The following is a 67576-nucleotide window of genomic DNA, read 5'->3' as shown; positions in this document are numbered from 1 at the left end:
CAGAGCTGGGCCCTGCAGCCTGGCTGGGTGTGCAGGGGAGCAGCCTGCAGCCACAGGAACCCCACAGCCACAGGAACCCCACACTGGGCACAGAGACCCTGCCAGGGCAGAGGGTGATCCACCAGCCACACCTCGTGTGGAGCTGCACGCTGCCATCTGCCCCAGAGGCTGGGCTGTAATTACAGTGTGGAACTAGGTGGAAGTGTCTAGCCTTAATTAAAATGAGATCTGGGTTCCAGAGCAGTACACAGTGACCTGTGAGTTATCTCTGCTGGAAGGCAGCAGCCCGGGCTGGAGCTGGGGCTGGTGACTCACAGCTCACTCTGAGGAAATGCGAGCGGCTGCAGGCGCTCTGTCAGGAGATGACGAGGCCCGATGTTCTGCTCTCTGAAAGTGAAATAATGTGGGTTTGGGGTGCTTTACATAGCCACTTTTATCTCTGCCTGGCCCATGCAGCTGCGAGGAGCAGAGAAGGAGGGCTCTGAGCTCGGTGCAGAGGTGGTGTCCCGGTGGCAGCAGTGTGCTGGTGCTGCTGAGGGCAGCACAGAGCTGGGCTGGCAGTGACCTTGCTGATTGCAGGATTGTGGGGGATGAAACTTGTTCTCTGTGCAAACAATGTATTTAGTATGGAATCAGCTTACTTGTCGCTGGTGCTCTCCTTCAAAACAGTTTTCTTCAAGTCCCTCCAAAGGCTCTGGAGCAGTAACTGCAATATTGATGGGAAAGAGTCTCTGATGTTGTAGGAACCTGTGAAATATTCACTCACAAGAGAGGCTTTACTGCTTGTTTGGTTTGTGGCATGTCTGGGCTCCTTGGTGTTCTGCTGGTTCAGTCTGAGTGTGCTGTGAGCTCCCTTAGCAGTGCCTTAACTTCCTCCTAAGCACATTTCCAGTGATTAGGCTCGCGTGGTATTTGAGACTCAGCGACACTGCCAGTCATGGGGTGACCTCAGTTGTTCTTGCCTGGGTAGAAAAATCATAACTGTGGCACTTCCCTCCTGGGGGCACATGGGCAAGGGTGTGTTAGAGATGTGGAGGTGCTTGGACTTGCTTGGAATCAGATGCACCAGCATTGTAGAATAATTTTGAAATTGGACTTCTTGCATGTAAATAAATAGTGGACTAGAACTTAAATAACAAAGTTGAAAAATTCTCAAACTTATGAAAAGGATTCATATTTCATACATTTGTGAGACTACAATGTAACTTGTTCAGTCTTAAGGCTCATGCTTCTACTAAAGTGTTTAATTGGTTTGTAAGTGTAACTCAGTAAAGCAAACAATCAGCTTTGTGGGAGATTTCTGGCTTTTCCAGAAATTGTTTTTCTCCTGTCACTAGGCTGACTAATTCATACAGTTTTATGTCCTTGGAAGATCTACCTTGACATAATGTTTAAATTATTTGGTCAGCCCAGAAAAGAGAAAATACACTTGCTGTATGTGACATTGGTGAAGGGCTACTTGTCTTTTTGGGAGCTGGCAAGATAGGATGATCAGTCATCAGCTTGAGATTCATCCTACTGCTGGGACAGATCTTAGACCCTTTTTCTTCAAATTAATAATGATTTTGTAATCTCTAACAGCCTGGCTTCTGTGGGAAAACAAGAAGAATTTAACTGAATTTTCAGAAAGCTGATCTATGTTGGAAAAGAGAGAAAGCTGCTCACAGAGCATACCTAAGTTGCAGCTCTGTGGGGTGGTGAGGGATTTTCTAAGATGATATTGGAATATATATCCTCACTGCTGGAGGAAGGAGTGTGTGAGGTGAGTGCAGCTCCTGCCTCTGTGTGCTGGGCTCTCATGTGGGGTCCCTGAAGTCCCTTGCAGGGACCACAGTCACATTACTGATCTTGTCATTATTTTCCATTTGTTGTTCCAGGAATTAGCACAGCCTTGCCAAATGCTCTGGGTCTAATCTCAGTAATGCAGATGTTTTAATAGGTTAGAAGAAAGATTTTAGCTGCAGGGCCTGCACATTATCAGGCTGTGGTTAGAAGTGCTTGGGTGTCCACCTGCATTCCTTTCCTTTCGGCTGTCTCTGAAGTAGTTGTCAGCACAGGATCATCCAAATGGCTCCCTCCTGGGGCCCACTTTAATAATCTGGAAAGGTTTTGTGAATGTACCCCCGAGACCCTGAGACAGTCACAATGTAGGAATGTTTCCTGGTTTTGGAAATATGTCTGTCTTGTAGCTGCCACCACCTGCCAGAAGGCCCTGGCAGAGAAGCCATGAAGTGGGGATCACTTTTGATCACTACAAAAGTACCAAGCTCCCAGATTCAGGTGGATACTGCTCTGTTCTCCTCCTCTGCCTGCTGTGAAGAGTGGCTTTGACACACCTTTCCCTCTGCTGTGAGCTGTATTCCTGGAACCTGGTGTGCCCTGGTAGGACTGGAGTGTGATAAGGGTCTTTTGGGAAAGAATAGAAGGAAAAAAAGGAGTGGGGTAGAGGGGCTACCTGGGAGAGAGGTGTTAATAAAACTCAAGATGAAGATCCACATGGTGGAATGGATCTGATCCATTGGCCAGGAGGTACCTGGAGAACATGTGCTTTCTTTGTCCAGGTGTAATCAAGGCTTACTCAACCAGAGCCATTTGTCTTGAGCCAAGAAGGAAACCACATCTGCCATGAAATTAGGCAGCACAGTTCCTTAGAACTCTACCCTTCCCACTAGGATTCACCTGGCACTGCAGACTCCACTTGGCAGCTTCCTCACATGAAGCCATTGGCTGTAGGATCCTTCCTGATGCTCAGCAAGTGGCCCAGCAATGTGTAAAAAAATAAAGGACAGCAAAAAATAAAGGTACCAGCCCAGTGCTGTGCACTGCTCACAGCTGTGGTGAGGTGCCCCTCCCCAGGTGGAAATCACTGAATGCTGTGCAATGCCCAAGTCCTTGGAGGCATCAGTGCCCCTTTGATTCAATACATTTAAGAGGCTTTCTCTTGCTGCATAAATTGCTTTCTCATGTCTTTGAAGTGACCTGTTTGAATTAAACATCACAGAGTGCTTTTTATATAGCTGTGCCAACAACACAGTGCAACTGGCATATCAGAAATGAGATGAAGTGCTCTGGATATCACCAGAGTCAGGGCAGTATTTAGTTTCTTGCACAGCTTGTGCTGTCATTTGTATTTGCTTACAGCAAGCTGCCTTCTGCACTCCTGGTGATAGTTTTTCCATAACATGTGAAATCTGGAAAAGGAGGAAAGGTCAGCAGCGCCCATGGGTGCCCGCTGGAAGGTGTCATTGCAGGATGACCTGCTCCTCCCTGCGCACCAAGCGCTCTCTGTGTGTTGTGGGGCGCACCACGAGAGGGAGCGTGGAGGCAGCGAGTGGCTCCTCCCGGATGGTCCGGCTCGGAGCAGGGCGGTGCTCCGGCCCTGGCGGCCAAAACCAGGCTGAAAACAGAACAGAAATGGAAATAAAGTCAGGTTTCAGGGCTTCGGGACTCCAAAGAACGTTTTGCACCTAGGGTTAATTTGTCTCAGGTGTCTGGAATGGCAGTTGTGCTTAGAGTTTTTATTGCGTAATTTGGGATTTCCTACTCTGTTATTGCAGGTAGGTAAAAAGAGCCACTCACCTTAGCTGCTGAAGCTGAAATAAAAATATAATCACAAGAATAAGATTTGCTTTAATTCTATGATTCCATGAGCATGAGAATAGGCACTAATTTTGCCTTGGGTGGGACTGGGTGAAATGCTGCTGCATAATGTCACCTTCTGATATCAAAATGCTGCTCAGAGAAGTCTTATCCTGCAGTTGGGAGGTTATGGGTGAACCCCACCTAAACACAAAATAAAAAATGCAATTATTTCCATTTTCCCAGCGATTACTCATGAGTAATGAGTTTCAGCACACCGATGTCAGATTATTTAGCTGATGGCTGGTAAGCAAAATTTGATGAAAATGTAAATGTATCATTGTTTATTATATTCAATAAATAGAACAGTTTTGAGGCAGAAGTTTTTAGAAGGGCAGGATATGGCAAGTCAGGTCTAACTGCTGAGATATGTTCAAGATACAATGTGGAGAAAATGTAAAACAATGATCACTGTTAAAGGTTTAAAGGAAGGACCATGTACCTGGACTGTACCCTACCGGTGTGTCTAAATCAACTCTGGATTTTTCAGCCTGCTCCAGTGTTTTTTCTACCTCACTATTTAAAGGCCTTTCCTAGGACCTAACTCAGATCTTCCCTGCAGTTTCTAGAAAACTTCATTTTCTCTTTAGCTTGGGAACACAGCTGATCCATTCTGGAGTGGCTCTGCATCAATCAGGTGATTGTTGTTCCTTTCTTCTCTTTTTAAGCTAAACAAACTCAATTTTTTCAGACTTTTTTTTTTTTTTTTTGAAAATGCTTTTTAGGGGGTTTATTTAATAAAAATTTTAAAGCAACTGTCTATAAACTGGGAGTCCAGCTGAAAGTGAAGCCATTCCCCCTGGAAGGGCAGCAGGAATGTGGTAGGTACCCTATTCTGGACAGAAATGTCCCTGTTCACAGTGCTGGTGCCATGCCTTGGGTTCATTACCCAGCTGGGATAGCCTGTGGTGGCCTGGAGCTGTTCAGAGGGATTTTGGCTGTGCCAGAGCTGCTCTCAGTGATGCAACCAAGGCTGGGCTGCTCCCTGGCCCTGCCGCTGGGGGAGTTCTGATATCCTGGGCTCCTGGGTGAGGAGGGAGCGTGGATGTTCTCCTTGCAGCTCCAGCTGAGGAAGGGGAGGTGAAATGTGAGTGTATGAAAGGTCACAGCTGACCAAAGTCCACCTGGGTGAGTCCTGCCTGGCATTTCAAGTGTGCATTTCTGTCTGCTCAGCAACGAGCTGGGTGTGGGTTCTTGCCTCTTGGACTGTGGTGGTTAAAATCCCCTGGCAGGTCTCTATTCAATGACTTTATCTATACATCTCAATTTCCTTCCTCTAAACCATATTTGAAGATAAACATGACAAAGTCTAAGGGACAGCAATGCACAGTGATGCAGGGGTACCATGTTATGTCCCTTCTCTGCCAGAGCTGGTTCTCTCACAGCCTGCTCCTCTCTCAGGAGGCAGTGGGGAGGTTTGGGGCATTTCCTTGCCCATCCCCAGCCCCAAACCAGGACAGCAGCTCTGCCCTGGCTGGCTCAGTGCCCAGTGCCCATGCTCACCCTTCCAGGCGGCTCTGCAGGTGTAGCTCAGTGCTCAGCTCTCTGCCCTGGCTCTGCCCTCGCTCCAGCACCGACAGGGAACAAAGGAGAAACACCCAAACATTTCCCCTTGGGAAAAGTGGCAGCAGGGTTTGGGAGGAAGGAAACTTCTTGTTTCTTGCTCTGCTCAGTCCATCCCAGCAAGCTGCAGGGTATTTGAGAGGCTGAAGAAGACCCTGGGCCAATGCATCCAGCCTAATATGGGGTCAGATGCACTTGGTGGAAGAAAATCCTTCCTGGGAGAAGAGGTGCACTGGAGGATGGTGTGAGCAGGGTCCAGAGTATTTCAAATCAAGGGCTGAGCAGGCTGAGCAAGGAGCCCTGAAGCAGAACTCACTCCACCATGCTGCTGCTCAGGCCCCTCTGTGCTCTGGTGCTGTTTCTTGGGGTCCCCTCCCCACCTGCCACTCTGGCTGTGCTTGCCCTTCACGGGTTCTGTGCTTTCCTGCACCAATTTCACATTTTCCCCTGCCCCTGCAGAAAAGGAGGACATACATACCAGGCTGGACTGTGGCACTGGCTCAGGCCAGGAGCCAGAATTACTCCTGGTGCTCCCCTTGTGTGCTGCTCCAGCTGGCCCCCAAGTCACCTCCAGAAGGAGATAGGTGGGGGTAAAACAGGTTTCTCATCTGCTCAGACAGCAGCAATCTCCATGCCCCAAGCAATCCTTGCTTGTCCCACATCTCTTCTTGCTGTCCTTTAGTGTCCTATCCCAAAAAGCTCTTGTTAATGAGTTGGATCCTGTTTGCTGCTGCTGGCTCCACACTGTGCCCATGGATAGTTTTATAGGGTGGCCAGAGGTCCTGTCTGACCCAACACAGCCTTATTCCTTCATAGCAAGGTAGTGAAATAAACTCTTTTCTTCTGCCCACAGCCCAACTGGCTGGTGCTCAGCTTCCAACAGCATCTCTAGAGTCCAGGGTCAGTGCCCTGGCATGCCAGGAGAGCCTGTAGCAGGGAGACTTGGCTTCTTCTGGGCTTTGGGGCTCCTCTATTGCACCCCATACATCCCTCCTGCCAGCCCAGTGTCCCCACTGTGCTCCCAGTGTGGAGCTGTGCCTGTGGTGTGAGAGCCACTCACAGGAGAGCTGCTCCTCTCCTTGTGCTGTCAATATCTGACAGCACAAACATTTTAAGCCTCAGAGGGAGAGTGCACTCAGCCCCCCTGGATGGTTTGTGTGTGAGGCTGCCCTTCTCCTGTGACACAAAGAGCTCAGAGCCCAGGGCCACGAGCAGAGCTGGGTTTGGTTCTTCACGTGGGGCTGGCACAGGGACCACAGCCATGCCCTCCTGGAGCCAATGGACTCAGCTGATTTGTGGAGCAGCTCTGTGGGGAAAAGCAGGTTGGCTTTGATTTTCAGGCTCCTTTTTCTCTTGGTTAGCAGAAGACTTACTCATTTTAATGTGGATAAAAAGCTCTATAGTCTTTGTCTCTGCACCAGAGATGACAAGGTATTATGTTGCCCTGATGGCCTCTGTCTTGATATCATCAGGAATATTTGGGAAGTGTAAGAGAGGCCATGGCAAATGGTCTGGAGTGACTTACAGTGGAAGTTTCAGTAAGGGAGCACCAAGCAAAATCTCTGCAGCAGTAAATGTGTTTTTTTGTTTGCTGAGCCATGTTTCTATCACTCTGGGTCCCACAGAATTGTGTGACTTTTTCCAGCAGCAATAATGATCCCCTGTGCCAGTCCAGTGCCTGCCTTTGGCACTGCTCAGTGCATTTATTTCTGAAAGGGGGGGGTTCCTGCCCAAAGGTGCTTTTACCCAAAAGCTCAGTGGGGTGGTCTCTGATGGGTGAGAGGAGCCAGAGGGGTCAGAGAGCTCCTCATGGCCCTGCACACCTGGGGCAGAGGAGCAGCACAGGCATCCCCAGGCACCCAGCACTGGGGAGCAGCCTGGGCTGAGCTGGGCTCTGAGGGTGGGGGTGGCTCTGGCACTCCAGGAGGAGCTGATGAGTGGGGACATGGGCTGTTCAGATTTGAGCTGGAACCAGGTTGTCTCAAAGGCTTGTGAGACTTCACTAAGCTATTCTACCAGGATGTGAGCTGGGAATTAGGAGCAGGTTCTCCTCTGCCTCTCCAGGAAGGACTCACAACTGGTTTTGAGTCCAGTTGGAAACATTTTCCAGCCTCTGGCCCATCCACACATCACTCAGTGCACAGGACGTGACCTGCCCAGCCCATGGAGCCATCACAGCTGCCAGCCAGCTGCTCTGCCATTGCCCCTTGACCAGAGCAGGGCGAGGGTGACACTCACTGCTGGGGGACTGCTGGGCAGGGGAGATGCTCAGCTCTTCTCCCCGTGGCACCAAGTGTGGGCTTGCTTTGCCCTGGCATTGCTCACCACCAGCTGTAAGAGCTGAGCATTTATCTCAGCCCCATTACTGCCAATCTCCCCCCTATTAATACACCCATAATTCACAGGCAGAAAACATCTTTTATTGCAGAGGTGACATTTAAACCAAGGGAGGTATTGGTTTGTCGGGTCTTTTTTTTAAATTAGTTTTTAGTCAGTCAGCTCATTTGCTCCAGCCTCTGCTTCACATCTGTGAGTGCAGCCTTCTCCATCCAGCTGAGAGGGAATTATGTGTGCAAGAGGAGTCAGGGCTCCCTTCCCAGCTCCCAGCTCACACTGCTAGCACTGCCGTGCCTGCTGCACACCCAGCTGCCTGCCCGAGGATGCTGCACCTCAAAGTCCAGTTCCTGGATGATTCCCAGAAGATCTTTGTAGTTGATGTAAGTGGGTATCATATTCTTACTGATTTTTTGGTGTTAATTGTTAAATCATTGCTGCTCTGAAGGATTGCATGGTCTCTGATAGCTTCTTGTTTTCAGCTTTAAAAAAACCCAGCAAACAAACAAGAAAACCAATCTCAAATTCAAAATGAAGCTTTCTAGAACTAATTGGTAAGTGTTTATTTGGTATCAACATCCTCCTGTGCTCCCCTGTTATTGGCATTATTTATGAAGAAGGAGGAATGGCTTTTCCTTACCTGATGTGGTGGTTAGTAAATCAGTTAATATTAAGTGATGGTCTTGACAAGTGTCGAGTTCTCTCATTTGTCTGGCTGCCAGTGTAAACATTCAGCAAGGAAGAAAAGTCTGGGAACAGAATAAAAATAGCATATTTATCCAAGTTATCCCTGTTGAGAAACATCTGCACACATCTTCTCCTGGGCATTCAGCTGAAAAAGAAAACTGTGTGGTTTTGTGAATAGCTGAGGAAAAAGCCTCACTCTGTCTTATTTTCTGCATGGCAGTGTCCACAACACATTGTGATAAATAATTCCCATTTAACAAATGCTAGCTCTGAACTAGGTTTAAAATATTAAGTATTAGTATCTATGGTGTTAGATTTATGCATATGTGTATAGATAACTGAAAGTAGGTATGTCTTGTCTGTGTGTTAGAAGTATCTTTTTACAAGTGTGATTGCACATTTATTGCTGGTTAGTGTTTAATAATCACAGTAGCTAATTGAATTAGCTAATTCAAGTAGATTTGTTCTGGTACTTACCTGCATCTCCTGGGAGCAGAGTGTTTAATATAAAGCGAGTTTTTTTTCAAGTTCTGTTGCTTTTCTTTTGCTGTTCTCTTCCGTGGTTTATAGCACAGCCTGAGAACTGCTGTCTCAGATGCACAGCTCCATTTCTTTGTGACAGTATTTTGCACAAAAGAGGATAATAAAGAAATTCCATGCCTTGACACAGTATGGAAGTTGTTTGATTTAGTTTAATTAATCTATCCTAGTCCAGGAGTCAGCTTAAAAATGAGACTGGTCATTTTAAAATGCCCTCCCCTCCTCCCCCCATTGATTAGATCAGGTCATAGTGAGACAATTCAAAAGATGCTTCTGCTACAATGTTGCTGCATTTTTTTCCATCTCTGTTTTCTTATTTGCCCAAAACGCAGCACTATAGCTCTGCACGACATGTTATTGCAGCAAATAGCTTCCATTAGAGGAACTCCTGGTCATTTCCTTTTTTAGCATGGAATGGTATTGGAAACCCCTTTTAGGCATTTCATGCATTTGCTGCTCTGTGTGGCTACAATAAATGAGTAGCTGAATTAGTGACTTCTCCAGTATAAAAGGAGTGCTTTGGGCTAAGTTTTGAGCAGATATTTTAAGCAACTCTTCCTAAGCCCCTCCTGACTTTGGAAAGCTCTCTTGAATGAGGAGTACTTCAGTATAATGGGAGGGAAAGGACAAAAGAGGGAGAGCACAGAGGGCTGACTGCCCCTGCCCCTCACACAGTGCAAACATCTCTACCTGCCTCACGTGGGTGTCACAGCTGCTGGCATGTGCAGCAGGGTCTCCTCTCCAGGCTGCTTGCATGAGAACAAGCTCCTCTGCTGGTGCTGGATGCTGACCCTGGGAGGCTTCTGCCTCCATCTGCATCAGCTGGGACCACTGAGTTCCCAGGATTTCCTTCAGCTGAGCAGTGGGAGTGGTTCCTGGGATAACAGATCTGAGCCCCTAGGGGAGGGCAGAGAGGGTTTGGCACATCTCTGAATGTCCCCACTGTGCCCTCCCTGCTGATCACTTGTTTGGTTTGCTGTGGGCAAACCAAATAAGCCCAGAAAAACTCTCTGCTGAGGTTGGGTGAAGGACAGAGTCTCCTGTGGTCTTGTGTTCCCTGTAAAGCTGGGAATTCCTTGCTGTGGGCCCGTGGCAGAGGAGAGAGGGCACAGGGAGGCTGGTGGCTTTAGGTGCAGGACACTGTGCTGATAGGGCAGGCATCTCCCAAGGTGGCGGGAAAAAATCACACCAAATCCCACGAGGGATTTGCTCACCCCAAGCCCATGGACCTGGCTGCAGCAGCCTGTCCTGTGGGAATGCTGCAGAAATGGGCTTTTCCTTTGGGCTGCAGGTGCTGCCAGAGTCCCTCTGGGGACATGGGCCTGTGTGTGTCCCCCGTGTGCTGCACGTGCTGCTGTCTGCCCCTGGAAGTGCCTCTGGCTCTCTGATTCTGCTCACAGTCCCAGGTGCTTTCACTGGGGAGTGAAGGGCAAGTGCAGCCTCCCCTCCTCACCTCCTGCTCTGGGGTTTCTGCCTGTGGGTGCTCACCTGGCCCTGCCCCATTCCCAGAGGCACCTGTGGGCTGGGACATGGCACAAACAGCCCCACATGTCATTCTTGTACCTTGCACTGTGCCCCCACAGCACAGACCCCACTCCCCTCGCTCGGTGCAGGGCAGGGCTGATGCTGCTGAACACAACAGTGCTTGGGGCCTCAGCACCCCAAAATGCAGGACAGGACACCTGCAAGCAGCACTCTGCAAGAGGAAGGCTCTGCTTCTGAAGCAGCCCCTGCAGCAGCAGGGCTGTGTCTCCCAGCAGGTTTTCCTGGGTTTGGGGCTGCTCCTGTCCCGTGGTGCCTGCCCTGGGCACTGCTGGCCTTGGAGCACAGTGGGTTGCTCCCAGCAGACATATGGTAGGTAATAACCCAGTAAGAAATACTTGTCTTTTCTGGCTGCCTGACAAAGGCTAAGGCCTTTCATGCTAGAAAATTCTAGCTTGGAAAAAAAACATTTATAATTTTTTTAATTACCCTTGTGATCCAGTAATTTTGGGGAGAGCTGGGAGTGCTGCAGAGTGAATGCTGTTATTATGCTATCACTTTTCTGCAGCCTTTCAGCACAGAGCCAGCAATTTCATCCCAGGAGAAGCCCTGAAAGGTGGTTATTACTGTGCATCACCACCAGCAGCCAGGTCCCTCCCATCCCTGCTGGGGACAGCCACTGCCACGGGGAGCTGCAGCCTGTCTTCCCCTCCATCACCCAACATGTGATAATTTAGCAGCTGTCTAACCTGGCCTCTCTGCTCCAGCCTGCTTTTGCAATAACCATGACTTCTTTTTGGTCTGCTTTTCACAAGCTGATGAAGGCCCGTCAGGGTTTTGCTGGGGTGGGTCACTGCCATTTTAATTTTTGGTGCTTTCTGGAGCAATTTCCAGAGTCAGGGGCCTCCTGGTTTGTTCTCCAGCCAGGTCATACAGCATGGCAACAAGTCAAGAAAACACCCTCCAAGTGTTTCTGTTTACTGGGAATAACTACAGCCTGGCCTCCCTTATCAGCATGTAGCACCACTTAATTCCTATTGCTAAAGCCCTGGGATGACTCAGAGCCCACGGCACAGGATCTCTGGCCCTGTTGCTGTTAATTACCATGGACCATAATAGCAGCTGAGCCCCAGCTGTTGGGACACCCAGACTCACTGCTCAGGTTTGGGGGCTGCTCCCGTTGGCTCCAAATGAAGCACGTTGGCCATGGCTGTCCCTGGCTCAGGTGCCCGTCCTGGGATCACCCGCTGGTTTGCCAGGGACAGAACTGCCCACACAGGGATAACTGTGAACAGTGAGTCAAAACATGGCTTATTTTCTCTTGCTCTCCTTTCTGGTTTATGTTCCTTAATAGAGGAGAGAAGTGATGGGAAGGAATCTGATTTCCAAAAGCAGGGAGCACAGCATGCAGTTGTCCTGTTGTACATGCTGAAGCCAAGAGCATTTATTGAGTAAGATTCTGCTGCTGCATGGTCAGGAAAGGGGTGCAGGAAGGGAGCTGAAACTTTTCCCCAACTCTCTGAAATCCCATAACTGCTGCTGTCAGCATTGCCTAACCTGCTGCTTCTGTGCTGTGTTTGTTTGCTAGCAAAAATCCTGTGGGAAAGGGCTCTTCAACCTCACCTGCAGCCACCTGAACCTCGTGGAGAAGGAGTATTTTGGGCTGGAGTTTCACAGCCAGGCTGGGAACCAGGTGAGTGCAGCTGGCAGTGCAGGCCCCTGGAGCTTCCAGTGCCCGCATGGTTGGGGATTGTCAGCACCTCCCTGAGATTCCAAAGGGAAAATTAAATAGAAAGTTTTGCCATGATGGCAGGAAAGCCCTGAGAATGGGAGTTAGGAGGGGAGCCACAAGCCCCAGAGATATGTGCAGCTCATGGTCTATCCATGGCCATGTGTGTGGCACTGCCCAGCAGGACACTTGTCACAGCAGCCAGGCTGGCCAGCATCTTCATGCTGCATTCTACCATGCTGCTGCTGCTGCTGCTGCTTTTATTCCCCATCTCTTGTGTCTTTTATTTACCCAGCTCTTCTTTGCCTTATTTCAGGTCTGGTTGGAACCACTAAAACCCATAACAAAGCAAGTGAAAAGTAAGTATTTCAAGAATGGAATTCTTAATGGAATTCTTATAAATCCTTACCAGTGAGAGTCTAGCACAGACACATTCATGCAGTGTTGTTTCTGGGGGACAGGATGTCTGACTTCCAGCACTTAACCAGGCTTTTGGAGGGTGAGCCTGGGCAGGATTGTTTGCAAGGACACCTCAGTCCCTACAGAATCCCACAGAAATACCACTGCCTTTGCAATCTGGTATCTGCACCATTTTGGGCTGGAGCTGTTAATAATCTGACAGCTTGGCAGAGGAGCAGGGTGGCTGAGTGCCTGTGTGGCCATGCTGGCAGCGTGACAGGCACTGCTCCTGCTTGTCCTGCTTTTCCCTCTGCAGCTCAGAGTGGCCCAGGCACCTGCCTGAGGCAGGGTCCCCCCTCTGCCCTGCAGCTCCTCCCCAGCCCCACGGAGATGCTGCAGAGCCTGACCTGAGTCCAGGCCCAGCCTCCTGTGCCACGGCCATGAGCAGGGTTAACTCAGTGCTGCTTTCTTTCCATCCCCACAGTATTTTCCCCAAGTGCAGGATGGCTGGGAGGTGACTGAGAGCCTAGGGCCATGACCCCAGCCTTTGCCATGGGGAGGCTGCAGAGCAGGGTTTGCATGAATTTCCCTGAAAGGGGAAAGCCTGATAAGGAGCCTTCCCTTTCTGGGTGCACCACAAATGGAATTGTTGCAGGCACCTATTTTCTTTACCTTCTGGCCTGTCCCTCTGAGCCATCCCAGGGTGTTCTGTGACAGTCAGTGCTTACATAATTACCTCCCTCCCTTCACACATTTTGCCTTGGGCTTGGCTGCTTGGTCTCACTCATCCCACAAAAAATCCCTTTGCCCAGGCAGCCTCCTATGGAGCAGTTGCATCCTGAGTGCTTGGAAGGCTGAGTTTAACACACAGCCCCAGTGATGGCAACTACACCAGGGCTCTGGCCAGGCTCCCTGGCACCATTTCATGGAAACCCCCTCCAACAGGGATTTTTGCAATTTAAAGAATTGCTGGGACATTTTTCTCTTTAGTATTCTTTAGATATCCAGATCTCTATTTGTATTCATTGGTGACACTGGGCCCTGGGCAGGCTGGTTTTGGGGGGGCAGGCTGTAGTCCCTGATTTGTAAGGGTCCAGATAATTTACCCTGTAAGGAGGCAGCATGTGTGAAGAGAGTTGTAAATGTTCTCAATAGACATGTAAAAGAAAACTTATGAAGATGTTGTGTTTTAAGATCCTAAGGAGGTTCTTTTCAAATTTATGGTGAAATTTTTCCCAGTGGACCCCGGCCACCTGAGAGAAGAACTGACCAGGTACAGTGCTTTGTTTATTACTTCCTCACCACACAGTTCTGTGTTTTTGCAGTGTGTTAATGCTTTATCTTCATCCACCCCAACCTGTGTGTATGCAATGGTTATCCTAAGTACCCTAAGTATTACACTTTACAGAACAAAACCAAAGAATATATTTTCTTGATCCTCTGTTTTTAAACACAATCCACTTGAAGGATCAGCTGTCTTATGAGGCTGCAATTTGTTTACTGCCAAACACTTTAACAGTTGGGCACAGAGTCTGACTGCTCAGTCTAGCTCCTGCCTCAAGCAGTATTCTGAGAGAACAACTTTAGTTTTATTTTTAAAAATGACATTGTTAGCTTCTACAATTTTAGAGAAAGCATTGCAAACAGGGACTAAGAATAAAATCAAGACAGTGCTTATGCAGAATGTCAGCCCCAAGAGAGGCAAATGCCCTCCAAAACAGAAAGGAATGTTAATTTTGAAATCTACTAATGAGCATTTCACTGACAGGGATGTGCTGGTCCTACTGGCGCCCAGCTGCAGGGGCTGCATCCTCACCCTGTGACCCTGTGGATGTGCATCCCATGAGATTTGGGAACAGGCGCAGCCCTCACGGCTCAGCCCAGCACCCAGTTCCCCCCAGGGATGCTCCTGTCCCCCTCCACAGGTACCTCTTCACCCTGCAGATCAAGAAGGACCTGGCACAGGGGCGGCTGCCCTGCAGTGACAAGAGCGCGGCGCTGCTCGTCTCCCACCTGCTGCAGTGTAAGGGCAAGAGAGCACTGCAGGGCCAGGGCAGGGGACAGGCTTTGGCCATGCAGCCAGGGCTCCCTCTGCACCGACCCTCACAGCCTAATCCACGCTCTCCCTGTCCCCAAAGCCGAGCTGGGCGACTTCCACGAGGAGACAGACCAGCAGCACCTGGCCACGCACAGGTACCTGCCCAACCAGGAGTACCTGGACAACAAGATCATGCACTACCACCGGAGACACAGGTGAGGCTGCTCCACAACCCCCCCGTGGACCTCTGCTGGCAGGGCTGGCAGTGGCGTGGGGGTGATGCCAGCCTGTGCACCCACAAAATGGCTTTTTTCAGCCCATTTCAGCATCTCCCTTCTCACTCCTGTCCTTCCTGTGTGCTGTGTCTCCAGAGGGAAGACGCCGGCCGAGTCGGACGCTCAGCTGCTGGACGTGGCCAGGAAGCTGGAGATGTACGGGATCCGCCCCCACCCCGCCAGCGACGGCGAGGGGACACAGATCAACCTGGCTGTGACACACATGGGGGTGCTGGTGCTGAGGGTGAGGGGACACAGATCAACCTGGCTGTGACACACATGGGGGTGCTGGTGCTGAGGGGACACGGATCAACCTGGCTGTGACACACATGGGGGTGCTGGTGCTGAGGGTGAGGGCACACGGATCAACCTGGCTGTGACACACATGGGGGTGCTGGTGCTGAGGGTGAGGGGACACAGATCAACCTGGCTGTGACACACATGGGGGTGCTGGTGCTGAGGGGACACGGATCAACCTGGCTGTGACACACATGGGGGTGCTGGTGCTGAGGGTGAGGGCACACGGATCAACCTGGCTGTGACACACATGGGGGTGCTGGTGCTGAGGGTGAGGGGACACGGATCAACCTGGCTGTGACACACATGGGGGTGCTGGTGCTGAGGGTGAGCCCAGGGCTCAGGGGCGGCCTCTCCAGCTGCAGGTGACCCTTCTCCCCTTTGAGCAGCCCAAACTCTCTCTTCACAGGCCATGGGGGTGAAGGGGATGCTGTAGGACTCAGCCCCATCCGCCCTGTGTGCCCCTGAACGTGCCCCAGCCCTGCTGGCCCTTGTCCCACGAGCTGGTGGCCGTGTGAGCAGCACAGCTTCCACGGCTCTGTCACATGTGCTCACTGGGTAATCTTCCAGTGAAAATAGCCCCCCACGTCTGTGCAATTACACGAGGCTGTAATCACGGCCGAGCTGGGCAGTAAATACAGACTTCCTCTCCGCTCCCACACCGGCTGATTTCAACCTGGGAACACCTTGTCACAGCAAAAAAAAAAAAAAAAACCAAACCAACAAACCCAAACATAAAACCTGGCTGTGGGTCTGCTGTTGGTAATTAGTGCTGCCAGACCTGGTAATTTATTCAGAACCATAAACATCCCTCACGCATGATTAGAGCATCTGTGAGCCCATTAAAATCTGGGCTCTTGCAGAAAGCTGAGAGGGTCCTGGTGCCACAGAGTGGGGTAATGTGATTTTTCCTGGTTCTGCCATGTGGCTCCATCTAACCTTGTGCAAAATGATAACAGAGTAATTTATGTGAGCTTGCAGCCTGCTTAAACCAGGTTTAAAGGTGTGGGGGTGAGCTGAGCACTGCTACACTTCCCAGCAAACGAGGGGAGAATATTATTTATTTGGGGCACTGATTCTGCCTTAACTCACATGATATTTGAGCTGGCACAGATAGGTCTCCCTGCCTTAACCTCTCTGACACTTGTCTGGGAGTCCTGGGTTTCAGCAGGCAGAGTTAAGCCCTGAACCTCAGTTTCTACTTGTAGAACCACCTGATGCAGAGTCAAACACCAAACCCCAGCACCCTTTCCCCAGACCTCAGCAGCTCCAAGAGCTGCGTTGGAGTCTGATGCAGTGTCCTGTGAGCTCAAGCCTTGGCCCACTGCATTTCTGTCCTTACAGGTTGCCCCATCCAGCTGTAATTGTGTGTTTGTCCTTGCAGGGCAATACAAAGATCAACACCTTCAACTGGTCCAAAATTCGCAAACTGAGTTTCAAGAGGAAGCATTTTCTCATCAAGCTCCATGCAAACATCTCTGTAAGTACCATGCCACAGGCAGCTGCTGGGCTCAGGAGCAGACAGCTGTGGATGGAAGGTCAGCCACAAAAAGTCTCCAGTTTATAGTAAAATCCATTCCTATTGCTCATGATGGTGGTCCTTCTTGAGGGCTACTCCTGTGTCCCCAGCGAGGTGACAGTGCACTGCCTGGAGCCACTGGCAGCCCGTATGACCCCTGGGGGATCAGGAGGGCACATGGCAGAGCTTGTGCCGTGCTCCTGACCCCATCTCTGGCACACAGGCGCTGTGCAAGGACACGCTGGAGTTCACCATGGCCAGCCGGGACACCTGCAAGGCCTTCTGGAAGACGTGTGTGGAGTACCACGCCTTCTTCAGGCTCTCTGAGGAGCCCAAGTCAAAGCCCAAAGCCCTTCTGTGCAGCAAAGGTTCCAGCTTCCGCTACAGGTAAATTCCATGGGGAAACCCAAACTGCTGGGGCTGGGAAGGGCCTGGGGATGGCTCCGAGCCTCCCTTTTATGTCAGCCCTGTCTGAATCCGAGGGGGTGATAACAGATACTTCTCCTGGAGACACCCCTGCCTCGGTCCTGCTGCATCCCCTCACAAGGAGCACAAGGGCTGGGGCTGATGGTGCTGCTCACATTTCTCCCTCCATGCTGCAGTGGCAGGACTCAGAGGCAGCTGCTGGAGCACGGCAGGAAGGCTAAGATGAAGAGCCTGCCCTTCGAGAGGTACCGGGGGCATGGAGGGGGAGAGGTGCTTGAGGGGACTGGGGAGAGGGGAAGGACCCTCCTGGCCATACACCAACCCTTGTTCTTGTCCTGCAGGAAGCACTACACATCCCGCTATGATGAGAGGCAGTGCCGCTCCTCCCCGGACCTCCTGACAGATGTATCAAAGCAGGTGAGTCCCCATGGCATCAGCAACAGTTCTGTGCCAGGGCCTTGGCATTGCTGCCCCATCTGGGGCCAGGCCCTCAGCTCTGGGTGCTCCCTTCCACCCTCTCTGTGCCCTGCCCAGGTGGAGGAGCTGCGCCTGGCCTACGGCAGCCGGGGCTCCTACCACGCCAACGGGGTGCACGGCTCCGAGCCCACCCTGGACAGCCGGCGCCGCAGCTCCACCATGGAGGTGACCTTTGCTGCTGAGCTGGAGCGCTCCAAGCCCGAAGCGTCCCCCACCTTCCTGCCCCACTCCAAGAGCTCCTCTGCCTTCCCCCTGCTCTACGCCGAGCTGGAGATGGAGCGGGCATGGGAGCCCATCGACCTCTTCGGAGCCAGGAATCCCTTGACATCCTTCCGGCCCCACCACCAGTTTGCTGGGAACAGCAAGAGCACCTCTGTGGGCAACATGCGGGAGGTGAGCGCCCGGCAGCTCGTGTACACGGATGTGCCCTGTCCCCTGCCCCTGGTGGCCCCGGCGCCCCCTGTGCTCTTCTACCTGGACAGGGCCCTGCAGCCCCCATGCCCTGCACTGGCCCCTGGTGAGGACACAGCAGGACCGGCCGGTGCAAGCGGCCCTGTGGCAGCAAAACCCCCCCTGCAGAGCCCGAGTGGGACCCAGGCTGGGCAGCTCCACGGTGAGGCTGCAGGCACGGCTGTGGGCACGAGCACGGCGGGGGAGAGCAGATCGCTGGCTCGCTCCTTCGCTTACGGCCTTCAGGAGCAGCCTCCCAAGCGCTCCTGGAGCCAGTCGGACATGAAAACCATCCGCTTCCCCTATGGCTCAGAGTTCAGGCCCCTGGGGCCGTGCCCTGCTCTCAGCAGTCGCAAAGGGGGCGTTTTTTGGCACATCCCAGCCCAGCAAGGGCTGGCTCCGGGGCTGCGGCGCTGCCCTGAGCGCTACCTGGGCAGCAGCACCGAGTCCAGCGACTCGGACCCGGAGCTGCTGGGCGCCGAGCACTGCTCCCGGTACGGCCGCGTGCTGCGCTCGCCCATGGCCCGCGTGCGGCTCTCCTCGGGCAGCCTCCAGCTGGATGAGGAGGATGAGGAGGTGTCCTTTGCCACCAGTGCTGCTGAGGAGAGGATTTCCAGAGGGACCTCCAAGTATTTCACCTAGGTGCCTGACACTGGCCAGAGGGAGCGGAGGCGGCTGGTGCTGACCCGGGGTCAAAGAATGGTGACACTCTTGGTCTGCAGGTCTGTCACAGCTTATGAAATATTGATGGGATCGTTGTGTGAGTGCTCTTAGCTCTAGAGGATGTGTTATTGGACATCAGGGGTGTGCTCAGAAGTACTCAACCCCTGCACCACACTTGGAAGCTGGTTTGTCTCTGTCACCACACTTTGAGGGGGGATTCTTATTTCAGCCATTAGCCAGAGATCTCCTAAAGTCCTGCTAAGCTTCTATGTCCTGCCCAAACTGATTCTTGGAGCTCAGCTGCTGGAGTCTTCATTGAAGAGGAGGGAGAAAAAGAGACTTCTCACAGAATAGTTTCAGCTGCTGCTTTTCCCAGCTGCAGGGTGGCACACTGGAGGGAAGGGTGTTTCAGGCCCTTTTGGAAAGGAGCAAGATCTTCATGGGGGCTGCTCCTCGAGCTGATGCCATGTGGACAGGATAAAACCCCAGCACAGAGCCTGTCTCCTCCACCTGCCTCACCTCCCTCCAGTGCTGCAGGGAGCACCTGGCACTCAAAGGCAAGGCTCTGTGTGTGGCTGTCTTCTCCCTGGCCAGTTTAGAGGATTATCCTTCTCCAGAAATATCTCAGGAGTGCTTGTCAAGCTTTAGAAGCAGCCCATGGTGAGCACTGGGAAGTGGGTTCACACTCTCTAAATCAGCCATCACCTCCTGGTAGCACCGTGACAGCCCCAGCACCTCAGTGCTCTGCTTAAATCTGAGGGAGAGAGATGTGTAAGGGGGTTCTTTGTGGTCCTTTGCTTCCCCAAATCTGTCCTCAGTTAAGCAGCATGGGAAAACAGATATCAGGAGCAGGTAGGAATGGAACAAGCAGCTTCTTGGAAGTACTTTTATTTTTAAAACTTACTGTTACCCTAAATCTACATGAAATTTACTTGGAAATCTTGAGAATGATGACACCTCCCTAAGATTTTAGGGGGACATCTTGGTAATTTTCTTTAAGAACAACCCTGTAAGTCTTTGTAGGACATGACTGTAAGCAGGAAGACAGCCCAGAAAATCCATGGTGGAGAAACCACTGGAGCCTGCTAGAAGGATTTCAGAAACATGGAAACTGGGACAAAAAAAAAAGATTAAAATGTAGAAAGAACTGGGCTTATCGGTCCTGCTCACTCTGCATGTTGCTGTCCTTTGTTTTAGAAGGTGGACAATAAAAAACAGTTGTTCACACTGGAGTTTTGAGTTCCTCCTTCTGCCCTGTGAAATCTGCACCCTGAGTCCTGCAGGCATCCCCCCAGCACACCTTGCCCTGTGCCTCCCAGCTCAGGAGCTTCCCTCAGTGCTCCCAGGAGCTGGTTTCCCTCTCCTGCTCTGCAGCCTGGCCTCCTCTGTGCCTTTGCTGTCTCAGCAACTGGGGAGACTTGTGGAGATCCCTGAAGGCTGCTGAAAACAGCCACATTCTTGGTTGGTTGCCCAAAGAAATGCATTAGCCCAACAAGTGAGTACATTGTAAGGTTTGCTTCTGCTCCTGGTTACCCTGTGCTGAAGCTGAGAGCTGCAGTGATCCCTCACGCTGCTCTGGCACATGTTCTACTGAAAAAAGAGATAATCTTTCTGCCTACAGGGTTGTTTCTTCCCCATTCCCAAATCTCTGCACCTTGGAAAGAGCAAGAATCACCACTCAGTACAACATTTAAGAATGGCAGTCTGTGGGCAGTTTGGTAGAGGGTTAAAAAAAGCAGCAGTGTTTCAAATGCAGGCTGCACACACAGCCCTGGGATACTCCACAATCACTGTTAGCTCCTCAAAGCATGTGGAGACACACCTTGAGCATGTCCCACCATGAGAGATCACTGTACAAACACCCTGCCCAAATCTTCAGGAACTGCCAGGGCTGGTCTTCAAGACTATGCTGGGAAAACAGCATTGAGAGGGAGAAACAAGGGCTTGGGAACTATTTTTGGATTTTTCCATGGACTAGGGAGCACTGGGGCACAGGGTGGGCACTGTGCTTCAGCACATCCTACACATGGTCAACAATAGCAGGGGAACAAAGCAGCTCATCAGCAAGTGACACAAATCAACATCTCTGAGCTAAATTCATTGCTTAAACCACTTTACTGACTGACTAAAATGAAGGAACAATCCCAGTAAGCAGTGGCTCACTTGTCAAGGAACAATTGAAACAACCCTTGCCTAGGTCCTTCCCCTCACTCCCTGCTCAGCCCTATTCACCCTCAAGATAAGGACAACTATTTAAGTGATTTTGTTTCCCTAGGGAAGAAAACAAGGATGGAGAGAGGACATGGAAAGATTTGGTTTGCTGGTGGTGAAAGACAAACAGCAGAACCTGGAAAATGTAAACTGTTATAGTCCTTACACAAAGGATTACTGAAGGGGGGAAGGCACTGCAGCGTCACAGTGGGAAAACATTGAGCTACTCAGTACATTCAGATAGAAGTGACTGGTTTATATAAAACAGATAAAGGTTTAGACAAAATAGATAAAGCTGTGAAATAAGCCGACATACACACCACTAAAACTTTGCCAAGAGAAAAAGGATCTTATTCCAGTGTTAAGTCATAAAACAGTGTGATAAAAATCAGACTTTTAACAATCACTAAACTTTGTGCAAACACATTTAAACCTACACGCTCTCCTATTAAGCAATCCAAATTGCAAGGCAAGAGCAGGTGTGATGACACTACAGTGCACAGAAATGAACAGAGGGGTCAGAGACCAAGGGCTTAAAGAATGGTTACATTGATAAAGGACTCATCTAGAACAAATACATTTCTCTATTCTGCAATTCAGACTACTTTGATAAGATTACTTCAGCAACAATTACTCTCAACCTACAGCAGGAAGCCTGGCAAACCAAAAGAGACAGAAGATGGTTCCTGCATGAATATTTGGATCTCTCTTTCCGTTAGCTACCTGCCAGCAACAGAATACTCCTGATTAAGTTACACAGTTCATCAATAACTAAAACGTGGGAAAAAGACAGCTCATTTCTGGAATCAGCAATACAGATGTCCCTTCTTAGGAGCTAATTAGAGTCTTACTATGCACAGAGACTGCAGGCATGTGCAGTACAACAAAAAAACCTTCTTGAATGGACTGTAATACAAGAGAATGAGTCTGTTTTGTACACATGTGGGGGAGATTTTCCCATGCTGTCCCATGAGGTAGGCACACATCGCACGCATTTGACAGGAAGAGAAGAGGCACTACAGTTCAGCAACTTACTACAGTTTATCTCAAACATGTCAGGTTCCAATTTCCCATGTCATTTGCTAACCCCACCTACCCAGAACAGTCTGTAAAGCTGCAGAGATTAAAGATCCTGTGTCAACAGGGTAGAGCCATCAGTTACAAAACTCAGGAGGAATTCCCATGAGCACTTCCCTCAGACTGCCACAGGAAAAGAACACCTTAAGGGAAGTGACACGGAAGTAAAAACGTGTTTTTAATTCTGAAAAATGTAAATGGAGCTCCTTAAAATGAGATTTGTCTTGAGGCTGCTGAGGTGAAAGTTGAGGGAGCTGTGGCACAGGCCTCTCTGTGTCCCTTCCTGGGCTGAGGCCAAAGGCAGCCAGAGCCGTGACACCACTGCACTGCCAGCCAGGTCTGTCACATCCCAGAGTCTCCTCCCTAGGAAAGGAACCAAAGTGAACCCTGGGACTGCTCCATCCATTCCCTGGGGCACAGCAGCTGGGAGGTGTCCCCTGGCCAAGGGCAGCGTGGGGCACCCAGGGCTTTGCAAAGCACCCTGGCAGGGAACACCTTTCTCCCAACATGAATCTGTGCCTGACATGTCCACACCTCTGCACAGCTGCAGAAATCCAGAATAAAATGATGCACAACAGAACAAGCTCATGAAAGTTTACAGAACTTAAATATTTATTTTTAAACCATTTTAAACCCCCCAAAACATTGAAATAAGCTTCATCTATAAACAGATTTACAAGACTAACAACTACAGAAGCTAGAGGAGCACTACAATTTGTTTCTGTGATGCAGTTATTTTGTAAAGCTTCAGATCAACTGTATTTACAACTTTTGCTGCTTTTACATTTATAAAAATATTTATTTAATCCATAACATTATTGTTTTCAAAAACTATTTCCAGACTTTTTTCTCAGATATAAATTCTAATTGAATTTCAGTTATATAGCAGATGAAAGTTTTAAACAGAAACATTTTTTTTAAAATTAAAACAAGGAGTTAAAAGTAATTTTTTTTACAGTGTAGGCACCATTGAAAATAATTGTCCTTGGCATATCTAACCACCATCTCTCGCAAGTGTCCTTTATATAAAAACGATGTAATGGCAACATTTGACGAAAAATGCAGTATTTACTTGCACACCATTACTTTTTCAATATTTGGCAGATATATTTCAGATTCTTTAAAATGACTTTTGTGCAAAAACAAAATGTGCAGGTCTGAACCATAAAATAAACACACCCAGTCTTTATCAAAAATAAATTTACACCAACAGTTCCACAGCTAAGTACTGAAAAACAATCCCAGTTCAAAACTTCAGCATAATATACATACTGGGTTGAAAAAGGGAAAAAACCAAATCAAAACAAAACAACAGAAGAGATTACCCATCTAGCAGTACCATAAATATATAACTGAAAGCAACTTTATAGTCTTACCTACTTTTTATGAAAAAAATCACTCCGTACTGCACAGTACTACCTTTTTGTGAAAGAATATCTATAACTCAGTTATTTGCATATTAACTGGTAAATACATATTTAAAATACACTTTCAGAAAATTATAAACAAATGATGTTGATGTACTGTATTTAATGTATTTCAGAACAAAAACGTGTATAAATATCTTACAGGAGAAACAACACCACCACACAGAACGCTGGTGTTACACCGATACCTGCGGGTGAGGTATGTAACATGCGACGCTCGGCTTCTCTGGCTCCCTTCCACCCAGGCATGTAGACTCAGAGGAAAAAAAATTAAATTAAGTTAAATTGGACTTCAGGTTTTGTCCATTATTGCCGAAAGCCCCACCCCCTCAACTGTATTGCTCTAAATTTTCCTACCATGATGATATAAGATCGAGTTACTACTTCAAAACCTGTTCTAAAAGGTAATACACAGACTGTACATCAGGATAGACCTGTTGCTACATATCACCTGCAAACTATTGCCATATTGCTCTCAAATATATTTAATCATAGAGCTGCCTAAAATACTGTACCAATTTAGAATTAAAATAGATACTGTTGCAGGTTTGTTTTTCAGGGCACGATAACTATATGCTGGTTGAAGCAGGTGCTACAGCAATACCCTTGCCACTACATTACATGTCTTGAATATGCTTGTGAAAAAGCTATTTTTCTCTGAAGCTCGTTAGTGATTTACAAAAGTTTAACTCATGAATATAAAAGACCTGTACAACTCCATGTACAGGAACAAAATAGCATCAAAACATACTGTACTTGCACATTCTATTAACTAAAGTAATGGTTATTTCTAAAAGCAAAACTGCACCTCAACATTTATCAGATTAAACAGGTGAAACTACAATATTAAAAGTTGTTCTTTACAAAATAATTTCCTGAAAATATAAAACCATGTGCACTGCCACAAAATAGTTGAGTAGGTTCTTCAAATCCTCAATCACCATCAATATGTTGCAAAGATCCAAAAGGCACAAGGAGCTCATGAGCTAAGCACTGCCAAGCTTGAAGTAGTTTTGGTGGGTTTCACTGGGTCCATACGAAACAGCAGTCAATTGTGTGAAGTTTCTTAGGATGAGTCATTAACAGAAAATCTACAGATAAAAAATGCAAGGTAAAAAATTTGTTGATTATATTGTTTCAGCTAGGCAAACAGCACATAAATGTTTCTGCACCACTAAAGTAATACATGCCTTCATCTCAATGCTTTATAGTACAAAACCCACCAGAAGTAACATTTTTAAGAAAACATTCCTAGAAGAGGTAAGAAAAAGATTCTCTGTCTCCCCTATTGCCTGTAAATATGCTTAAGGCAAACCTGCAGGCTAAATTAAAGAAGCAAGATGTAGCAGCTACAGTAAAGCTGTAGCACTTCCAGACCAGATACAGTAATTGTTAGTATAGTTTTGGTCTCAAACAGAACTATTACCTGTAACTATTGGAATCACAGTGCAACATGTAACTACAAAGCTAAAGCACTGGACATAGCATATCTCTCTCTTATCACTAAACTACTTACTTCTGAAATTTCTCCATAAGTTTCTTCACCATCTTATCTGTGATCCCTGGACACGTTGCTTCTGCCACATTGATGCTTTTCTCAAGTTCCTCAATTGCTTTCTTTCTGTTAGCATTATTTGTGTCCTGCTGCTTGAGCTGAGGAGCAAACCAAAGAATTTAAAACTCAGAAAAGTTATTAGACACTTGGCTAATACTTTCAAAGAAGATTTTTAAGCCAACACTTACCTCAGCAAACACAGGGGTGATTATCATAGTTAAACAACTCAGGGTTTTAACAAGATCCTGATCCTAGAAGTTAACAAATATGGATTACATCAGCATATTACAACATACATCAGCATATATACAACATACACCAGCATATGTACAACATACACACTGCCTCTTAACACAGCACATGTGATTTTGGGAGTTGAGTTAAATTTAACAAAGTGTTTAAAATACATTACAAAACCCACAAAGACACAGTACATCAACAGATGTTATGGGATGTTGAAACAGATGCCTGATGACACATCTCAAACAGTGTCATTCAGCATCAGAGAAACATTTCAGTTTTTCCTCACTAGTAAGAGACTTTAGAATTCCCATCTCTAAGAATGGATACTACAGTACATCTGCAGTATAATTTTGCATTTGAGGCTGGCAGGGCATAGGAAATATCACTAACATGCATTATCTCTTGAACTGCAAAAAAACAGTCAGTTCTTATGAAAAGTGAAGTTACTAAGTTTTATCACTGTCTTCCTTAAAGTGGCTTCAGAAGCAGCAGTTAGAAAGAAGAACTCCTCTGTCTGTACGCACCGTCCCGTTCTGGAGCTTCTTTGCATCCGGCTTCTTCCGAACTGTAGTGAAGCTCCACTCAGGGTGAGAATTATTCTCTTTGTTGCTGGACTCCCTGAAACAAAAAGGAAATGATGTACATAATATCAGCCACAACAGAACACCAAGCAAGCACAGGTAACCCAAATATATAACAAGTCTATCAGGACTAGTTCCGTATTCCTTGAAATAATAAGAAAAACACGCATTGAAACATTAACTGAAGTTGAAAAGAGGCTGAATAAATTGAAATGTCATCAAAAGCAAACAGAAGATGGTATCTACCTACAAGGCTTACCTTCTCCCATGGCATCCCATTTAAGAGTTATCTGATAGCCAGAAAAACAAGACACTTACAGAAAGCATGTTACTCCCCAGGCACTATGCAAACTTCCTCATGCACCTCAGCTTTGCTCTGCAATATCTCTAATTGTGACTCAGTGGTTTTGGTACAACCACTGGCCTCAGACTAGGAAATAGATAGCACTTAAACAGAACTGAAATTGAGTTTAAAGAAAGAAAATTTAAAGATGTAACAAGCATACAGACTGACTTATGTGTTACTCTTTAGGGCCATACAGGGGGGTTTTCATGGAAGAAGACAATAAAAAAAAAGGACCAGAGACAGATGTAGAGAAATGGTGTTATTACACAGAAAAGCTGCAGTAAAACCACTTTAAGAACATTAGTGAAACCAAAAAAACCACACCCAAAAAAGACTACAAAATAAACTTACGAATCTGAACCATCTGAATCACTTTCATCACTACTGTGTCCCTCTGCTTTCCACCTCTTAAACCTATCAATCAGCTCTGTCAGATATGAAGTCTTCTTGGCATTTTTCATAATGAATTTGTGCTTCAGAAGTTCTTTTGCAGTGGGGCGCTGTAAGAAACACATCAAATATTTAATGTCATGCTAACATTTCATGATTTTAAATGCTAATAGGGGACACTTAGTAAGACAACAGACTTCTAGAGCTAACTTGTATAATATCAGGAAATTAGTGAAACAGGAAGCCAGAAAAGCCAGTAATTCACATTTACAAGCACGCTAAAAATATGATCAAGTCACCCATAGACTATAGAGCTTATCCTTCCACGTTAGAAGGTCACACCCAGGAAAATGACTAATGAAAACTCTCCAGTGCAACATTTCCTTGTAAGCTGAATTCAGACAGCAAAAGTTGCACTGAAGAAAAGTATTTCAGATGATTCTCGCCTCTGTTAAGGCTTCTCTTCTGACATTATCCTAGTTTAGAGTGCATTTTAGGAATCTGCCTCTGCCACTGTAATTTCTTCCAGCATTCTCCCTCCTCCTTTTGAGTATTTTAAACAAAACAAACTAGGATGGAGACAGAGATATTAAAAAGCACCACTAAAATTCACAGTGCAAAGTATAGTCCCTAAAATGATTTCAATCACTGAAGATGCACAATGCCAGCAAAATACTTCACAAGCACACGAGAGCAGAAAGCAAAACTGAAACATCTTCACACACATGCACACACATTTATCTACTCACAAATGTTGGGTCCTTATTCAGACATGCATCAATGAATTCTTTAAAAGGTTTACTGAAGTCTCCTAATAAAGTGGGAGGATTGTTTTTCGGAATGAGGAACAGAACTCTCATTGGATGCATATCCGAGTTGGGAGGCTCCCCCTTGGCCAGTTCAATTGCAGTGATGCCCAGTGACCAAATGTCAGCCTGAGAGAGGGAAAAGGGACTGTTAGTACAAAATTATGGGCTGTCATGACTAAGTATTCAATAACTGACATCTTCACATATAATGCAAGTATATTATAAAATTAATGGTGGCCCAAGTAGATCATGCAAACATCCAAACATTCCCCTCTAACACTTCAGGAACACCTGACTCAAAAAGACCTGGCTGATTTAATCAGTGTTTAATGACAAACATACAGATCATAATTTTTGTGCAGTTGATGCTCTAACACTGCCAGCAAGTTAAATGGACACCTAAATTTACACACTTTTGGAAAAGCTTCAGAGATATTGATCTTCCTTTGGTATTTTCCATATGTTAATGACAAATTGCCACAAATTTCCTATGTCTAATTCAGAGTTTGTTTAGGTATCCAACCTTGTTTGACAGCTCACTCTAAATGAACAAGGCAGAAAGCTGAATCAAATCCAGCAGGGCATCACTTAATTTCTTTCCTAACAGACTGCTTGATGAATTTAGGTGGAGAATTATTGACAACTAGTTAGACTTGAAACACCAAGTTCACAGTGTAAGTCACAGCAGAATAATTAAGTACTATTTATTTTAGCTAAAAGCATCATTATCAACAAATTCTGCCTTTGTATCAAAACACAGTATGATATTTTGATATCATAGATAAAATACTAGTATTCTAAATTTTTTTCCTGATTTTGATTTCTTTTCCCAAGTGAAATATATTATTACTTGCATCTTTTCAGATAAGCTATAATAGCTACTTAGATCACTAAAGGTGTTTCTCATTAAAAAAGTGTTTGGCAGTAATCAACTACACTTGGCCCAGAATCATAAACCAAAACTGCCCATAGAGTAAACAAGGATTACAATTTGCATCTCTCCAATATTCCTTTTTGCTCACAAGACCTAAAATAGCTGTACTTCATAGCAAATAATTAAACTAACTCACTATTTATTACTGAAATACCATAACCAACAATTGTGTATTGGAGCAAAATTATTTTTAAGAGGAGATGGGGCTTACAAATTTCTGGAACCACTAAAATGTATGAATTTCTAGTTTACTTTCCAGCCTTTTGGAGCAGAGAGAGAATAAAGATTAAAATTCAGTCCAGATACCAAAAGAGTCATCAGTATTAGTCTAGAAACTGAAGTGTATCCTATCCAAATCCTTCACCTCTCCTACCAAAGGCTTGTATCTTCTGTGCTCTCCCACCAGCCTATTGGCATGGAAGAAAAGGGGAAGACATTGCTCTAGCAAGACACTGAGGAGATATGGAAGGCAAAAGATTAGGTTGCTGAGGCATGTAAATGAAGGGGTGCTAAAGCTGATCTACACAGGGCAAGCAGAAGAAGAATTATTCCCAATGTGACTGACCAAGACACATTTTTAAAGCAGGGTAGAGAGCTTTTGCAAAGTGCCCTAGGGAACACATTACAGTGGGACCACTGAAACCCTAAACAGGAGAATTCCAACTTTTTTATCAGCAAGAACCCTTGTGACAAGTACACAAATTCCTTCAAGTCTGACTGATCCTGGGAAAGTCTCCTGGAGTGTGAATGCTTTCAGGACACTCCAGATACCCACCAGATTTTTTAAAAATATATGCACATCATGTAAGTATAGTTTCATGTCTACTGTTTGAGAAAAAGCAGTAAGAAAGTATTACTATACACATACCAAGGTTTTTATTCTCTTGATGCTATTTTAAGGTTTTGTCTACAGAGTGTGGAAAGTCCAATGCCAGACTGAAACATGCTGCTGTTTCACCAAGCACACTCTAGGACATCCTGTGGTTTTACACAGAGAAGAGGGGACTGTTCCCTTCTTATTGTAATTTCTAGCACCAGTTCTCGGCTCTCAGAAAAACATAGAAGAACTCTGCTTTTCTACTGCTAGTTCACACAGGGAAACTCTCCTTTGCAATAAGTCATCCATCAAGAGCTCTCATGACACAGAAAGGCACCAAGGTACCACAATGCTACTCAACCACAGCCACCAAGTTACTTTTTACCTTCTCAAGACCTGTGCTAAAATTTTCAGTATTACGTGGATCCTCAGAAATACCATTTGAGAAATTATACCCAGATCTATATGTATAGAAATGTGAGAAGAAATTAACACTTTGGCCACCATCTTGGCTTTAAATGAACTGCCATGTTCTGGTGGCATTTTACCTTGTGAGTACTTTATTACTTTTTGAATTAATTGCAAAACATTGAACTGAAACCAAATCAACCAACCACCCCACATTCAGGGAGTTGCTCTGAAAGAGACATGACATCACCATTTTACTTGGTGACTTTGTACCTGAGTACAATGACAGGTAACTACTGTATAAAACCAATTAAATCCTACTTTTAATTTTATTATTTGAAACCCTGTAATTTCAAATCTACTTTTTTTTTTCCTCCCCATACTGATAGAGCTAAAAGCAAAAAAATCAAAACAAATGCTGTTGGATAACCAGATAAAAAAAAAAAAAAAAAAAAAAGAAAACTTCTACTTACTTTTGAATCATATGCTGACTGCTGAATAACTTCAGGGGCCATCCAAAACGGAGTTCCAACAAAAGTATTTCTCTTAATTTGTGTGTCTGTTAGCTGCCCAGCAACTCCAAAATCAGCAAGCTTAACATCACCTTGTTCTGATAACAAGACATTGGCAGCTGCCAAGGGGAAATAACATAATAACTAATTAGAATATTGTTTTATTTTTTAAAAGGCATTAACAAAGTAACATTTGAAATGTTGCACACCTTTTATATCCCTGTGAATTTTCTTCTCTGAGTGTAGGTAGTCAAGACCTTTCAAGATTTCCTTTAGCATAGTAGCAATCTGGAACTCATCAAATGGGCCAGCACGCAGCTTCAAAAAAAGACACATTAAAATAATCTGAGTCTTGTATCTAATTTTTGCCTTGCTTTGATTCAATTAAATCTTAAACCTGAAACATTTTTCAAAATTGGAGAACTAACAAAATTAATGCAATATTCAATGCAATATGTCAGTATTCTAATTGAAATAGGTGCCACTGGAATGATCACCTTCACATCTCTACTGCAATACACTGAAAATGCTCTTACTCCTCAAACACAATCTGTCTGTGCTCCCCTCAGCATGCAAAGCACAAGAAAAGCAACAACTAACTTTCCACAAAGTTGTATTTCCCTACAAGCAGCAAACTGAATTTTGCAATTTAGATTAAGTAAATTAAGAAAACCAGTTCATTTCAAAATAGATTTATCTGTTGATTGTGGGTTTTTAATTTAATGATGCAGTTTTCACTTGTCCCAGTATTTTTGATTCCATGCTTGCTTGTGTATCAGGAACATAACATGCTACTATAAAGCTGCTAATGTATTAAGTGTAAACATTGCACATTAAAAAGCTATGCAAATAAAACAAAAAAAATTAAAGTGAGCAATCAAAAAAATACCAACAACACAGCACCAAAACAGTGAACACCATGAGATTATGGTAAGGCAAAGCGAGGCAAAACTGAAATTTTATTCTTCTAAAATTTTATTCCTCTACAGGTTCAGTAATTTAAATTGGCACTAGTAATAGTTATTTCCCTGTTTCTGACACTCCACAGAATACAATCAATTCCTCAAAAGTTTTAGAGTATCTCACAGCCCCTTCCTCAAAAGGGCCAAGTTCTAGAGCTACAAACCACCACAAGCTACACCTAATTACTATGCTTTTGAGGAGTTAATGTGATGTAATTTGATAAAGAAGTTTAAATAGATTTGTGAAGTCAAGCAAATACTTCAAGTCTCACTCCTGTTAGTGAAAACATAATTATTACCATTCTGTAATAGTGAAGACATGGTATTTTCCCTTCAGAATCACACAAAGACTGAGCTATATTATCTTACAGGAAAGGGTGGGTCTGTAGCATTGCAGCTGAGGCAGAGCTGCCCTGAAACCATGGGGAAACCACATTGACACTCAGTGGACTGTGCTTGAGCACTCTCCAGGCTACACCCTCCATGAATGCCACACTGAAGTAAAAGGCACTTATCTGAAGTAAAAGGCACTTTCATGCTTAACTGAAAATACCTGAACATGGAAAACCCAACATCTTTTAACCAGTTCAAATTAACTGTCTGTGGACACACTGCTCATTCATTCCTAAGACCCAAACCTAAAGGAAACATTTTTTACTGAACTGTAATGAATTCTACTTGGAGGAGGTGGGAAGTGATGGATAGAGGACCCCAAACCTCCAGCAAACATACAGCAAAAAAAGGACTTCTCAAACTAAAAAACCCTGAGAACTGAAAACAAATGAATGCTTCCTAATGCTTACAGCAAAAGAGCAATACAGAAAAATTAAAACAATTCAATGTGACAGGACTACCATTCAAATTCACACTTTTTAGACCATTAGCACATAGCAGTGATGTAATATCAGCTGCCTCCAGGTACTTATTTTTATAAAGTGATATAAACCCACAATGAAATAAAGTTCACTGATACTTATAATGCAAAAATAAATCATATACTTACAAGATCCAAAGCTGACCCTCCACCTAAGTATTCCATTATTATCCATAGTTTTGTGCCCTGTAAAGGAAGGCATGAGTTGTCAAAAGTCCAAGGCTGCCATAAAAAATTTTCATATATATATTTCAACAGACTACCAGCACACTCTTAGGAAAAAGTAAATAGAGAGTTGTTAATCACCTAATTGTATGCAATTACTTCTTCCAGAATGATCACACACCTCCAGTGAAGTCTAACATATTAATTATTAAGTTTGTCTTCTGTATTTAAAAAAGCAATGAAAAAACACCATCACTACTAGCCAATTTCTGCTAAATAGTGTCTAAAATTATTATTTCACTTAAAAGAACAGAACTTAGAGGGAAAAAAGTGATTAGGCAGTGGTTTAAGTTTTAATTAAATACAAATAATTGTTTAAAATGGACCTTGAGAATATGTGAGTTTCTGCACTTCCTCTGTGGAGATGTCTCAACCTCTAGAATTGACATATTATTCTAACACTGATTTCTAGGTACTGACTTTGTCCTTGGCTTGTTACTGCAAAAGGAGGCTGGATCATAGAAACAAAACTGGAAGCACTTAGCAAATCTACAGACTACTTCTTGCCAGAGTCCCCTCAAAGGACAAAACTCAGATATGAATCTATGTGATACTAGTCGAGAAAATTTTGTGAATAAATATATTTATATAAAATAAAACCCAGTTATTAAAAATACTCGACTGAACCACAGCTGGTGAAGTACCACACACACTGTGTAAGAGTCCAGCAAATATTTACCAGTGCTAGCTTCTCATTACAGAGCACAAGCTTAGGGCAGGAGTACTCTTTAATGCCTCTTGCATTCTCCATTGTATACTTTCCCACCCTATGGCCTGCCCAAGAATGGAAATCTAAAGAAAACTCAGCAGGCAAATAAAGGTGCAGTTTCTGAAAGCACCACATCCAATCATCCTAACAAAGTGTGCTCTATTAGATTTATACTAAATTTAAAAACCACACCATTTATGAGAGTCTATTCCAATATTATGATCTCAGCAGGGAAGGGCTGGCTAATTTTAGCAGTTTTTATAAAGCCCAACTTTGTCAGCTCAGAAGACCTGCAAGGAACTCCTGTTCAAGGCAAACATTGTGGTTACCAGACATGTTTGGAGAATTTGACTATTACTTGAAAACAGTACAGGGTGAAAATGAGTAAGTACTGCTTCTCAAACAATGTCTCAAAGAAATTGCTACTATCCACTGTACTCGGGTGTGGGTATTTTCTAGCCAGGCATGAACAACCTTTTTCCTGGCTATTTTCTGTCAGCCAAGTATAAATAGACAGGGCAGAACAACCAGTATCTTTAGATTGTCTCAAAGCTTTGCTGCACAAAGTGCTGCACAATTCTGATGGAAGTCTCTGGATGTCACTGTAGGGTTTCTCCATATTTAAATCTGAAAAGCTGAGAATAATTTCAGGTTTGTTTCAATTGCAAAAGAAAAGAGCAAGTTCAGGTGGCTGTAATAGTTAAAAGGCTAGAGACTGAAAACCTTGGTCTAAATGGCACAAATTAAGGAAAACAGTCATGGAATTCCAGTCATCAAGAGATTTATCTCTATGGTACTGCTGGAAAGTCCAGCTGAAGCACTTCATTGAAGTATCCAGGAATAAACATATGGGACCATTATGAATGTGAACTTCACACTACTTGTATCCACTGCAAACTGCATCTGATCTCTGCAGTCTAGGACTTGGCTTTGTAAGAAATGTCTTAGTTTTTAGAATTTAACCTCAGTATTCTTTAACCTTTAATTATACAGTCATTTGGTACACAACTGTACCCATTTCATTGTTTCAAAGAGATATTTACAATGCACAAAAAAATTAAATCCTGAATGAAGTACTACACACTTTAACATTAGGCTGACAGCCACCCTCAAAGAAATAGCTAATAAAAAGTTCCCAGCTAGATCAATTAAGTAAAACAAGCAAACAAAAAGCAGACAGACACAAAACTCAAAATACCTGCTATTACTAAAATGAAAAGGCAGAATAAAAGATCCTTTGCACACTGACCAAAGCCAATACCCTCTTTCCCCTGAGGTGTCTCAAGCTGAAAGATCTTGAACTAGCAACCAGGGATTAATCTAGTCTAAGAACAATTTAGATAGAAGATACTATTTAAAAATTGGCTTTATTTATTTTTAATTACAGAATTAAAGGTATTTATTTATTTGTGGACATTTTTATTCATTTACTTGGGGAATAGCAAGCAGCAGAATTACCTATCATGCTACTCTGGGATGCAAAACATTCCTGTGAACAATTTTTCACTTTTTGTTGTTGTTGTTTTGTTGGGGTTTTTTTTCCAAGAGGAATTTCTTAAAGGAATGAGAAAGTAACCAAAATTCCACAAACACCTCCCCAAACTCCATGCACAGAAATCTTCCTTCCCCAAAAACTTTCCAAGTGTGAAAAGTAAACAAGAGATCAGCATTAATCTTTCAGAATGTATCCATTTAGAACAGAAATGGAAAGAACTCACAGAGTGGTTAGGAGAGTACTGCTGCATTAACATGATCCTACATTTGCCAAGAATTTTTTAAATAAAAAAACCTAAGCAGAATTTAATAGCTGCATAGCACTGATAGAATAGCTAGATTTACTTTCCACACCTATATTGCTGTAAATAATGATAAGACTATTTTCTTTCCCTATCCAATCCATAATTTATAAAGCTTTTTCCACCCCCCACCTCTGCGAAAACAAAGAACAAACAAAATAAATCCCCACCCAATCAAAGTTTAATTCCTCCATTCATAGCTGCTGAAATCACTGTTCAGTTCTGAGATTTCACAAAACACTTTTCCCAGCAGAAACACTGACAAGTAAGAACACTTTCCATGACTTACTTTGACCTGTTTGTACTTCAGGGCAAACAACTGGGCTTTTACAGCACAAAGCTGAAATGATGGATATGCAGGAGAATAGAATTTAGGACTTAGCTCATCACAGAAAATAAAGGACTGTAAAAAAGACTGATCATGTCTGGATCTGCAGCACCATTTGTGCACTGCTCCAGGGGAACCTTACTTGAGTTGAACTCAAAGTTATCTTGAGATGAACCTGCTTGTTCTAATATGCTGTGATGGTAGAAAGTAAATCCTACTTCTCAGACATTTATTACTTATTCACAAACACAACAAAAATCCCACCAATTGAGCCAAGTAAAGAGAAGCAAAAATGGGTTATCAATGGCAATTTGTATGTGTAATCAGGTGTGAGGAAGTCACAGTAAACAGCAAAGCCACTACAGCTGTCTTACATTAGCCAAAATGAGAAATTAGTATATGGACTAATTTATGAGCACCTGAAATATTGGAAAAATAACTTGCCCACTTAGTATTAAAATATAAAAGAGTGAATACTTTTGTAATTTAAATGGAAAAAAGCAAAAATCTACAAAGAATATTACTAAAATTCTGCAAATACTTTTATGTATCACTGAAAGATACAGCACAAGTGTGAGACAGAGAACACTTATCAGAAATCTGTCTCTGAAATGTACAAAACCCCACTACACCTTAAGAAAGCAGAAATGCTGAGAGGGAGACCAAGCACCAAAAAACAGAACCAACCAGAAAAACCTCCCAAAGTGAAACAAACAAACCAAAACCAACAAAAAACCCAAACACAAGCAAATAACTCCTCCCAGATACTTAATATACTTTAAACTATCACTAAAACTTTAGCTTTCATTAAATGTTTTCAAGGATTTTTTAAAAGTCACTTAAAATATGTCAGCAGTGCAAAACATTTAAGCAGTACTTAAGGTGAGAAGTTTTACTCAACATTTTGGTTTTCTGTAGGTTTTCATTTTTGTTTGTTTGTTAAATTATGCCTTAGATAACACTTCACACTGTGGTTACATAATTCTGCTGATGTCAGTGTTACTTTGTCTCAGGCCTACTAAGCTGCATAACTGCCAACACATTTTACATGATGCAGGGTTTCTTTCCACACCAGGAATAGCTTTTCCTTCTGTAACCATGAAGGTGTATTTCTTTTGCTCAGGAAGACCACAAAATTGTCCTAGGGATTGTGGAGGGAGGAGAGAAAACCAAGGCCCAAAAGCAATGGCAAAAAGAATCCTTTATCAACTCTGTTCATTCTTTAGCCATTTTGTGCAAATCCCAGGCCCAAAGATCAAGCAGCAAAAAGAGAAAAATGAAGTGAAAAACTCTGTTCAAAGAAAAATAAAAATCTACTAAAAATGTCAAGTTGTCACAATAAATCTTCCTTAATTTTAGGTGATTTTTGTAGCAGCATTCTTTGTGCAATATTATACATTACCTTTAAATATGATCCATAGTACTTTGTTACATAAGGACTATCACACTGACTTAAAACAGTTATCTCTTGCTGTATATCTTCTATTTCATCTTCTGCTTCCTCAAGGTCTATGATTTTTATGGCAACCACTTGCTGTGTCCGATTATCAATTCCTTTGAAGACCTCACCAAAGGAGCCCTTCCCAATGCGTTCCAATTTTGTGAAGAGTTCTTCTGGGTCTGCTCTGTGGTTCTAAAAAAAAAGGAAAAAAAGGAAAAAAAGACACATGAGTTGCCTAATTTACTTCCAAGTTATTAGCCCTCATTACTCCCCAAGAAGCACACCATCCAGATTTATCATCACCAGAAGGGCTGCATCAGGTAAATTTATTTCCTACTCACTAACTTCCCATTCAGCTATTAGTTACAGAACATACATTATGCAATTCTGTCAAAGGTAAGTGAGCCTTACCAGGGAGGGAGTCAGGTACAAACCTCATTTCACCTCCTCACATAACCACCCCTAAACCGAGCTGTTCTTAACATTAATCCTGTCTGTGCAGGAATTCAGAAGACTGGGGAATGCAATTACTGGCACAGGACCACCACCAACATCACCCAGGCAGAAAAGGTTGGGCTTCCCACCTGGCCAAGAGCCTGGGGCAGGCACAGCTCCCTGTCATGGAACACAGTGAGGGGTGCCCAGGACAGGATGGCACCACTGCCAGAGCCCGAGATCAGGTGAGACCAGGTGTCTTTGGGGCAGTTAAAAGGGCTGACAGAAAGATGAGCCAAAGGGACAGAGGTGTTCAGCAAGGAATGAGAAGCTGTCATGGAGTGCTGGACCTGTGGCACTGCTCAGAACTGGCTGTATCACCACACATGCCTTACAGAGGGGAGCAGAGCACTGCTGAGGATGCTGCTGGTTTGGAATCTCTGCTGAATAACTACTCTTAAAATCACCAGACTGGTTATTATAAAAATATTTTACATTTCTTTGTAGTCAAGTAGATTTTTTTAGTAGACAAGTAAGTAAATTTCTTAATAGACAAGTAGTTGGGAGGGCAGCAAACAGGAAGCAAATTCTCATTTTCCCTTCAAGATAAAGCATGCCATGTAGCTTAGAGAACCTTGCATATCCCAACATCAGAGCACTGGCTTCTGAAGGACATGGATGACACACTCCACAGTTTAACACCACAGAACTTGAGATCAGAGTACAAAAGTTTGCAGAGAAATGTTTCGAAGAGGTCAGACAGACACACCAAAAGAACAGAACAGCCCATGCTTTGCAGAGCAACAGAATTAAACACCTTACTGCTATCAGAACTGGGCAACTGAGTGCACGAATCAGTGTTGAAAAAAGAAACATCCCTGCCTGAAAAAAGCCCTCTAATTCAGTACATTTTGAAAATATGGAAGAAATGCTTTGCTCTGCATCTCTCTCACATTCCAGAAGTCAGAACCAGCAAAAGAAATGGCAGGTTTGGCAAAAGCAGATATTTAACCTAAAGCACAGATTACCCTACACAACCAAATACTCAAGTATCAACATGAAACTCCAGAAAATAACTTTACATTGGTGTTCTTGCAAATTCCTGAGAAAATCTTTACTGGCGAAAAAAAAAGCGTAAGTACTTTAATCTAGTCCAAAAGGGACAGTCCCATTTTCTTACATCTGGGCCCTTACTGCTGCTTCTTCCCTTTGATCAGAACCAGAATTTATCCCACAATATGGTGAAATGAATCAGGAAACAGATTTAGCTAAGAGTTAACCATATGATTTTCCAGGTTTATTTTCAGCTGAATCAGTTCACTGCTCATATATACCAAGCTGTTATTTCTGTTATCACAAGAGGAGGGAACATGAATTAGTACAGCAGATTCATACTGATCTGGGGAGGTAAGATTTTGCAAAAAGACAAGACACACTGCTGCTCCTGAGCAGCACATTACAACTGTGGAATGAGGAATTTCCCTTTTGTCTATAATGAGCTCATTGCTACTCTACTCCATTAAAAACAATTCTTAGAAATAGTTAAACAAAAAAATTCTATTTTCTTCGGTTGATAGAGACAGTGAAAGACCTAAAAGATGAACAAATACACAATCAAAGCAAATAAAAAGAAAAAAAAAAGAAGAACCTATTTGGTTTGAAACCTGGAAGAACTAATTTTGTTATACTGGGAAAGAAAATGACTGAAGCCTTCAGGTGCTCATAAAGCTTTTAGTTAAAATGGTCACAGAAGAGCAGTAAATCCTGAGACTGTCCGAAGACAGACACATTGCTGTGCACTGCTGCACCAGCTCCTGAATAAAACCAAGAGTAAAACCAATTTTTTTTAAAACATCTGAATTTAAAATCTATTTTCTGGCGTGCTCTAAAAAATGATTGTAGGGACAGGCATGGCAAAAGCAGCAGTGACTGCGACCCAGCCTTTCCCTGCTGCCAAGTAAGATGCCAAACTGTCCTCTAGACAGGAATAATTTCTCAACTGCATTAGTTACAATATGGAATAATTAACTGATAGTTCTCAATTTACAATAAACAAAGACACACACTTCCAAGAAACAAGAAAGATGGCTGGAAAAACTTTTTATTGATGCTTAAATACTCATCTTCACAAAACCTAGCTTCAATTTAAGACAGACTTGGAATCTGGGATTTCAGGAGTCATTCATACTAATTTGAAATTAAACCTGCTAAGCACTTCCAGTCAGATAAAAGAAAAGCAATTTAATAACAGACATGCTCAGCTAATCCAGCCCTTCATAAATGTCTGACCACCTCAAAGGGCAACACTTGGATTTTGCTGGGGGAAAAACCTTAAGCAGAAAACTCCTCTGGGCTCCTCAGTAGAAAAGCACATCATTCCATCCTATACACCTACTTAACCACCATCAACAGAACAAACCAGGCCTACAAATTCCCTCCCCCAAGCTACTTCAGGTGAATCAGAGCTTTAAAGGCTATTTTATCTTCCAACAACTCCTGATGCCATTATGTGTGAGTGCTGGAGTACAGGGAGATCAGTCATGGCTGGACTTCCCAGTGCTGCAGAACTCCATGTACGTATCCCTGCGAGGAGGAGGTGGAACAGAGGGGCATCAGAGGAGAACAAACTGTGCAGGACTACTTGAGGAAACAGTCACATCTTTCTATTCTCAGAAAATCCTCTCACAGCAAGCAAAGTCAGCTTTACAGCTTCTGTTACTCACCGAGGCTGACAAGGGACTGTAGGACACTCCAGGATAAGGACAAATATTTCCGACCAGCTACAGCTAATATTGAGATAATGTCCTTTGGAAAGACTTCAAACTTGTAACACTACATAACTTAAAACATGGCCTGAGAACAAAGACTGCATTTTGAAACAGATTTGCTTCTACCATTCTTAATTTCCTTGTCTTTAAGCCTACTGTTCTACAGGAATGTTTTTCTGTAACTAATGAAAACAAAACAAAACTTTAAAAGACTGCTCCATAAACAAATGTATAGAAAAGGATGGAGATATATTTTATATAAATAGAAGTGTATATGTGTGTATACACATCCTCAATACATAACCAGTAAATTTCTGCAACACAGCTGCCAGCCAAACTTCTAATATGGTAGAAATTAAGATTTTTAACACTATTTACACTCCTGAGCAAAACCACCCGTTGTTTTCCTCGTTGTTTCACAGATTTTTCACTGAAATGGAAAAAACTTTGAAAGATGCCTGCATGGATAACCAGTATTCTTTTTTTAAAACATATACCGGTTTCCATGGGAAGCCAGGTCTGTTGGGCAGCAGATGGTAACAACACAATAGACACTACATGGACTCCATCATCACCTCTCCAAAGATAATACCTATAAGTGGACAAATCAGGCAGGGAATGTCTTGCTCTTTCCCTCCCTAAGCCCAGACAAAAGCAACAGCAGGTCTGACAAGCACAGGCACATCCCCCTGCCAGCTCCAGTCCCGCTGGTGTGACTAAGAGCAGCAGAGCAGCAGCACGAGCGTGACAACACAAGCCCTCCCTGCACCCTGTGCACCGTTTCCAAGTGCACCATTCCACCAGCCCAGCTCTGCACACAGCCCGGGGCCTTCAGGAAATCTCTCCTCTCTTATTCAGCCTTATGCCATCACTGTATGGGTGTATATGCATCTCTATGTGCACACAAAGTCACACAATCTGGCTCCTAAAGGACCTCAGGACGTCATCCAGCCTGACCAACTGCTCAGAAGCCCCAAATCAAAAACACTAGAGCATCATTTTGGCCAGCATACTTTTTTTTAACATAATTTTTGCCGGTTGTTGTGTCAAGCATTCTGCCAATCTGGCTTATATAACCTCTTTCCTTTGATTCAAATAAACACATGTTTCTGAAGCAATGTCCTGGCTGTGCTCTGCTACAAGACTGACTTGCTGACTCACCTTTTCACCTCTGACCCTGTCATGTACCTGTTCTTCAAATTCTGAAATTTTCCTTTAAAACAAGCTTAAAACATACTGAATATGTAACTTCTAAGATTACAGAGAAAGCTAATGACAAAGACCAAATTAGAAGAAACAGTATGTTAGGCTGTGTCTGGATCTGTAGTACAGGGCAGCTCTTTTACAGAAGCAGGTCTTCTGAAAACACTCATTGATGAATTTCATTCAAAGGTACTGAACACAATTGAATGAAAAAACAAAACTTCAAAGAATCTCAGACAGAGACTGAACTAATGCCTTGACTCTGACAAAATCAAGCACCCAACATCCTCTAGGATTCCTAAGGCAACAATTATAACAGTCCTGTGAGATTTCTTCTAAGTAGTCTGTCAGTGTGAGAACATATATCCTCTTGTTTTAGCAGTATTTCTAAAACCTGACCAAGAAATGCTGCTACACTATGGGGACTTTCAAGCATCTCCCAGGCTTTATGTGGAACAGAAGTTCCCTTAGAATTGCAACACTACTACAGAGCAGCTCACCTACACTTACACCTACATTACCCAAATATGCATAGAATAAAGATATAATAATTAGTTCAGAGGATTTTATAAAAGGTTGGTAAGAGAAGCCCAGAGTGTTTACTCATGTTTTTAAGCACCCACTAATATAGCAGCCTAACAGGTCCTAGTATCTTTGGAAGGCATCAGAATTACCTGTGTTTAAAAGACTGTAATTTCAAGCAATTCCATTTGCAGGCATTTACCTGTTCTCAGATAATAAAGTACCTCTTAAAATTTTATTCTGTTCAGACCCCCCCCCCCAAAAAAATTAAGAGGAAGTAAGATTGACAAACCTGATAGGCTACAGTACTTCTTAAGATAATGTGTTAATCAACAGATACCCTTCTTTATCTCTTGCCATACACTATCTGCATGTAATTTCAGATATTTTTATATAGATATATATACACACACTAATTATACCCCATGCATATTAAAACATGTAACAATATTTATTCACATAAATTATATATTTTTCATATTTTACTTGCATAAGGAAGTTACTCACAGAAACTGTGCCATAGGCATGTGTATGTGCGTATACATAAAAATTTAAATAGTTTGAAGTTAATGAAGGCACAGGTGCAGATCCATTATTACTTAAAAAGAATAAGAAAATATGAACCTGCTGACATTCAAGACAAGGGTAGAACCTGTAGACATCTCTTTTTCTTCATCTTGAACATATACACACTTTTTTCATCTATTTTGGCATGTAAATAAACTCTGATGTTGCGCTGCAGTCCTGTTTAAGACTAAGATATTGGAATTTGATTATATTTACTGGAACTGTATGATACATATGCAGAGAATATTACTTTAACAACAAAACAATTTGATTTTATCAAATTTTTACATTATCTACAAGTTTTTCTACTCAGTGAGTAATAAAAACTAGATCTGGGTTTTGCTGTCCTTAAATGGGACCTGACCTGAGTTACACCCTTTATGAAACATCTCTCTTATCTGACAAGGCCAAGCCTCATTGCCATTTTTAGTGAGAACCTAGGGAACCTCATATAAAAGCAAAAACAGCAAGAAAAAACATTTGTGGTTTTATTTCCATCAAGTTAGCCATAAGGTGAGCTATTTGAGAATTTCTGTGACTATCAAAACTCTAAAATCAACATTCAAATCCACCTATTGTCAGATTTTGAAGGAAAGAATTACCTTCATATTCAAACCACCTCTGACCCGTGGCAGATGCGAGCTGTCAATTGTACGTTATGCTGGAAATGGAAACCACTGAACTCACTTCCTCTATTCTTAGCTTTTCTTTCACACACCATAAAGCAGCTTAGGAAAAAGCAAAAATAAGCACAAAAAAAAGACTAATACCATATGTTGCAAAGATTAGCTCTTTGACAAAAGGCAATTTAAAAAATTTACACCAATTACTTATAAAGAGCACTCTGCATGGAGGAAAGGAAACAAAGAGCAATTTCCCATGAAAGTGAGTTTCTCTATAACTGATATCTTCCACATCCTACAGTTCAAATGGAGTCCCAGTTGGCTTCTATTCTACGTATCAATAGCTTTTAACTACCTAGTATATTTTTTAAATGTCCTCAAACCACTACATACAGCTGCATAATCTCCAATCTGTTCACATCTCTGAGGAGCACAGCCTATTAGAGAAATTAAGGTGGGAGGACACACAAATTACATGATTGAGTCTTTACTACAATTTGAAAAAAATGTGAGTGGCTGAATGCTTTCTAGCTAGAAGCATGGACATCCTGAAATGGAGAAAGAAATCAGTTCAAGACATCAATAGGTTCTGATGTCCCAGTGTATCAACTTACTGTTCTGCATTTATTAAGGGTTCAACAAACTGATAATTCACAACAAGTTTCATCTTCTCTGTTGAACAGTGCAGGACAAGTGACTGCTGAATGAGTACTTACCCACCTCAATGAACTAACCTGAATCAGAAGTCAGAACATAAAGGATTATTGCAATTTCTCCTTGCTTAAGAACACTTCCAACCTCTCCATTTTAAGAACTGCTTTGATAAACGTACTCTGCAGGGAGACTTCAAAGGCCACATCTAACAGGAATATGGAAAAATAGCCATTTATGGGCTGCAGCCTACTTTTAGCAGTGTGCCTTTCCTTTCAGCACCAGCCTGCTTATCAGTACACAAACAATTTTTTTTTGCCACACCCATTTAAAGGAATAACCGTGTCAGAACTCTGCCAGCAATAACCTATATCACTACAGCATTTCAACCATTTTCCCAATATTTAAATACAGCTAAGTGGCAACTGTTACATAAATTTGACAGGCCTTCTCACTCTAGAAGCCATTTTAGCATTTCCTGTGTAACTTAGGACTTGATACACAGACCTTCCTCCTTTAAGTAACATTAGAATTATACTACAAGCCAGCTAGAATACAAATAACAACAAAATCCAGGTTTTTAAGTTGCCAATTCATAAATTAAAAAGTAGTAGAAAGACCTGAAGTATGACACACATTAGTACTTTTGCTAAATCTCTCCACTGAAGAAGTCATTACTTATTTTCAGGCCAAACAAAATTAAAGTGAGGCACAAACATGCTAGTTGAAAAAGGATGGCTCCAAACCACAGTGTGGGTGGGTTAAAGAGCAGGCCACAAGTTTAGTTACCACAGATAAGGCTCCAGGCATAGTGACTGCCTGCAATGCACCCCAAGTGGGACCCCATACTTAGAGGGCATCACTACTCCTCTAATTTGGGGAGGGACCATTTGGAGAAAGGAAGGCAAACAGCAGTCTACCAGAATCCTACAGCTTCTGTTCTCTCCCCTAAGGCTGGAGGACCACAACCTTGAAAGCTGTACTTTCTTCTTGAACATTGGCCCTTGATCATATCGATGATACCGGACCTGAAGCTACAAAAAGTACACAAGGAAAAACCAGAAATACAACTCCAAAACCAGCTGCAAAGAAAAACCTCTGCTGCCAGAACCAACCTGCCCGTTTCAGGAAACTCCTTTTTCAATTACTTTGCAGCTCATTCATAGCATGGCAAAGCATCTCATTACATAAAAGGCAAGGGAAAGGGGGAAGGGAGGAAAAGAAACACCCTGGAGAAAAAAAAAAAGAATCAGATTCTTCTTGCCAACTAGGCTAGAATAAAGCTGTGCAGGAATGTAAAAATGTTCTTGCTATGACCAGCTGCCAGATGACACCTTCCTAGGTGAGAGATCAACAGCAAGAACATTTTGCTCCCCTCATAATTCTCTATGTTTTTAACTGATCTACATCAGTAGAAATTCAATCTTTTTACTCAGTGTTTTACATTTAGGCATGCTACAACACTCATGGTCGCTTCAAGCTGTACACTGTTTTTATTATTCTACATTCAGCTCCCAACACAGAAGCCTCCACTGATACACAACTCGACATCTAGCAAAGCATAGACACCCTCTGATCCTCCCCCAGTCAACATTATTCAGATATTCAGAACATATAACAGTACCCAGTTGAGAGGAAAGCCTGCAAAAGATGGGGGAGCAGGAGGAAACAGGAAAAAACCCTCCATTCTCCAGGACTGAACACATGGTTCTTGAATTCTGGTTCATGTAAACAGTGAAGCCACTCTGGGCTCTCAGACTCTCCCTTCCAAGGCTCCAAGTGTGAAACCTGCAGATTTCTGCACATTTCTCATTCCTTTTTTTCCTTCACTGATGCACAGAGAATTTATGCAGAACCATGACAGACCTTGTCAGAAAGCTTTTGCATATATTCTGCTTCAATCAAAACCATTCAAATCCAGATTTCGGCAACACAAACTTGGATAGACACTTCCAAAAACTTCAGATTTTTGCAATTCTTCAAAGTTTTCCTTATGAAGAAGGAACCAAGTTTGAGCCATGCTCTCTCCTGAGCTATGGACCTGATCAATACAACTCATCTCTGCAAAAACACATGCACAAAATATGATGAAGAATGAGACCAGCAAGCTACTGCTACCTAGTCAGTACCTGTATTAATAGTTTCTCTGATTCAGTTGTTTTTGCCAAATCTCTTTGGCCAGCAATCCTGTGGCAGAGGAGATTTCAGTGAATATCACCAGGTGGGCACCCTTCCCAGCAGATTTAAGCTTCTCCTTCAGAGCTAAGGAGTGTGCTCAGTGATCCTCACCTAATCAGCAGAACAGACATGTTCCAGAAGAACTGCAAGAAGTTTAAATTTCAAGAACAAATGACAGTTCTTTAAATAAATGCTGGTGAGGCAGAATTAGGAAGGAATTTTCTTTCCAATTATTGTAAGAAAGAAATAGCAGGATTTGGAACAGTGACTCCTGACGCAATAGACACCTCACCAACTACTTCTTTGAAGACACCATACAAGCAGACTCTACAGCATGACAAAAAATATTTATCACAGAAGCATTTCAAAACCAACTTTGTACCATTCATCTCCAACCTCATCTTCTCAAAAGACATTTCTGAATGCTATTGTCAATTATTAAATTCAGTCCCTAAGAAAAAATAAAAGGCACAACAACAGTGTCTTATAATTTTCCAAATTTCACTACTTCTAAATCTGAAGACTCACTAAAGAGAAAACAAGTGATACTTTTACTACTGGTTTTAAAATTCAGCCTTTCACTTCTATAGATGACTGAAAGCTGAGGCTACTACTCTAGTCTATCTTCACCAACACATTTCACAGGTATCATAAGACAAATGCTGCAGCAGAGGCACACTCAGTGATACATACACCTCCTGGTGTACCACTGAGTTTCTATATAGAAAGAAGCATTCCTCACCTCAAAATATGTATCTAAATAAAAAATTGCAATATATTACTGAACTATTGCTTGCTATACATTCCCCTTTTGGAGAAAAAGGAGAAAAGCAAGACAAAACTTTCATAAGGACTTATAAAGCTGAGACACTGGAGTTCAAAAACAGCCAGTGCAAATATATTCAATGTTAAAATCAGAATAAAATAGCAATTATATCCTTTTAAAAGTTAGAACTCTATTTTCAGATGTAATGTTTTTACCTTTGGGGGAATATTATTCTCTGCCCAAAATTGACAGTGTATGATGGTACAGAACAGAGATTTAGGTGAGCTGGTTTATGTGCTCTCTGCAGCTTCAGCTGATTTGCCTCTGAATTCCAAGTCAAAGCACTCAATGTGTCTATAAAACTGTAAATATGCACAGAAAATACTACTACAGGACTGGAATTTTTCTTTTAACCTTGACAAAAACATCTGAATTCCAGGTGATTATAGCTGCACAGCTCCCATGCACTGAATACTTTTCAGAGCTCTCTCCACTCTCCTCCTTTGACATCAGTAAGACATTACAGGGATGACTGAGCCACACTTTTCTTGCCACCAGAGCACCTTACCACAAGGCATAAGAGGGAAGAACCAAGTTCAGCTAATACAGCCTGAGCTGATTCAGGAATCTACTATTGGATACAATAGAGCTTGTAGACCCTGCACAACCAGGAAAGGAACAACTGCAGTGCTGAATTCCACAAATATTTTGTGCTTCAAGCAGAAAAGAGGCTTGCTCTCCATAAGGCTTAAAACACTGTCTTCCTGCAGTCTACCTGCACCACAGCTCAAAGTCCCAATCAAGGAACTGAAACTGGAAAAAACAACACAATCCACATCAACTCATTCATAAGACATCAGTTTTCTAGGCACTGTGGAAGTCTCCTGGTGTCCAACAAGTGCTAGACTTTCCAGTTTCCCTTAAGACACATTTCTAAATAGTAAAAGTTTAAAGCCTTTTCAAATTTGCTTTAGAAGCATCTGGATACAGCTCAGTTCCTAGGAGGAATAAATTAAAAGAACTTTGAATGCACCTTTCTTTGAAGGTTTAAGTTTCTCCAACATGCACTTTCTAAACATTTAAGTATTTTACAATAACAGACTGGTTACTCTTAACAGAAGCCATATTCTTTTAACTTCAGTGCATAAGGTTTACTAGAAATCTGACACACTTCCAGACTACCTTTAGGTACCACACATTTCTAGATGTGCACAAAGTTAAGAGAAAATGTGGGTTTTTTTCTAGGGCTATGAAACAGACCACTTACAAAATTAAACACTACCTCTCATCTTTCTCTACTCACCCAACCAGGCATTAAATGATCTGCCCTGAGCAGCCTGCAGGGAGGGGCTCTCCAGCTGCTCTCAGGCCCTTCAGTGAGCAGCTCTGTTAACTGGCAGCACAGAGAGCAAAGCTCACCTTGACATCCAAGATTTCATTTAATCAAGCAATCCTTCAATTGTGAATCAGAGTACACTGCCTGACAGGTCACATGCTCCTGGCTGCTACACTTTTAGAGGAAGTTAGGTTCTTTATTGCAAGATAGCCTGAATGCCAACAAAAACAGATGGAAAGCAGCTCTAAACAACCTTTCTGGCTGTGCTCAAAACTACTGTCATACAGCATCAGGAGATATCAACAAAGCCATGAAAAAGGAAAAAGAAAGTGTTTAGGTGAGTGGGATAGCAGAGATAATGGGACATAAAGTCCCAAACCAAGTCAGTTCCAAAGACACACATACTAACAAAAAATATAAATGAGAATAATCAATATTTCCATCAGTTAATAAATTAATATTTCACAGACTTGAAGTTTTGCATGACAAATTAGAATAGGAAAAGGGTAAGTTTATACATTAAAACTCCACCAACTAAAAAAGACATTTATTACTGGAGTGATGCTCCAGCAAATTTACAGACTACTTTAGAAAATTTAAATGCTGACATATTGAGAAGTAGCCTCCCTGTCCACCTTAGAAAAGTTAATTGTTACTCAATTGCAAGTGAACAGTTTCCAACCTCTTTTATTTGTAAAGGGTTTTGGAGCATTGTGTGAGATGCAGCCAAGAACATAAGTTCATCAGAAACACACCAATCTCAAATGACATCCTTGAAATGTTCTGATCACTTGAAACAAACAACCCTCTAACTGTGTACTCTGTCTGCTGGGCAATACCAGAGCACTTAGGACTAATAATAAGGGGTCCAACACCTTCTTCACTCCAGCTGCCTCCAGCACCTGGGCTGGCAAAGACACAGGCAACATGTCTCCTGCAAGCTGTATCCACAAATGTTCTGTAGGAGTTCAACTGGATTCCTTGAAGACAGTGCTGGTGAACAGGTTTCTCACTGTGAGATCTCTAAGCATTCCAGACTAAGAACTAGTTTGAGTATTTTTATCCCAAGGAACAAAGTTACTGTGACATTAGTGAATAAAACCTCAAACCTGACAACCAAGCTCACCGCAAACTGTGCTTCCTGTAACCAGGACACCTTAACTGTGCTCACCATCCTTTCCATTTCCCATCTCATCTTGGATTCTGTGTAAAATGCCATAATTTGGGTATCATGTTCAGCTTCAGACCACTCATGTTATACATACACTGAGTACTTGGGTTTTACTGAATGGGTTTAGAAGTTTGGCAGCTGGCTGAGTTAACACTGTACAACTGCATCAAGTGGAGCCTTTCCAAAGGAGCAAGGAAACTGAATGTGTTTAGGAAGTTGTTTGCAGAGGCAAGAATTGTTAGGTATAAAATTTGGTTTTGTTAGGGACACAAGACAGGTTAAAGAGAATGTAACCACTACATAAACAAATGGCTCTATAACTACTCATAAGGGCAACAGATAATACCACCTCTGGGTCTGCCATTGCTGCCAGGGGACTAAAGTCAGACTCCAAGTCCACCAAAATAACTCTCTGTGATTTTCTGTAATTTTCCATATTTGAGGTTTTTTTAAAGGGGACGTGACTCTTCATAAGATGAAAAATCTTAAGAGTCAAAAAAGCTTCTGATATACTTTGGTGATAAACTGTCTTAAGCCTTGTTTTTGGAGTACATGAATTACATAACATGTTTATTTCTGGATTTTTCTTTATACTTTTTGTATAATCAAATGTAAGGGAAAGCATAAGATGACAATATAGCTGAAAACTTCAGGCTTGTGACATTCTCCGACAAATTCAGTTTCCAACTGTTATATTCAATAAAATCTTTCCTCAACAGATTACAAAACAAGAGGTTTGACATTACACTTTCCCACAGTGATAGTTTTAACATAACTATTACATCTTGCATCACAGAGGAACCTGTTTATTCCTTCTTCAATCAATCACTACACATTTACTTTAACACTGAGCAGAAGCAGGCATGCTTTTACCATCACTTAGATGATCCTGCCTGAACAGTCCAGATAAGTTAAAAAACCCCAAAGGAAACAACTCTTCTACCTCAGGCTGCCATGCAGTTGTTGTGTTGGTTTTAGTTTATTTTTTAAATTAAAACACTCTGTATTATGACTCTTCTAGAAGAAGGATGAGCAGATTAACATCACACCAAATTCTATTTTTTTTGTATTCTGAGGGTTTCAGGACTTGTGTAATCATCTTCGTAAAAAAAAAAAACCACCAAGGAAAAAATGTGGTTAAATTCTATGCATCTGGATTTATCTCATAGTCTAAAAAATGTTTTTAACATACTGATATATGTTAAGGGCTGTGAGTAACACTATTAACAATACTAGTGGGGATAAGGATGCTATTAGGACAAAGTTTATTGGTATAGCAATGAAAAAACAGAAGCTTAAATAATTTCAAGGTGCTTTTGTGTTGGCGGTTACAGTTGGAAAATAGGACAGCAATACATTAAGCAGATACAAAAATAGGAAATTGACAAACTAGAATGTTGAAACAGAAGTTTCCTAAATAAAAACACACTAGAAAGCCCAGAGGCTGTAATTAAAGAAGACTAAAGCCTTTAAATCTTTTATCACAAAATTCCTTCAGGATGTTCTAATGCAACAGTTATTCTGACACAGTGGAACAAGTAGGCTGAGAAGATCAGGCTTGTGTCCTCTTATAGAAACAGAGAGTGAATTACCATAATTTAACAGATTTCAGAAAGCCTAGAAATTATTAGAAAGGGGAAAGGTAAACTAAACCATAGCACTGGTAAACCATAGTAACTGGCAAAAATAGACAAATACTGTTTGTACATCAACTCTACACTTTCTAGAAGTCATAAAGTTACCTGACCAAGAGATATATTAACTTTTTGTTCTGAAGCCTTCTGAACTCTCTACTGTATCTCTCACATACACAGAGATGTATCATAAATGTTTCTGTATTATTTGACGTGAAAAAACCTCTGATGTTATACAGGTATGACTACCCCAGAAGTTAAGAGAATACTCAAAACACTGACTGGGCTGCCAGGGTCTGACAAGCAAAAATCAGCACTGAGATGAGCTGATCTTTACATTGATAAAGATCTCTGGCTAAATTTGTATCAGATTATCCAGTGAAGTAAAAGAGTCATAGGTATTCCACCTTTCCTATGAAAGTCAGTAACATACCAACTTGTTTGTTTTCTACTCAATACTGTTACTAAAATATTTACTTCCTTCTGCACCTTGTTTTCTAAGCAGGTAAGACAAACGTACAAAAACGACACTAGGCCTCATTCCCAGGCGAGGAGAGGTGCAGGTTTCTGACAGACTATGCTCGCCGCTGCTCTGTCCCCACCAGACCTGGCAGATACCACCTTTCCATGAATCCCAGGGTCCTCCGGGAAGCTGCACTACAGGCCCAGCGCCAGGCTGGTGGGGAAGTCCTGCAGCAGGTCGGCCTGCCAGCGCTCCTGGTATGTCATTTACAGCGCACCCACACACCCTGCGATTAACTTCACTTCGCCTTTAATCAGTTTTAGAGGCTCTTACGTGCTCCTGGATGCGGCGCGGCCACCCCTGAACAAAGGGAGGCAAGGAAGGAGGAGAATCTCTTCTCCCCCGCCGGGGTGCAGGTACGCGGCCCCCACAGCCTCCCGTTACCTCGGAGCAGGTTCCCTCCCTGCCTCCCTCGCTCCCCGGCTCGGCGGCCGGCCCGGCCTCCCCCCATCCCAACGCGGCCTCCCCGCGGCCCCGCTCCGCTTCGCCCACCCGCGGCCCCCCGCGCCCCGGCGGCGGCTCCGCCCGGTGCGGGCCGCAAGCGCCGCTTCCGGAGCTGGGGCCGGGGCCGGGTCCGTCGCCTCCATTTTGGGCCCGGTGCGGAGCTCACCTGCATGCCGGGCACTTGCACCGCCACGGGCGAGTGGGCCATGGCGGGCTGCGGCGGCCGGGCGGGCGCCGCCCGCTGCTCCCCGATCTCGGCCTCTTTCTCCTGGGCGGCGGCGGCGGGGCCTGGAAGGACAAAGCGGCGGGGAGGCGGCGGCTTCAGCGCGGGCCGCGCTCCCTCCTTCCCTCCCCGCCCTGCCCGCCGGCCCCCGCCCGCCGCCGGCTCCTCACCTCGCGGCCGCGGGGCTGCGCTGCGCGAAGGGCGGGCGGGGGTCGCTAGCGCCGCTGTCCCCTGCCCGCCGGGCTCCCCGCAGCGGCCCTGCCCATGCCCCGCTCCCCGGACCCGGCGCGGGGACGGCTGCTCGGGGCCCCCCGGGGTGGCGGCTCTCGGCGCGGCCGGGGCTGGCTCAGAGCGCCATGTCGGGCTCCGGCTGCAGGCGGCGGCTGCTGTGCGGCGGCTGCTTCCGTCTCGGCTCCGGCCTCGCGAGGCGGAGCCGCCGCACGGCCCTGGCGTCACGGCGCCCGCCTCCCCGGGCGGGCCGGCACCGGGGCACGGCGGAGGGAGGGAGGGGCCGCGGGGACCCCTCAGCGTCCGCACGCCCCGGGCTGGGGACTGCGGCCGCCCGTGCTGTCACAGAGTGACCAACAAATAGGTTGGACAAGACCTCTGAGGTCATCGAGTCCAACCGATGGCCCAACACCACTTTGTCAGCCAGGCCATGGCACCGAGTGCCACGTTCAGTCTTTCCTTAAACACCTCCAGGAACGGTGACTCCACCACCTCCCCGGGCTGCCTGTTCCAATGTCTAATCACCCTTTCTGTGAAGAAATTCCTCCTAATGTCCAACCCAAACATGTTCTTAAGCCTGTGTCCCCTTGTCCTGTCGTGGCTCCCCGGGAGCAGAGCCCGACCCCGGCCTGGCTACAGCCCCATCGGGGCGTTGTGCAGAGCAGTCAGGTCCTCCCCAAGCGTCCTCTTCTCCGGGCCAAACACCCCCAGATCCCTCAGGAGCTCCCTCAGCAGACTTGTGCTGCTCCAGGGGCTTCACCCACTTCTGTTGCCCTTCTCTGGTCCCGGTCTGGCACCTCAATGTCCTTCCTGAGCTGAGGGGCCCAGAACTGGACACAGCACTGAAGGTGCAGCCTCACCAGTGGCAGTGCCGACCCCTTGGGTGCTGCCATGGGGTCCCTCCTGCACAGTCACAGCGCTGCTCCTTGGCCCCACTGTCCCCAAAATCCCATCACCTCGTACCCCTGGCTCCTGCACCCAAGGGATAGTAACAGGGTACAAATAACTGAGGGAATATTTGATGGGGTTTACTTGCTTTTGTGACAAAAGTGATGTCTTGTCTCAGGGATGCTCCTGGCAGCTGTGGTGGAGGTGGTGAGGGCGGCTCCAGTTGGTCTTCGGAGGTTCAGCTCCCAGTTCAGGGTTGTTGGCTCTTTCTTGGCTCACCAGGGGGGTTCCCCCTTCTTTGGCCAGCTCTCCCCACCCTGCACCGGCTGCTGCAGGGCTGACCCAGCACATACCTCTGTCCTTCACCACCACCTGCTTTCCTGTCCCTCACCACCACCTGCTTTCCTGGTGAGGTGGGGTGCCCCAACATTCTACCAGGGCCTGGACAGGGGAAAATAACAGTGTTTTTGAAGTGACTTTTTTCCCATTCATGCATGAGTCACACATTAGTGTGTGTGATTCACGTTCCTACACATGTAAGTTTTGCCAGTTACTGAAGCAAAGCTCAAACTGACACCTTTTATGGCACTGGTCTTCCCCAGCAGCCCTCTGAGCAAGAGTATAGAAATCACATGGATCCATCACAAATATCCTCATGGCTATGTGAGGGCTTCCCTCAAATTCTTAGGTTTCTAGGTCTAAAAGCCAAGAAAAAGTAAGGTAAGCTGGAGGTGTTGGATTGCTGGCTGTAACAGAACTATCCTGCTGAGAGGGTGGGTCCCTTCAAAAAGGATGTGACAGCAGGCGGTCTCCCTCCCTTAGGACTCAGAGGAATGTTGCACTGGGCAAGGAACACAAAACACCTCTGTTTAAGGTAAGGTTGTGTTAAAACAGGCTGAAGACAAGAATTTCAGTTAGGCAGTCTTTCCATCCTTAATTCACTGTGGTTTGAACCAAAAAACAAACAGTAATGTTTGTTAAACACGGGCTTATGGATCATGGTGGAATATTTTTTTTTCCAACTTGCCAGTTTGTTAAGCCTTTACTGTTACTAAAATATTTACTTCCTTCTGCACCTTTTTTAAAAAAAATAGCATGACTTAAAAAGGGTTCTGTGTGATAGTTATACATCTAAGATACTTATGAGCCTACCCAGAGTTCATTTTAATGCATGGAATGTTTAAGGTAAGTATTTGCTGAAAGTTGATACCATATACTTAAATTCAAAAATGTTTTCCATTAATAAACCTCTGGAAAGAAATGGGGATTTCTACTGACAAAAATCTTTCTTAATTATGTACAGTGGTTCAGCAAATAAATGAATGACTATTCACTCATGGAACTTCTGAATCCTGCCTGATTCATTCTTCTCAAATATACTTAAATCACTTCTCCTGCTACCTTTTAATAATCTTTAGAACATAAACCCTGAAAAAAATCCTGACAAATGAAATAGGATGATTTTTATTTCATGCTGCTGCTGCATTGCAGACCTGCTGCTCCTCTTCTGGTTCTGAGGTTTTGCTTTTCTCTTTCTATCCATATATTACCTTTTCTCTCCAGATTCCTGCTAACTGGTTATCTCAGCCTTGTCTTGATGTTATACATATTTTCTCTCTGTTTACTTTATACCAGAGAATACTAATTGCCAATCCATTCTTCCTATTTTGAGGCCAAAAACATGAGACTTTTGGCCTTTTATGCACTTCTGACTTGCATGCAGCTTAATATAACATAAAAGGGACTGTAGCAGATATATTTAAGAGAGTTCTACTTCTGCTCTTGCAGGGCAGCTGTGAAGCATGTGATAAGGTATTCTCCCCAGCAGTTATATCTGTAGCTATGTCCCGTGCACGGCAGGTTGACCAAAGGAACTGCAAAGTGACAAAAACACAAATTAAAACATCCTGTGAAAAGGCAGGTCAGAAAGCCCAGGAATGCCATGGTGAGCAAAGCCAGGGAGGAAAACCTGCCAGGGAATCTTAAGTAATCAGCTGCTCATGCAATGACTGAATCATTGAGCCAGGCTGTGAAGTGAGGTAGACTGGCACCATAACATCTAAGAAAAGGGCTGTAATATTGTATTCCCTCTGTAATTAGCAAATTCTAGTTTGTGCATTAAGAAAGACAGGTGATCAGTTGCTGATATTGCCCTATGAAAGACCTTCCCTGCTCCCTCCCAGCCTGCCCTTTAAATACCTGGTGCTGCTGTTTTCCAAGACTTAAAATGTGTCTATAATTCACTTAGGACAGCTCCCAGGGCCTCACAGTAGCAATGTGACCCAAGTCAGACCTTCAACTGTTTCATGTTTTTTAACTACTATTTTTGTGTTGCTGGTGTGAAAATATAATTATTTTTACATCAGAAGACTGCAGGGAGCTATCAAAACCACAGAGCTTTTGGAGAGGGGCCTGCACCATTTTAGTTGCTTTAGACCTATCACAAAAAGTGGTAGAAACGTCTCTTAAACTTTCAAACGTAAATGAATAAAATTATATTAATTAGAGTGCTAAGCAGAAAAATACTGTATTTTACAGACTCCAAAGACTCCTTACAGTGGGGGGAGAGAGGGAACAGGTGTCTGATCTGGTTCTAGCAGAGCTGATGCAAACTCACACATCTCTCTAAAAATATGATGCCCATTTTCTATGTATCAGGATGGATCTGGGTGTTGCAAACCCTTCAGTGCTTTTGCAAAGTTCAGCTGGCTGGTGTTGCACTAACCTGGGATTGTGGTGAAAATCCCATGGGATGCATTTAGAGGCACCCACAATTCTCCTGCCTGGCACCCTTCTATTAAAACAAGCAGCACAGCTAAAGGGTTGTCCAATAAAAGTGGAATTCAGCATCCCAAACCAGTAGCTTCAAATGCCTTTCATGATTTTAAGTCTGAAACACCTTGCCAAAGATGTTGTGGAAGTTAAAAGTTGACTGGAATTGGGGGAAAAAAGAACCACGTATTTATTTTATTAATGAGAACATCAAGGATATCAAAGGAAGAATTAAAATGTTTTTGTAAGAACATAATTTTTCTATCCTTTGACATAAATCAGTCTCTGATTCACAGGCATTAGGGAAATCACTTTGTCTTCAAGGCAACTTATTTAGGACCTTCAGAATTTCCAGCACTAGAAGCTGCTGATACTAACTCATGGGAGACAAATGTAGTCCTTGTCAATCCCATAGTACAACTTTGACATCTCTGTATCCGATAAATAATTTAAAATTATAGAGCCTTGCAGCTGGACTAGAAGCTGGACCATAGCACCTTCACTTCTGCTCACCACCTTCATTCCCATGCTCAGGATCATCTTGTTTCATTCTCTAGTATTCTCAGTATCCCACCTTCCTTGTAGCCTCTGCAGCTCTTGCTTCCCCAGGGGAGGCAGCTCAATTGTTCTGTAGGACAGCAGGTGCATGGAGCTCCTCCAGCACAAATGGATTATTTAGATAATTCAGCTGCCAAAGTCTGCCACTGCCAACTGAGTGTTAAAAAATTGAGACTTTCATGTAATATAGCAAAACCATGCATTTTCTCCAGGAGACAGCAATGGCACATGCTTGACACAAGGATGATGCTCCACATCCTCCCTCAGAAGCAAAGGGAGCAAAATGATATTTCTTAGTAGGGAAAAATGATACATCTTCTTGCAGTCTTCCTCTTAGAAATGCCTGAACTATTTTTTAATTGACACTTCCTGTACTTTTAAGGAAAATAATCAGTCTGAGGTAAATGCCTAGGATGGAAGAGGTGGGTGAAGGATGCTGGTTCACCATGTCCTTCAATGTAAAGGCTAAAGATCATTAAATCAAACAAGCAGATGCCAAGTTCAAAACAAACAAACAAAAGAAGGCACTTCTTCACACAGGGTATAGTTAAGCTGGTGAACTAATTGCTACAGGCCAAAAGTGACTGGACAGTTTCATGTAAGGAAAAAAAAAAGCCCTAACACTGGGAAATACTGTTTATAAAACTGGCACCTCTGACTGAGGAATCAGGTGAGCTGCAAATCCTGTCAGGCGAGTGCAGGCACTGCCCCTGCTCACTCCATTCTCACTCACTTCCCCAGCCCCTTCCACTGGCTCCAGTCAGACATGAGCTGCTGTGGTGGATGGGCTTTGTCCTTGCATGATTGGCCTGTTCCATGCAGAAGTTTCAGCCTGGAGGGTTAAAATTTTGCCAAAGTACTCAGCTGAGATGGGAGGAACTGCCCTGCAATGGTAGGCAGAGCTACTTGTTAACAGGACCAGAAGACACGGTGCCCATGGTACTAGATGAGTCTGTAGCACAGGAATTTTGTGCTGACATAATCTTTAATTTTCCATAACAGGGAAAAAAAAAATCAGTGAGTTGTCTTTATGAGGGTACTAAGCTGATAGTGCACGTGTATTGTACCAGTCTGGTGAATGGTGAGTCACTATGTTCCTAAGGATTATGATAAATTGAATGGACTGTTCACAAGTTCAAGGGCAACATTTCCACCTTCAGTACAAAATATCCTTGAGCCAGTTAACTTTTTATTTCAATACAATATTTGGCTTAAAGAAGATGATCTTCTGTAGGATAGTTCTGTTCTTCCAAGATTGCAAGATAAGTGAGATGGAACTACTGTTTTGTTTCTGACCTCTTTATTACAAATATACTCTATTTACACTTCCATCTCTAAAATAATCCACGCATCTCTAAATACACACATGGAGACACACATATATGTATATATAGGTAATTGTATCCAATTCAGTAGTTTAATATCACAGAACATTGTTCTCAAATTATTGTTCTCATGTATTCTTCCTCCTGTTTGCAAATATATTTTGTAATTTTAAATAACTCTTCCCTGCTCTAAAGCAGGAAACCAGAATTTCAGCAAAGCTTGCGCTCTTGGAATACCAAAAATAGTTTGCTCACAACAGTGGAAAGGGTGAAGGAAGTGAGAGGCCCTGCCAGTGGGCAAACAAAACTCCAGCCCCAACAGCACAGTGTCTTTACATAGCCAGTCCAACCTTTTTTTTTCCCTTTTTTTTTTTTTAGTAAAATGCATACAGTATTTATAGAATTAAAAACATTTCTATATAAGGGAACAGCAAGAAGCTGGTTCTGGTGGAATTCCTACTCAAGCAAAGCACCCCTTCCAAAGAGGCTGATAGCCCTGGGCAGAACTCTGGGCAGGGTATTTGTGAGGGCATGTTGCTCTGCCAGCACCAAGAAAAGGGTGGAGAGAAAGACAAACAAGGTGGATTAAAGAAGAGAGAGGAAAGAGAAAAAAAAGAGGTATTTTTTAAAATATAGCAACTGAAAAAAAAGGAAGGAAAGGAAAGGGTAAAGGAGAAGGAAAAAAAACCAGAAAGAAGTAATTATCTCATCTTGATAATTCTCACATGGAATTATTGTACTAAAGGAAGGGATCTCCTTACCTTTCCTACCACATCTTCAATATTTTTTGGTGCCTGGTTTCTGTTGTTCTCAAGAAGATGTTCTCTTCACCTCAGCCTCCAGCTAAGCTGGTCCGCGTGTGCAGCAAGGCAGCGATGATCTGATGGAGGCGACTGGGAGGGGGAAAAAGGAGATGAAGTGCCAGGGAGCACTGGCTGTGAGAAGGAGACTTTGTGGCACCAAAACAGAGCCACACAAATACACACACAGAGGTGTGCATAAACACACACACACACACACACAAACACATGAATGCAGATACACACACATCCTCAGTCTCTGTCCCCAGAGCTTCAGCCATCCTTCCTGAGAGGCCAGGGCCATCAGCTTGCTTTGTGCTGCTCTGGCACTTGCCTCTCAGCCTTGCTCCCTCCTCACTGGCTGCAGCCACAAGGCCTGCCTGTTGGGCCCTGACAGCACGCTTGGCTCCTGGGAAGAAGCATTCACACACGATGGCAGCTCGAGCGAAAAGTTGAAAAGGAATCAAAGCCATCTCTATTGAAATAAACATCTGCTCTGCGTTCAGTATCGTGGCAACAAGGCTCACAAAATGCACGGGCAGCCCTCCAAGGGCTCCTGGCACGTCACAGCTATCAGTACCTGCTGAAAACAGGCTGATGGAGCGGTCACAGCACAGTGGGGAGCACAGACGGGACACTCAGAAGAGAAAACTTTGGTCAAAACTAGAAATAACTTCATGGTTCCCTTGGAGGAATACAGCTCAGAAATCCACTGCCCCTGCAGTGATGCTGGCAGTAGGAAGAAACGATGGCACCACGGTCCCTTCCATGTGGCTGAGACGTGTGCTCATCACCCCAGCCCACGGTTTCTTCCCAGCCGCCCCAGTGCAGGCAGAGGAAAGCAGTGGGATGTGGCTGTGGAAAAGCAATTTTCCCTGGAAACCATTCAGGGAGTAGTGTGTTTGATGGTTCTCAGTTCACATTCAGTTCCCTGAGGAATGGTCCGAATAGGCAGACACCCATTGCCTTTGCCTCTACCCACAAGTTCTGCCCAAACTGGGACATTAAATGCAATCCTCTCCTTTTTGCTTTCCATTCCCATATCCCTGCAGAGACAGGACTGTGTCAAAACATTGAGCTGAGTCCAAACGAGGCAGTGATAGTCACAGCCAATGCACCCAAGTACTGCATTTGTCATGTATTTCCTTTGCTTTTAGGGATGGTGTCTTAGCAGGGGAAAGACCATAGCTTGGGTCATGGAGACTCATCTGAACCTCCAGTTGGAACTTAGTAATGATGGCAAGAGGTCTTTTTAAGGAGTGAATTGTGTGTGGTTGAGCTAGGAATCAATGTGAAGAGACATGATAATATCACAATGTGAAGAGTCTGATAATACCACTTTACTGAGCTTCTTAGAGCAGAAATGCACCTGAAATGCAGGAATCTGATTCTGGGAGATCAGATTCTGCAGGAATCTGTTCCTGGGAGAGGGGAACAGAGGTATTTTTGTCTCCAGTCCAATTTACCCAAATTCCCCTCAGAGCACTAAGTGACAAACATGGCCTTCACTGAGAGCTTCAAAAGGAAATTGCTGTTTGCATAAAAAACATACTCAGTTGAGTTGGTTATTAAAAGGGACCTTGAACACGAGGAGAGAATGGAACAAATATCTTGGAAAAATGTCCAAAAGCCACCGGATTGTGGGAAATGAGACTCAACATCTGTGTCCCAGTTGGGCTGTCACTCATGAACAGCAAGCTTGTGTGAACTGCTAGATGTCACAGATGGTGGCTTTTGGGTGAAAAAAATCAGGAGATGCTCAAGATTTCAGCAAGGGCAGTAAGGAGAAGGGGAGCAGCCTGAGGCTGAGATGGGGGCTTGAGAGCTTTGTCAGTTTTACAGCAAGACAGGGTAAAAGGATGACAGAGAGGAAAAGGAAGCATAGGGCTAGAAGAAAATCCTGCTAGGTTTTAATCTCTGTTTGACTATGTAAATAGGGTGCTCTGAAAATTTTCCTGGCTTCACAATTCTTGTTTCCAGGAAATGAACCCTCAAGCGATGCTGCAAACCAACTCAGCTGCCATCACAGCTTCGACTAGCCAGGGGGCAAATGGGGTGACGATAGGGTGACAGTTCCTATTCCCAGACCTGCAGTCAGACCGGTACAGGCAGAGCCTGGTAGGTAAAATAAAACTCCAGGCAAGGGCTGGGGTTTCTCTGCCTGAATGGGTGAGATCAGGGCACCAGCATGGTGAGTGTGTGGATCTAAGTGCAGTGTGTTCAATGACAGAGGCTGCAGCAAGGAAGGGAAATTTCCACAACAGAGTCACTTTTCTGCCAGCTAAGAGCAACCAAAGAGCTGATGACTCATGAGTACACATCTCCCCTGGCTGCTTTTGGAGCTCTCCTCTATTTGGTCCAACTGCTATGTACACTTATCCCTTGTGCTGATGAGGAAGTCAGATGTAAACATGTGGATCAAGGCTAGCAAGGCTACTGGTGAGACTGTAAATGCCATGATGGTGACAGTGTGACCTGTGGGCTAGAAGGCTGCATCTATAAAACACTCAATAGGTGGTGACTCCTTCATGTGTGCTAGTGCCTGGCCACCTTTGCACCCAGGAAAGTGGGTGTGTTTTTCATAGAAACATAAATAATCGTGAGACCTAGTTAAATACCACCCTCTGCTACCAGACGTTGATCCGGAGACTCAGCCCAGGAAACTGCCACTACAAAGGTAAAAGTAGGGGGAGGATATGAGTGAGAAGGGGATGAAGGGAAGAGGAAGCTTCGCAGACCCTGTTACCTTTCACTGCTAACAAGCTGCTGAATGCTTGGGCCATGGGTTCCCCCTTGTTCAATGTGTGAATGAGGAACGATAGCGAAATAACCTACCAGAAAGTGCAAAAGGAGCCATCCCCAGGAGATGTGTACTCCAGAGCCTGATCCTCCTGCTGGGTTTGATGAGGCTGCCACGAGGCAAAACATTTACAAGAGTAACTGAGATACGAATGGGAGTCGGGATAAATGGGAGAAGAGGGAAACAAAGAAGTCAGTGCAGCAGGGGAGAGATGACCTTTCATAAGAGGGAAGTGAGGAAAGCTTGTTTATGAGCTGCTGCCAGGAAGTCCTGTGACTAACCTTATTTCACACACCGATTTTATGGACTAAAGTTATATTTGTAGGAGGCAGGATAAAACGCATAACCCAGCTGTGAAAGGGTGGGCTCACCCTTCCTTTGGAAGGTTACAGCACTCTGAGAGCTCTCCTGCCGTGACAGCATCCCACCAGAGCAAGGCTTTGCCTTTGCAGCAGACACTGTTGCCTGCAGGCCTGGGAGCAGATTTTGTAACCCTAGGGAGGAAAAAAAACCGCAGCAAAGATGTGTATTCTTGCAAAAAGAGCTGTTCTTTTTGCAATTCAGAGAGAGCAAATTTGACATGCTGTAGTTTTGTGCACTAGGCTGGTCTGATTGCTCCTGTGCAGCACAACAGGACATCTCTTTCCATTTCCCCTCTCCTGTACCTGTCCTCTCCTCTTTGCACTCAAAGAAAAGCAATACTTTGTGTTTCTACAGCTTCAGTGACAACTTATGGATCATATGTAAAAAGTAGAGAATGCACAGGAGTGTTCTCTAATAGAACTTTCCACTTTCAACCCATACTGCAACATGGACAGAAGACCAGAGCTGATCTGGAAGTTTGTGCAAGTCAAACAGGATGGACACAAAGCATAGCATCACCATAAAGTGCCTGTGCTCGTGGCAGGGAAAGTTCAGGAGGATGCTGACAGACTTTCCAAAAACATCAGGAGGAGATGGAAGGCTCAAGGGCAACAGCGCCAATGCAGAAAGATTGTAACAAAATAATGCTCGACTTGGTTAAACATCAACTCACAGATAAGAGGAATAAGCCAGCTGCCTGAAAGGGCTTGCACAAGCCAAAAGGATGAACTGAACTGTTTGGCTGGGCCACATAGGCACGTGTAGCAAGAGCAAACGAACAAGTGAAGTGATTTTGCACAAACAGCCTAAATAAGAGGAGAAATGCTGCAGTGCCAGGAGGTACTAGCCTGGGCCAGAGGGTCCTGTGAGTGGAGCAAGGTGCAAGTGGTGTCTCAGCTCTGTCACTGCTGTGTGCCCTTGCCCTGCCCCATGCATCTGACAAGGGGGTGCTGCCTGGCACGGTGAGCCAGCATCCTCAAATGTCCCCTCTGCCCCACATCCAGCCACCAAGGTTTTCTCTCAAACCCTGCAAAGTGCTCTTCCTCCTCTGCCAGCTCCTGAGGCAAGATGGGTCACAAATCTGCAAATGTAAGGTCAGAAGGGCAAGTAACACACCCAGACTGGCCCAAGGTGGTGCCAGTCTGCAGAGGTTTGTGCTTCAGCTGATTCCCAGAGCCCATGAGCTGCTCAGAGGCAGCACCAAGCCCTGAGAAACAGGCCCAGCCACCAGATACTTGGCCTCATGCCCCAATGGATTAGGTAGGTCCCACCTGACCAGTTTATTACCCTACATGCCTTCTCTGGCATGTCTTCCAGTGATGCAGTTTGGTGATTATGGCTACTCAGAGGGATGTATTGCTGGCTGCTGGCTGCCTTGTCTCAACCCAATGAGCAGATTTTGAACTTCCTGCTGTTGGCAAGTCCTACTGCCACAGGGATGGACAACCACCATGGCTGTGTTTTGAGCTGCAGTGCTTTCCTTCCACTTCTCCCTGATGTGATGGGCATAGGCAGTGGGAACCTGCTTTACTCTGATGTATGGCTGTGGAGGGAGCAGGGACACAGCCAGCAGCAGTGGATGGCCCCTGGCAGAGATGCCCACCATGATATTGTCCTGCAGGAACTGCAAGGTTTGCACTTGCCAGATCACTGGGCTCCCTCATGCCAAGTCCCAGTGGCCCCTGTGCCCATATCCCTCCCACCCCTTCTGTTCCTGGCACAGGCAGTGTCACCAGGACCTTGTCACATCCAGGTTACACAGAGCTCCTGCAGCCTTGTTTGTATGGCTGCATTCACCTCTTGGCTAATTATAGCTGGGGTAGATTGTGGCCTCTCCTGGTGCCTCCCCATCTAGCACAGCATGTTTGGGTGAGCGGGCAAGGCCCTGGCAGTGCATCCTGCTTCCCACCCACCTCCCTGTTCCCACCATGGCTCTGCACAGCCCTGGCCATGCTGTGCTGGCACGTTGCAGCAGGGTTGGTGCAGAACCTCACCTGCAGCTGCAGTGCTTCCCCTGGATTTCCCCAGGGGTTTCTGCAGGTGGTTTCTGTAGGTGCTTTGCTGTGCTCCAGAGGTGCCTGTATAAATAGATCTCATTTAATCCACATGCTTTTGCTCTTTACACCTGCCCATGCTGGTACTCCTGTGGCATGCAAGTACCTGAATTTTGGAGCAATTTATTCCAGCTGGATATCATTGCTATGGTTCTACATCAAGATGAAACAATGATGCTCTCACACACGTATACAAATATTCATTTGCATGGCCTACAGACCCTTCTTTACATTACCGTGATAAACACCCTCTTGTGTCCTACAGCACAGCTTCCTCAGCCTTTTGGTTTTGTCCTGGTTACTTCTCCAGCCTGGAATTTTTCCACAGAAAGGACCTGAAGAGCAGGACACAGATCAGAAAGACCCCATATGGTTTCTCTGGGGTCCAACATAGGTGACCCTTTGTCCTGGACTGGTTTTTGAGAACAGCCTCCATGGCTGTTGGGTGCAGACCTGGACACACATTCTGCCAGGGACAGAGGTGACACCCAGCTGGTCCTTGGCTCAGTGCATGCCCCTGGCACACACCAGTGGGGAGGGCTACAGCTTCTTCTCTGCACAGATCCCTGAAACTCCCTGGGTGTTTAAGAGTGGGGGCCCTTGTGAGGAACTCTATTCAACCTGCTCCTATTTTCTCACACCAGTAAGATGGCAGGGATGAGGAGGTGGATTGTCCCAGTTGCTGCCAAGGGAAGAGCTCAGCACCTCCCACCTGCCTCCAAGTTTATACTGTGTCTCCAAGGTGGTGAGGGAAAGTACAGCCTGGCAGCGTGCCCATCCAGCAATCTGCAGGGTGGAGGAGGGTGAGGATCAGAGTCAAACTTACTGGGTCAGGTAAGGTGAAGATGGGAGCCTCAGCCTCTGGGTCAGCCCCCATCCAGAAAGCCATCTCCATGGACACCTGCCCTTCTCACTACCAAAGCCACTCTGAGGAATGGTGCCATGTCCCTGTCCCTGCTGAGATCCCATTCCCTGGAAGGCCACTCCACACTGGGCTTACTGTCCTAAAGTCCCCACTTTCCTCTGCTTTGGGGGATAAAGGAAAAGAGAGAAGGTGAGCAACAACTGATGTCCTTTGCCAGCAGTGACTCTCACCCCAGTGAGTGGGGAGAGGCAGCAAAACTGTGACCAGATCAGCCAGAGGCAGAGAGCACCTGGTGAAGCAAGGCCTCTCCCCAGTTATTTGGTAGATATGTATCACATAACACCTGGGCCAGCACCGCCTTGGAAGCTGATCTGTTTGTATGAAACAAAAATGAGAGAAAATAACCAAGGCAGCCAAGGTGTTTGAGCACAAAAAGGAAGCTCGAGTCAATTAGCTTCCCTCTGATGCCTGAAGTGGATGGGGCTTTGGGGGTGGAGGAGGAGTGATAAAGCAGCAGATTAGCTGACTTTCATGCATTTGCCAGTCTGGCTGGTTCCACGGGATTTCTGGCTGCTGACATCACAGCGCTCCTCCAGGAACCAGCCAACCTATGGTAGTTTTCAGGAAATGCCAAAGAGGTGGTCATTAGTGGTTTACTAATAGAATGTCACCCTTCCTCGGTCATCAGAGGCTTTCAAGCAGGGCCTGGGCACTCCACTCTGCCCTCTGCCCCGAGGGACTCTTCTCATGTGCTTTGATACTTCAGGCTATCCTGACAGAACAGCCCTGAGTCCTTTCCTATTTATTTGTCCCGTTGAACATTTATTTGTTCCTCTTGATCTGGCAAGAGCATAAAGCATGTTTGTATTGTGTTGACAAATGGTCCTTCAGGCACCAGCACTGGATGTCCACAATGCCATGGGAAGGCAGTGGTGCAGAGGTAACCTGCTGACCACAGCACCCATCTTCTGCTACTGGGAGCCCTAAAGCAGAGCGTGGTGTATTGTCAAACATCCCAGAGTGGCTGGTCATAGGTCACAGGCTGCTTGCTCCTCCTTCCTAGAAAACACAGAGTCAGTTAAAGCAAAAAAATCAGATTTTGTGGAAGTATCAGAGAGTGGCTGTTCCCAGGGAGTAGGGGTCAAAGGTGACTGCAAGTGCCCTCTCGGCAAAAGGGAACATGAGATTTGCTGCTGACACTGGGTAACTATTGGGCAATGCAGCCATGGGCAGCTCTCACCCACTGAATTTGCTTAAAAAAAAATTAAATTTCAGAATGTGGGTGTGTAGGCAGCTCCTGGTAGGTTCACATCACTAGAGCCCAAACCACTCCCTTCCCACCCTTGGGCTACATTTTACACCTCGACCAAAGCCCCTCTTGGTCCCTCCGGGTGCTCCTCCGTGTTTGGGTCAAGGATTGTGCATCCACAGTGGAGAAGTAGGAAGAGCAGGAGGACTCACACAACAGCAGGAGGTTGGTGGGAGGCTGCACTTCAGGGACATTCTCACTTGGAAGGTCCCTGTGCTCCGAGAGTTCTTGGAGCTGTTAATGGCAGACATCCCCCAGTTTATTCAAACAGCGGGAGGGATGTGCTCCCTCTGCTCACCCGCTAAGCCGGGCTCGACTATTGGTCCGAGTGACCCTGGAATGTGCATGCACGCCTCGGAGCGCACCTGCAGCCCCCCAGCAGTCTTGCACAGCCATGAGCACAGCGGCACACCCCGTCCTGTCTGTGCGGTGGGGCCGCAGGGTGCCCGGCCGTCAATGGGGTGGGGGGCTGAGTGTGCACTTGGGGGGCCAGGGCACACTGTGCAGGGGTGGCCAGGAGGGCACGAGGGGGTCCTGGATTAGCCCAGGGGGTGCACAGAGCAGCCTGTGCTGGAGGTGATGGGCTGGGAAGGGACGAACGGCCCTCACAGAAGCCTTTTGCGGGAGCCTCCTGCCACCCAGTGTCGGCTCCAGCCAGCGCCGCTCTCCGGGGCTCCCCCGCCCGGGACCAGCGGGGGCTCTGCGGCTTTAGAAACATCAGTTGAACAAAAGCAAAACCCAGATCAACACTCCCACCCCTTAGAAAACCGCCAGAAAATCAAACAAGTCCCCAAGACACACTCTTCTTCCAAAACCCCTCAAAACCTGAACAAACCCACGGCCACAGAAGCGAAGGTGTGCAGGACACGACCAAGGTCCCCGCGGATGACACCAGCTCTGTCCCCCCACGCTGGCCGTGCTGTGTCAGGGCTGATGACAGTGTCACCCCCAGGCCTGTCCGGTCGCACTCAGGTCATTTGTCACCTCTGCACTCCAATGTGACATTTCCCCTTGTGCAAAGCTGGTTTGATGGAGGTGCAGAGGGCCGAGCGCTTCCCCTCGGCTCCAGAGTAACTTTGGACATTCCGGCCACTTTCGGCTGACTTGGTCAAGACCCCAGGAGCGGCCCCACCCGGTACCTTCTCCTTCCCGGGTCCGGCCCGGCCCCGAGCGCCCGGGCCGGGCTTCCCCATGTGGAGCGGGCACCGAGCGGCGGAGCTCGGCCGGGGAAGCCGCAGAGGAGGCGGCGGCAGCGGCCGGGGCCGGGCCAGGCGGCTCCACAGCCAGAACGGCGAGAGCCGGGCGGGGGCGAGACCGCGGCGGCCGCGCTGAGCCGGGGGGAAGCGGCTCCGGGAGAAGCGGGGACAGGGCGGGACACAGGAGGGCGAGAGAGACGGGAACGGAGAGGAGGAGGACGAGCCGAAGAGGTAACGGGTCGGCAGAGTCACTGCTGCCGCAGCCGTTTGTCTCTTTGTCCTTTTGTCCTCGAGAGGAAGGGAAGCTGTGTGCTAATGTCTTTACAAACAATTCGATGGGTGAAGGAATGGATGTTAACAGCTTTGAAATGGCTCTTAATGTCTCTACTGGCTTTGGGCAGCAGGTTTATCTCAGAGCCCAGACAGTCTGGCTCCTGACACAGCCACGGGTCTGTGCGAGCTCGGGTTTCTGAGCAGGTTCGAGGGGGAATACGCGGTAGGCGGTTCGGGAAGGCTGTGCCTTCCTGGTGCCTCGGCCAATGGGGAAAGGAACGGGAGTTCGGGATAAACGGAGGCGGCTCCCCCCGAAACCTGGGGAGGGAAGATCTTGGGGCCGTGTGGCTTCAGTGGACGCTCTCCTTTTATTCTAATAAAGTTGCAGGACTCCTCTATCTCCTTTTCGGACATAAACCTTTGGCGTTTGTGGATTAATTTTGCCGACATGCCTTTTTCTATCTGTCCGCTTGCTCGTTCGCCCCCGCGCGGCCACGGGGCAGCAGCGACCGCTCCGCTCCGGGCACGGGGCTCAGGGCGATGGGGCAGGCACAGGATCCCCGGAGAAGCGGGGCCAGCTCCGCTCCGGGCACGGGCTCAGGGCTATGGGGCAGGCACAGGATCCCCGGAGAAGCGGGGCCAGCTCCGCTCCGGGCACGGGGCTCAGGGCGATGGGGCAGGCACAGGATCCCCCGAAGCGCGGCAAGCTCCATCCCTGGAATGGTTCAAGGGCAGGGTGGATGTGCCTTTGAGCAGTCCGGTCCAGTGGAAGGTGTCGCTGCTCACGGCAGGGGGATTGCAACAATGTGTTTTTTCTTCTTTGTGTTTCAGCTGAAGTTACAGGTGTAATGTATTGTAGACACAAATAACTGTGTACAGTTATTCACTGACCTGGCACTTGGACCATGGATTTTAATTTTTTTTACAGCATTCATGAT

At 45.1% G+C, this 67576-nt stretch overlaps 2 protein-coding genes across 3 annotated transcripts; one reads left to right on the top strand and one right to left on the bottom strand.

The window, feature by feature from the left end:
* Positions 1–7789: 7789 nt before the first annotated feature.
* Positions 7790–19736, top strand: FRMD7 (FERM domain containing 7). Of its 2 annotated transcripts, none has more exons than XM_077185892.1 (12): positions 7790–7919; positions 11834–11938; positions 12291–12333; positions 13613–13646; positions 14299–14396; positions 14512–14626; positions 14783–14930; positions 16368–16463; positions 16726–16889; positions 17105–17173; positions 17270–17345; positions 17463–19736. In XM_077185892.1, exons 1-12 carry the CDS (start codon positions 7863–7865, stop codon positions 18495–18497), a joined length of 2040 nt encoding a protein of 679 aa, XP_077042007.1. In that variant the 5' UTR covers positions 7790–7862; the 3' UTR covers positions 18498–19736. The 2 variants fall into 2 exon arrangements, with proteins under 2 accessions (XP_077042007.1, XP_054497539.2); XM_054641564.2 differs by having other exon boundaries at positions 13568–13646.
* A 2658-nt stretch (positions 19737–22394) lies between these two features.
* Positions 22395–51510, bottom strand: STK26 (serine/threonine kinase 26). Its single transcript, XM_054641720.2, has 12 exons — positions 51378–51510; positions 51151–51272; positions 36125–36355; positions 31794–31850; positions 30038–30146; positions 29790–29947; positions 27098–27283; positions 26310–26458; positions 25556–25649; positions 24977–25039; positions 24750–24886; positions 22395–24324 (listed from the first exon to the last, which is right to left on the bottom strand). The coding sequence occupies exons 2-12, from the start codon at positions 51190–51192 to the stop codon at positions 24300–24302; spliced, it is 1251 nt and encodes a 416-aa protein (XP_054497695.2). The 5' UTR covers positions 51193–51272; positions 51378–51510; the 3' UTR covers positions 22395–24299.
* Positions 51511–67576: the final 16066 nt, after the last annotated feature.

This window comes from Agelaius phoeniceus, chromosome 14 (assembly GCF_051311805.1).
Source record: "Agelaius phoeniceus isolate bAgePho1 chromosome 14, bAgePho1.hap1, whole genome shotgun sequence".
In the NCBI taxonomy this organism is placed as follows: Eukaryota; Metazoa; Chordata; class Aves; order Passeriformes; family Icteridae; genus Agelaius; species Agelaius phoeniceus.
This window is presented reverse-complemented; position numbering and strand designations above follow the sequence as displayed.

Coding starts and splice junctions, on each gene's coding strand:
- FRMD7 (XM_054641564.2), top strand. CDS start 7,863: ATGCTGCACCTCAAAGTCCAGTTCCTGGATGATTCCCAGAAGATCTTT. Junction 16,890..17,104: donor GGTTCCAGCTTCCGCTACAG/GTAAATTCCATG, acceptor TCCATGCTGCAG/TGGCAGGACTCAGAGGCAGC. Junction 17,346..17,462: donor TGACAGATGTATCAAAGCAG/GTGAGTCCCCAT, acceptor TGCCCTGCCCAG/GTGGAGGAGCTGCGCCTGGC.
- STK26 (XM_054641720.2), bottom strand. CDS start 51,192: ATGGCCCACTCGCCCGTGGCGGTGCAAGTGCCCGGCATGCAG. Junction 36,356..51,150: donor TGCAAGTGCCCGGCATGCAG/GTGAGCTCCGCA, acceptor CTTTTTTTTTAG/AACCACAGAGCAGACCCAGA. Junction 24,325..24,749: donor CTTATGGAGAAATTTCAGAA/GTAAGTAGTTTA, acceptor TTTTATCTGTAG/ATTTTCTGTTAATGACTCAT.